Source organism: Salvelinus alpinus, chromosome 19, assembly GCF_045679555.1.
Source record: "Salvelinus alpinus chromosome 19, SLU_Salpinus.1, whole genome shotgun sequence".
NCBI lineage: Eukaryota > Metazoa > Chordata > Actinopteri > Salmoniformes > Salmonidae > Salvelinus > Salvelinus alpinus.
Window position 1 is genome coordinate 52646048 of NC_092104.1, and position 68158 is coordinate 52714205.

At 42.6% G+C, this 68158-nt stretch overlaps 1 protein-coding gene across 1 annotated transcript; it reads left to right on the plus strand.

Moving 5' to 3' along the window:
• Positions 1–3350: 3350 nt before the first annotated feature.
• LOC139545815 (bromodomain-containing protein 3-like) lies at positions 3351–26631 on the plus strand. Its single transcript, XM_071354031.1, has 12 exons — positions 3351–3598; positions 4512–4841; positions 5489–5626; positions 5963–6110; positions 6202–6392; positions 6614–6985; positions 7250–7378; positions 7460–7657; positions 8064–8132; positions 10947–11173; positions 12713–13002; positions 26330–26631. Exons 2-12 carry the CDS (start codon positions 4650–4652, stop codon positions 26446–26448), a joined length of 2073 nt encoding a protein of 690 aa, XP_071210132.1. The 5' UTR covers positions 3351–3598; positions 4512–4649; the 3' UTR covers positions 26449–26631.
• Positions 26632–68158: the final 41527 nt, after the last annotated feature.

Below are 68158 nucleotides of genomic sequence, written 5' to 3' on the forward strand. Positions count from 1 at the left end.
TTACATTGCACTCCACGAGCAGCCTGCCTGTTACGCGAATGCAGTAAGAAGCCAAGGTAAGTTGCTAGCTAGCATTAAACTTATCTTATAAAAAACAATCAATCAATCATAATCACTAGTTAACTACACATGGTTGATGATATTACTAGTTTATCTAGCGTGTCCTGCGTTGCATATAATCAATGCGGTGCGCATTCGCGAAAAAGAACTGTCGTTGCTCCAATGTGTACCTAACCATAAACATCAATGCCTTTCTTAAAATCAATACACAAGTATATATTTTTTAACCTGCATATTTAGTTAATATTGCCTGCTAACATGAATTTATTTTAACTAGGATAATTGTGTCACTTCTCTTGCAACAGAGTCAGGGTATATGCAGCAGTTTGGGCCGCCTGGCTCATTGCGAATTGTGTGAAGACTATTTCTTCCTAACAAAGACAGCCAACTTCACCAAACGGGGGATGATTTAACAAAAGCGCATTTGCGAAAAAAGCACAATCTTTGCACGACTGTACCTAACCATAAACATCAATGCCTTTCTTAAAATCAATACACAGAAGTATATATTTTTAAACCTGCATATTTAGCTAAAAGAAATCCAGTTTAGCAGGCAATATTAACCAGGTGAAATTGTGTCACTTCTCTTGCGTTCATTGCACGCAGAGTCAGGGTATATGAAACAGTTCGGGCCGACTGGCTCGTTGCGAACTAATTTGACAGAATTTTACGTAATTATGACATAACATTGAAGGTTGTGCAATGTAACAGGAATAATTCGACTTATGGATGTCACCCATTAGATAAAATACGTAACGGTTCCGTATTTCACTGAAAGAATAAACGTTTTGTTTTCGAAATGATAGTTTCCGGCTTCGACCATATTAATGACCAAAGGCTCGTATTTCTGTGTGTTATTATGTTATAATTAAGTCTATGATTTGATATTTGATAGAGCAGTCTGACTTAGCGGTGGTAGGCAGCAGCAGGCTCGTAAGCATTCATTCAAACAGCACTTTCGTGCGTTTGCCAGCAGCTGGCATGACTTCAAGCCTATAAAATCCCGAGATTAGGCTGGTGTAACCGATGTGAAATGGCTAGCTTGTTAGCGGGGTGCGCGCTAATAGCGTTTCAAACGTCACTCGCTCTGAGACTTGGAGTAGTTGTTCCCCTTGAGTGGAGCGATGGGTAACGATGCTTCGAGGCTGGCTGTTTTCGATGTGTTCCTGGTTCGAGCCCAGGTAGGGGCGAGGAGAGGGACGGAAGCTATACTGTTACACTGGCAATACTATAGTGCCTATAAGAACATCCAATAGTCAAAGGTATATGAAATACAAATGGTATAGAGAAATAGTCCTATAATTCCTATAATAACCTCAACCTAAAACTTCTTACCTGGGAATATTGAAGATTCATGTTAAAAGGAACCACCAGCTTTCATATGTTCTGAGCAAGGAACTTAAATATTAGCTTTTTTACATGGCACATATTGCACTTTTACTTTCTTCTCCAACACTTTGTTTTTGCATTACTTAAACCAAATTGAACATGTTTCATTATTTATTTGAGGCTAAATTGATTTGATTTATGTATTATATTAAGTTAAAATAATAGTGTTCATTCAGTATTGTTGTAATTGTCATTATTACAAAAAAATAAAAATAAAAATTGTAAAAAAATTGGCCGATTAATCGGTATCGGCTTTTTTGGTCCTCCAATAATCGGTATCAGTATCGGCATTGAAAAATCATAATCGGTCAACCTCTAAACTGTATATTATTCGTGTTGTCGTACAGCAACGGCTCAGTGAAACTTAAGCTATTACAGTTTTAATGTCCCATTGGTAGGATAGTCTCGAACGGAGCTCATTCAGTTTATTCTCCTGTGATTGCACATTGGCCAATAGGATGGATGGTAGAGACAGGTTACACACTCACCGACGAATTCTCACAAGGCACACCGATCTCTGCCCCCTGTACCTCCGTCTTTTCTTCTTGCGAATAACAGGGATTTGGCCCTGGTCTAGGAGAAACAGTATATCCTTTGCTTTGGACTCATTAAAGAAAAAATCTTTGTCCAGTTCGAGGTGAGTATTCACTGTTCTGATATCCAGAAACTCTTTTCGGTCATAAGAGACGGCAGCAGCAACATTATCTTCAAATCAAGTGGGTTGACGTGCAGGTACCGCTAATAATTAGAAAATAAGGGGTGTTGGGCAAATACAACTAACTAATAGTTCAGGGATGCTGAAACTGCTAACAAAGGGCTGGCCTTTTTAATAATACCCCTAGTCTATGTTTTTTTTTTTGCATTGGATGCATCTCAATCCACCGCATCCGGTGATGTCGCATATCTGCACTGAAAATGTGACAGAGCTAGAGCCCTGTTTGTCAGACCATGAGACATCCTGAAAATCGGTCTTCTCACAAAATCACCTAACCTTTATGACCCATCTGTGGAAAGATGAGGCTCCCATGAACACAATGGTGTTCTCCATTTTGCTCTACGACCCCCACAAGCGTCTTGGGACTCATTTTATAGTCCTTGTTGGTATTAGATAGAACGCCCACTTGTGGGGAAAACAACCCGTGGTTCCCTAAGTTACCCCATTGGCTCAGTTCAAAAACATGACCCCATTCAAACGCAGTTTTCTTGTTGTCTGCTTGTTTTAATCAATTACAAAACTACATTTAAGAAAAGCACATGTCTAAAGATTACTGCTCCAAAGCGTTCTCACTACTTAGAAAAACGTAATATTGTAGGGCTTCCCTCATGCCCCTTTTCATGACAGTGCAAGCAGCAACTTGGGTGAGTGCTAGCTACCTAGCTACCGACAGGAACATTAAGCTAGCCAAGACCAACAACACAAACAAATAGACTACACAGATACAAGTAGTGAGTGGAGTATACTAACAAGTTAAATTGATTATTTGTGATAAAATGTTTTTCACACAAATGTTTTCCACTTGCAGCCTACTTGGCCACCGTGTCCCCACATTTCCCATGCCAAATAGCCTGAAGATTTTTGACCTGGTTACACAGCAGCTTTGGCATGTTTTGTTATCCTGTATAACAAAATAGACTTTTACAATGGTGGTCCATTGGAAAGAATGTTTGTTTTCCCAATTCTGTGGACGCGGTCGAGGGAATTACTTATTATTACGTGATTATCGACTCGGAATAGCCTAAATACAAATATAGACTCTGAGTGTTGCGTGACGATACCGTAACAACCGCGTGACGCAACATGACAACGTAAACGCGATTGGTCGACAGTCTTTGTTCAATATCCAATGGGATTTCTATCTCCTCTTTTCTGTGATATCTCTGGCCTTTACCCCTCAAACGCTCCCTGTGCCAAACATGGCTTGTGCTTAAGGAACTGCATCCCGGGATATGTAGTCAGTCATTTAGCGACATACCTCCAATTCCAAATGCTTTACCCATCAAAACACAACAAGGACCATGATGCTGCTCGAAATTGCGCATGGGATATCAGACAGCCGATAACTCGTCTATTATGCTACTTCGCTGAAATATAAAGGTACCAGAAAACTGCGAGCGAACAACCATTGGAGCCACTTGAGAAAGTAATAAAGTAAAATATGTACTTTTTCCTGATTTGTGTAATTTAAAGGATGGGATGCGTATCGAAGTGTTTCTCAAATACACTCAATCCATAGGTTGCTTTCTGACTCAGCCTGCCCGCTCGGTGCCTTGATTGAAACAATGCATACAAAGCTTAGTTAGCGAGGATTTGTTAGGCTAGTAGTTAACCTTAGCTAACGCTACATTTGTCGTATGCAAAGTTGAAATGGTAACCTAGTTATCGTTTCATATTATTTTCAGCGCTTCTACAACGCACTGGTCAGCATTTTAGTTGTACTTCACATGAACTCGTGTGTAAGTTAGCTATTTGCATTGCGTGCACATTTAGCATTTTGCCTATTGAGAGGCTAGTTACTGTAGCAAACAGCTATAGCATCCCCCTGCCCGCCATCTTTTTAAAGGAATAGATGTGATGCACAATCATATGCACCCGGTCGCTAAATTGTAAATGGCTACTATTTTGTGAAATAAAGGGTGTACGCCCAGTCGAGTAACTAGCTAATCTGTCTACATTTAGCCATATGGATTTGTGATTGCTAAACGTGCCGGATTTTGGCGTAGTTTATTATCCTACAATGTGTACTTTTGTGAATGTTGATCTCTGCATCATTGCTGTTGCCCAGCGAAATGCTCACTTCTTTGCCCCTGTTAGCAATTCTAAGTGGTCTGTGTAAGTTATATTACTTTGGCTACATGTATGTGTACTCACATTTTAGATTCATTTGACTTTTAGTTTATTAGAATTTAGCCACCACTCCATAGCTCAATCATTCTCATAAAATATTAGCCCAATTGACTCGATTTGACTACTGTCTGTGAGGATGGCATCTGAAGGTCTCATATTTTCTGAACAACACTTCTTTAATTTTCTAATTCCAATATTTGACTATTTTGTTTGGCAGGGCACATACACTCAGGTGGTGATGGGATGTGTGTACTGCTGGAGGAATAATGAGCTGAAAGAGGAGCAAAGTATCCATTGAAAACACTAGACTCAGACGTTTTGTAGAACAGGGAAGAAGTGCTCTCCTGTTGCCAGTATGTCGGCTGTTCCTGCGTCCGCCCCGGCACTTGTCAATCCCTCGCCACCAGAGTTCACCAACCCCAACAAGCCTGGCCGGAAAACAAACCAACTACAGTACATGCAGAACGTTGTGGTGAAGACTCTATGGAAGCATCAGTTTGCGTGGCCCTTTTACACACCTGTGGATGCCATCAAATTATGTCTCGCCGTAAGTCAATTCCACACTCAGTAGTTTTCTCTCTGTTATTGGTAGTCAGTATGGGGTACTAAAAGCAGAGCCTTAATGCTAGAATCCTTAATTGAAACAATAACAAAGTGTGGACCCCACCTCTGTTTTGGTAAAAAGCTGAGGGATGGACCTGGAGAAATGTAACCACTCTCAAATTCATAGACTGAGCTATGGATTCAAGGACTGACCATCCATAATATCAAATGCATAGTTTTAACCATGTTTTGAGGCTACAATGTTTGTTTACGTTTAATAAACATTGGAGTGAAACAGGCTTATATATTGGGTTCTGATGGGGTATGACAGTTGAACTATTCTCATGAGACATTTCTAAGTTATATTCTCCAAGAATCAGTGGGTATATGTCATTAATGTCTAAGTCTAAAATGTATGTAGTAACAAAGGATTCTAGCTTTGACAATATTTGGCTCTGGGTAAAAGTAGGTTGTTGCATTTTAATATATACACTGTGTGGATGTGTGTACATTTTGGTGTGATTCCTAACTAACCCTAACCCCTCATTGTTGAACAATCATATAATCTTAAAATGTTTTCTTTATTTCCTGGCTGTTATGTTATTGCTCATTCATAGTGAATTCTACTTCCCTCTTGATGCTGTCATATAGGACTATCATAAAGTTATCAAGAGCCCAATGGACATGGGAACAATAAAGAAGAGGCTAGAGAATAACTACTACTGGAGTGCCAGCGAGTGTATGCAGGACTTCAATACAATGTTTACCAACTGTTATATCTACAACAAGGTAAATTCTCCTTTGCCATTCATAAAAATATAGATGTGAAAAACAACAAGGTCCGCACTCAACAAGTAGTTCAAAGAGCTTATTTCCTTTAGCAGTTTTTTCACTGGATCACATACAGATGTTTACACACACAGATGGTTTTTCAGTGACATTGATGAAGACTTTTGAACTGTATTTTGACTCATTACGAGGAGGATGTATTTACACTTCCTCTAGTCGGTCTAGAGGTGCCCCGTAGGCATTTTTGATAGCTGTGATGATTTTGATCAAGCAAACCATCTGACCTTGTTCACCTTAATCTTGACCCATAACTCATCCTTTCTTGTGTTCCCACAGCCTACAGATGACATTGTGCTGATGGCCCAAGCTCTAGAGAAGATATTCTTACAGAAAGTGGCCCAAATGCCTCAGGAGGAGGTGGAGCTGCTACCACCGGCGCCCAAAGTCAAAGCAGCCCGCAAACCAGGGGGGCCCGTTACTGCAGGCAAGTCCAGCCTTTCACAGTTGATAGGGACTCATGCGCTAAGGAAATGTCTGTCATTTACACATTTTTGCTTCCATCATCTTTCTTGCAGAGAGCCAAGCACAGGGTGAGTCGACGGATTCACCCCCATCTTCTTACCCCAGCTCCCCTCCACTTCTGTCTCAGACTCCTGTCATAGCAGCCACGCCAGTGCCAACCATTACATCTGTTACCCCTGTCCGAGCTGTGCCTACCGCTGCCTCCATGATGGCTGTGGTTCCAACGGCACAGCCAGTCATCAAAGTAAGTCCCAGAGAGACAGGCCGCTCTAGGGGGTCTTTTCATTTAGCTCTACAGTCCAACGGAATATTCTTGTGGGGAGCGCATTTTACAGTTCTACTCGTCAAAATGTTCTCTTAGGATATAATCTATTAGAAATCTGAGAGAAATTCTAATATGCCATATCTTGATGAAGAGAAACAGGCTACTGATATATTTGCGTTTGGCCATTGTCATTTCCACAGAAAAAGGGGGTCAAGCGGAAAGCGGACACAACAACTCCCACCACCTCAGCAATCTCGGCCAGTAGAAGTGACTCCCCTACCCAGCTCCTAGAATCCAAACAGGAGAATGTCTTGTCCAGGCGGGAGAGCACAGTGCGGTCTGTCAAGCCCCTCAAGAAGGACACAGAGGATGGAGAGGTGCCCCTGCTCAGTGGCAAGAAAGGCAAGCTCGGCGAGCAGCTGAAGCACTGCGAAGTCATCCTGAAGGAGATGCTGTCCAAGAAGTACACGGCCCACGCTTGGCCTTTCTACAAGCCTGTAGACGCAGAAGCGCTAGAACTGCATGACTACCATGAGATCATCAAACACCCCATGGACCTGAGCACTGTCAAAGTAGGTTCCCTATTCACTCCCTCGACTCACTCCTAACTCTTCTAAATTACCCTCCAAAGCCTGGCTGTTTGCTTGGTGGAGGAAAATAATACGACCAATGTTTTTATTTGGTGGTTAAGAATAGTTCAAATGGAACTATCCCTCAACAACAGTCACTGCTAAGGGGAGGACAATTACACCTGTTTTGCTAGTATATTTGTTTTGAGTTTTATAGAGATCTTTATCTCAGTAATAAGGCTCTGACTGTTTGCTCTGTAACCACAGAAAAAAATGGACAGTCGAGATTACCAAGATGCCCAAAGCTTTGCGACAGACGTCCGGTTAATGTTTTCAAATTGCTACAAGTACAACCCCCCTGACCACGAGGTTGTTGCGATGGCCAGGAAGCTCCAGGTAGGATAAGATGAATCAGATATCTACACCACCTCATTGGAGGGCTGTCGGTTGAACTACCCCTTGTCTTGTGTTTCTCAGGATGTGTTTGAGATGCGATTTGCCAAGATGCCAGACGAGCCCATCGAAGCCACCCAGCTCTCCACCATGCCGGTGGTAAGCAAGAGTACAGAGAGCAGTGAGAGCAGCGGCAACACCTCCAGTTCGGAGAGCTCCGACTCAGAGGAGGAGCGGGCCACGCGGCTCGCCGAACTGCAGGAACAGGTGGGTTCGGAACAGGTGGGTTCTCACAACCAAGGACCAAGATCCAAAACCCATGGATGGATGAACAGGGAGATGCCCCCCTCATGCCCCACTTCAGATTTAGACCGCTAACCCTTAAAAATCAAAGCCACTCCACGATGTTCAGAGATGATTTTCAGCCAGCCATCCAGAGTAAAAGTGACATAGTTAACCCTCTGCCGCTACAAATGCTGCAATAAACTGTTAGAATAACTTGGTATTATGGCTTGCATGCTGAAACTGTAGAGCTCACATTTTTAGAGCAATGTTTTACATTTCATTCATACCAATGTTGACATTATTTAGCTCTAATGAAATAGTTTGTTGTGCTACTAGAATGTTAACATGATCTTTGGAGTTTTCTATCTTTGTCCCCTGATTTCCCCTTTGGCTTTCTTACCAGCAAATCACTGTGGAGCACCCCAATGGTAACAGGGCGGGGGGAAAAAACGGGTGTGCCAAACGTTTTCAGGTGATTTATCTCTTACTTCCCCGTCCCCACAAAACTTTTTATTTTTGTATTGCACCTTGTTGAAAGAGCGGTAGAGGGTTACATGTGGGGATGAGAACTATTAAACAGGTTGTAAGTGTGCTAAAGGTCTTTCCCTCAGTAGTCAGCTTGCTCTTTGACATGTACATTTACATTTACATTTAAGTCATTTAGCAGACGCTCTTATCCAGAGCGACTTACAAATTGGTGCATTCACCTTATGATATCCAGTGGAACAACCACTTTACAATAGTGCATCTAACTCTTTTAAGGGGGGGGGGGGTTAGAAGGATTACTTTATCCTATCCTAGGTATTCCTTAAAGAGGTGGGGTTTCAGGTGTCTCCGGAAGGTGGTGATTGACTCCGCTGACCTGGCGTCGTGAGGGAGTTTGTTCCACCATTGGGGTGCCAGAGCAGCGAACAGTTTTGACTGGGCTGAGCGGGAACTGTACTTCCTCAGAGGTAGGGAGGCGAGCAGGCCAGAGGTGGATGAACGCAGTGCCCTTGTTTGGGTGTAGGGCCTGATCAGAGCCTGAAGGTACGGAGGTGCCGTTCCCCTCACAGCTCCGTAGGCAAGCACCATGGTCTTGTAGCGGATGCGAGCTTCAACTGGAAGCCAGTGGAGAGAGCGGAGGAGCGGGGTGACGTGAGAGAACTTGGGAAAGTTGAACACCAGACGGGCTGCGGCGTTCTGGATGAGTTGTAGGGGTTTAATGGCACAGGCAGGGAGCCCAGCCAACAGCGAGTTGCAGTAATCCAGACGGGAGATGACAAGTGCCTGGATTAGGACCTGCGCCGCTTCCTGCGTGAGGCAGGGTCGTACTCTGCGAATGTTGTAGAGCATGAACCTACAGGAACGGGTCACCGCCTTGATGTTAGTTGAGAACGACAGGGTGTTGTCCAGGATCACGCCAAGGTTCTTAGCACTCTGGGAGGAGGACACAATGGAGTTGTCAACCGTGATGGCGAGATCATGGAACGGGCAGTCCTTCCCCGGGAGGAAGAGCAGCTCCGTCTTGCCGAGGTTCAGCTTGAGGTGGTGATCCGTCATCCACACTGATATGTCTGCCAGACATGCAGAGATGCGATTCACCACCTGGTTATCAGAGGGGGGAAAGGAGAAGATTAATTGTGTGTCGTCTGCATAGCAATGATAGGAGAGACCATGTGAGGATATGACAGAGCCAAGTGACTTGGTGTATAGCGAGAATAGGAGAGGGCCTAGAACAGAGCCCTGGGGGACACCAGTGGTGAGAGCACGTGGTGCGGAGACAGATTCTCGCCACGCCACCTGGTAGGAGCGACCTGTCAGGTAGGACGCAATCCAAGCGTGGGCCGCGCCGGAGATGCCCAGCTCGGAGAGGGTGGAGAGGAGGATCTGATGGTTCACAGTATCAAAGGCAGCCGATAGGTCTAGAAGGATGAGAGCAGAGGAGAGAGAGTTAGCTTTAGCAGTGCGGAGCGCCTCCGTGACACAGAGAAGAGCAGTCTCAGTTGAATGACTAGTCTTGAAACCTGACTGATTTGGATCAAGAAGGTCATTCTGAGAGAGATAGCAGGAGAGCTGGCCAAGGACGGCACGTTCAAGAGTTTTGGAGAGAAAAGAAAGAAGGGATACTGGTCTGTAGTTGTTGACATCGGAGGGATCGAGTGTAGGTTTTTTCAGAAGGGGTGCAACTCTCGCTCTCTTGAAGACGGAAGGGACGTAGCCAGCGGTCAAGGATGAGTTGATGAGCGAGGTGAGGTAAGGGAGAAGGTCTCCGGAAATGGTCTGGAGAAGAGAAGATGTAGACCTAGATATTCCTTTTTAAGGCTTTTTGTAAGATGCAGGTAGTTACTTTTTCTCCCATTGTCACATTCTTTTACTGGTTTAAAAATGGGAAATGTTAGTTTTCATGGTGGTGACAGTGTTTGCTGGTGTTGGTAGTGTTAGTGTTTTTTTTTATGATTCTGGCAATGATTTCAAATGCTTTTGTTGTGTTGTAGGGTCCGTATTTCTTCCTTTTTTCAAGTTGAATATTCTCCTAAAGAACAATGTTTTTGTGCTGAAGACAAGGAAGTGTCACTGAGAGCGTTCACAATTCTATGTTATCGTTTTCTTTTTCTGTTTTATATTACTTGTTTCTTCAAAAAGCAATCAGTCAATGCGTCACTTTGGGAGTCAGCATTTGCTTATTGTTTTAAAGTTTTCGGTAGACAGCTACATTACAGGCTGGTGGCCCGGTGTGCTTCTCTGGCAGCTTTTTTCCAGAGGCCAATGGGATATTATTTAATGAGAATCCTCTTTTCCTTGCCAGTATAGTACTGTTTTTCTGAGATCAATGACTGTACACTATTTACACACACACTCTTGATTGTTTCCTCTATGACTATTCTGAGCTTTCATTTGAGAATATATGTAGAAATATGAGTAGTGGATAGTTAATTAATGCACGTACAATACATGAATAAGGTAACTTGAGGATGATTTAAGATGCAGCAACCCTTTCAAAGTGAAATCAATCAAGCAAACACATGAATTGGCTAGAAAATGAGACCCCTTCAAAGTCAATGGAAAATAAAACGTTCCTCCTAGGGCTAATATATAACTAATATAACTGTCATAATTGTGACATAATGGTCCAAGACATTTTCTGCAACAGGTTACACATACCTACATCCCACAATAGCTATCCCTTGATGCCTGTATTTTTCCATCACTTCCAGTACCTTGTCCCAGTCTCTGCATCCACTTCACCCTATATAAACCAACATCTGGGCTCATCGGTGACTCTTTATTCTGCTTCTCTCCTCAGCTGAAGGCCGTTCACGAACAGCTGGCTGTTCTGTCGCAGGCCCCAGTAAGTAAACCAAAGAAAATGGAGAAAAAGCAAAAAGATAAGAAGAAAGACAAAGAGAAGGACAAAGCCAACAAGGGGAAGGCTGAAGACGAGAAGAAGCCCAAGTCAGCACAGCAAACCAAGCCAGCTAATCAGAAGAAGGCTCCAGCTCGGAAACCAAACCGCACGGGGGCGGCTACCAGGTACTACTGCCCAGTCTTATCATACAGTGCCTTGAGAAAGTATTCGCACCTCTTGACTTTTTCCAAATGGTGTTGTGTTACAGCCTGAATTTAAACTTTTGTGTCACTGGCCTACACACAATACTGGAATTATGTTTTTAGAAATTAAAAATTAAAAGCTGAAATATCTTGAGTCAATTAAGTTCAGGAGTCAAAATTCACTCTGTGCAATTGTGTTTAACGTGATTTTTTAATGACTACCTCATCTCTGTACCCCACACATACAATTATCCGTAAGGTTCCTCAGTCGAGGAGTGAATTTCATACACAGATTTAACCACAAAGGCCAATGCCTCGCAAAGGGCACCTATTGGTAGATATGTAAAAAGCATAAATTGAATATCCCTTTGAGCATGGTAAAAGTTACACTTTTGATGGTGAATCAATACACCCAGTCATTACAAAGACACAGGCGTCTTTCCTAACTCAGTTACCGGAGAGGAAGGAAGCCGCTCAGGGATTTCACCATGAGGCGAATGGTGACTTGAAGTCAGTTATGGAGTTTAATGACTGTGATAGGAGAAAACTGAGGATGGATCAACAACATTTACTCCACAAAAATAACCTAAAATGACAAAGTGAAAAGAAGGAAGCCTGTACAGACTAAAAAATATTCCAAAACATGCATCCGATTTGCAAAAAGGCCCTAAAGTAAAACTGCAAAAATATTGGCAAAGAAATGTACTTTATTTCTTGAATACAAAGTGTAATGTTGGGGGCCAATCCAACACAACACATCACTGAGTACCACTGTTCATATTTTCAAGCATGTGGCTGCACCATGTTATGGGTATGATCGTCATCGGCAAGGACTAGGGAGTTTTGAGGGGATAAAAAGAAACGGAATAGAGCTAAGCACAGGCAAAATCCTAGAGGATAACCTGGTGTTCAGTCTGCTTTCCAACAGACACTGGGAGACATTCACCTTTCAGCTGGACAATAACCTAAAACACAAGGCCAAATACACTGGAGTTGCTTACCAAGACGACAATGAATGTTCATGAGTGGCCTAGTTAGTTTTGACTTAAATTATTCTATCGACTCGGGTGTGAATACTTATGTAAATGAGACTTTTGTATTTCATTTTCAATACATTTGCTACAAATTCTAAAAACATGGTTTCACGTCATCTTTATGCTGCATTTTGTGTAAAAAAATATCTAATACATTTTGAATTCAGGCGGTAACACAACAGAATGTGGAATAAGTCAAGGGGTATGAATACTATCTGAAGGCACTGTATCCGTTTCGTAATTTGTCACAATTAATTTGCTCAATACTGCAGAGAACTTGAACTTTTGGATAAATCATCATTACCCATGCCACTTGTTGTAACAGTGTTACGCTCTGCTGTGTTACACTTTCCCCTTGTAGTCTGATCCAGACGTGTCCGTCTGTCACACATCATCTGTACTTAAAACTTCTCTCAGTGCTAATTTGAGCATCCTGAGAGAGGCAAAACCCGTAGGCCTATCAAAGATCTGACCAAAACATTTTCAGGCAACCGAAGAAAGGGACCAAGGTGGCGGCGGGGAACAACGAGTCTGAAGAGGAGCCATCCCTTCCCATGTCATACGACGAGAAGCGCCAGCTCAGCCTGGACATCAACCGTCTTCCGGGTGAGAAGTTGGGCAGGGTGGTCCACATCATCCAGGCCCGGGAGCCTTCGCTGCGTGACTCCAATCCGGACGAGATAGAGATAGACTTTGAGACACTCAAACCCTCTACCCTTCGTGAGCTCGAACGATACGTCAAGTCCTGTTTGCAAAAAAAGCAGCGGAAACTTTTACGTAAGTTGTGAGCTATTACTCTTGTTGTTTTTACAGATGCCCTTCTCCAGTCGCTAATGGTTACCTGGTTCTTCAGGGGTAAACCTCTCTTTTCTCTGCCTGTTTACTAAATGCTCTCAAGCTCCCTTGCGTTTGTTCCCCCCCTTTTTAACACTGATGTTACTCACCCTCCCACCCTTCGCAATTGCTTTTTGGTATTTTATTAGGATCCCCATTAGCTGTTGTGAAACCATCAGCTATTCTTCCTGGGGTCCACATGACATATTACAGAACATAAATAGACAAGTAAAGCACAAGGACAGAACTACATGAATTTAGAAACGGCACACACAGCCTAAATTTCAATACATATACACAAAATATCTAGGTGAAATAGGGAAGAGGCGTTGTGCCGTAAGGTAGTGGTGAACGGGTCAACTGTTTGTTCACCCGCCCGCAATTGCAAATAACCCATCCGCAACCGCTCGACTATATGCTATAAAGTGAAACTTTGAGGCCTGTACCCAACCCTTAAGCCGGAAATATAGAAAATGCGCTGGAGGCTACAGTCAGACTGCAGAACAATTTTTTGAGTGTGTGTGCAGGATTTTGTTTTGCCTGATTTAGATATGTTTCTGCTTATAATATCCAATAATAATAATAATATTGTCTATAATTAGATATACAGTGGGGAGAACAAGTATTTGATACACTGCCGATTTTGCAGGTTTTCCTACTTACAAAGCGTGTAGAGGTCTGTAATTTTTATCATAGGTACACTTCAACTATGAGAGACGGAATCTAAAACAAAAATCCAGAAAATCACATTGTATGATTTTTAAGTAATTAATTTGCATTTTATTGCATGACATAAGTATTTGATACATCAGAAAAGCAGAACTTAATATTTGGTACAGAAACCTTTGTTTGCAATTACAGAGATCATACGTTTCCTGTAGTTCTTGACTAGGTTTGCACACACTGCAGCAGGGATTTTGGCCCACTCCTCCCTACAGATCTTCTCCAGATCCTTCAGGTTTCGGGGCTGTCGCTGGGCAATACGGAGTTTCAGCTCCCTCCAAAGATTTTCTATTGGGTTCAGGTCTGGAGACTGGCTAGGCCACTCCAGGACCTTGAGATGCTTCTTACGGAGCCACTCCTTAGTTGCCATGGCTGTGTGCTTCGTGTCGTTGTCATGCTGGAAGACCCAGCCACGACCCATCTTCAATGCTCTTACTGAGGGAAGGAGGTTGTTGGCCAAGATCTCGCGATACATGGCCCCATCCATCCTCCACTCAATACGGTGCAGTCGTCCTGTCCCCTTTGCAGAAAAGCATCCCCAAAGAATGATGTTTCCACCTCCATGCTTCACGGTTGGGATGGTGTTCTTGGGGTTGTACTCATACTTCTTCTTCCTCCAAACACGGCGAGTGGAGTTAGACCAAAAAGCTATATTTTTGTCTCATCAGACCACATGACCTTCTCCCATTCCTCCTCTGGATCATCCAGATGGTCATTGGCAAACTTCAGACAGGCCTGGACATGCACTGGCTTAAGCAAGGGGACCTTGCGTGCGCTGCAGGATTTTAATCCATGACGGCATAGTGTGTTACTAATGGTTTTCTTTGAGACTGTGGTCCCAGCTCTCTTCAGGTCATTTACCAGGTCCTGCCGTGTAGTTCTGGGCTGATCCCTCACCTTCCTCATGATCATTGATGCCCCACGAGGTGAAATCTTGCATGGAGCCCCAGACCGAGGGTGATTGACCGTCATCTTGAACTTCTTCCATTTTCTAATAATTGCGCCAACAGTTGTTTCCTTCTCACCAAGCTGCTTGCCTATTGTCCTGTAGCCCATCCCAGCCTTGTGCAGGTCTACAATTTTATGCCTGATGTCCTTACACAGCTCTCTGGTCTTGGCCATTGTGGAGAGGTTGGAATCTGTTTGATTGAGTGTGTGGACAGGTGTCTTTTATACAGGTAACGAGTTCAAACAGGTGCAGTTAATACAGGTAATGAGTGGAGAACAGGAGGGCTTCTTAAAGAAAAACTAACAGGTCTGTGAGAGCCGGAATTCTTACTGGTTGGTAGGTGATCAAATACTTATGTCATGCAATAAAATGCAAATTAATTATTTAAAAATCATACAATGTGATTTTCTGGATTTTTGTTTTAGATTCCGTCTCTCACAGTTGAAGTGTACCTATGATAAAAATTACAGACCTCTACATGCTTTGTAAGTAGGAAAACCTGCAAAATCGGCAGTGTATCAAATACTTGTTCTCCCCACTGTATGTAGTAGAGGACGACCGATTTAAGATTTTTCAATGCCGATACCAATTATTGGAGGACCAAAAAAAGCCGATGCCGGTACAGATTAATCGGCCGATTTTATTTTTTAAAGATATATAATAATAATATTTTTTTATATATATATATATACTGCTCAAAAAAATAAAGGGAACACTAAAATAACACATCCTAGATCTGAATGAATGAACTATTCTTATTAAATACTTTTTTCTTTACATAGTTGAATGTGCTGACAACAGCATCACACAAAAATTATCAATGGAAACATTTATCAACCCATGGAGGTCTGGATTTGGAGTCCCACTCAAAATTAAAGTGGAAAACCACACTACAGGCTGATCCAACTTTGATGTAATGTCCTTAAAACAAGTCAAAATGAGGCTCAGTAGTGTGTGTGGCCTCCACGTGCCTGTATGACCTCCCTACAACGCCTGGGCATGCTCCTGATGAGGTGGCGGATGGTCTCCTGAGGGATCTCCTCCCAGACCTGGACTAAAGCATCCGCCAACTCCTGGACAGTCTGTGGTGCAACGTGGCGTTGGTGGATGGAGCGAGACATGATGTCCCAGATGTGCTCAATTGGATTCAGGTCTGGGGAACAGGCGGGCCAGTCCATAGCATCAATGCCTTCCTCTTGCAGGAACTGCTGACACACTCCAGCCACATGAGGTCTAGCATTGTCTTGCATTAGGAGGAACCCAGGGCCAACCGCACCAGCATATGGTCTCACAAGGGGTCTGAGGATCTCATCTCGGTACCTAATGGCAGTCAGGCTACCTCTGGTGAGCCCATGGAGGGCTGTGCGGCCCCCCAAAGAAATGCCACCCCACACCATGACTGACCCACCGCCAAACCGGTCATGCTGGAGGATGTTGCAGGCAGCAGAACGTTCTCCACGGCGTCTCCAGACTGTCACGTCTGTCACATGTTCTCAGTGTGAACCTGCTTTCATCTGTGAAGAGCACAGGGCGCCAGTGGCGAATTTGCCAATCTTGGTGTTCTCTGGCAAATGCCAAATGTCCTGCACGGTGTTGGGCTGTAAGCACAACCCCCACCTGTGGACGTCGGGCTCTCATACCACCCTCATGGAGTCTGTTTCTGACCGTTTGAGCAGACACATGCACATTTGTGGCCTGCTGGAGGTCATTTTGCAGGGCTCTGGCAGTGCTCCTCCTGCTCCTTCTTGCACAAAGGCGGAGGTAGCGGTCCTGCTGCTGGGTTGTTGCCCTCCTACGGCCTCCTCCACGTCTCCTGATGTACTGGCCTGTCTCCTGGTAGCGCCTCCATGCTCTGGACACTACGCTGACAGACACAGCAAACCTTCTTGCCACAGCTCGCATTGATGTGCCATCCTGGATGAGCTGCACTACCTGAGCCACTTGTGTGGGTTGTAGACTCCGTCTCATGCTACCACTAGAGTGAAAGCACCGCCAGCATTCAAAAGTGACCAAAACATCAGCCAGGAAGCATAGGAACAGAGAAGTGGTCTGTGGTCACCACCTGCAGAACCACTCCTTTATTGGGGGTGTCTTGCTAATTGCCTATAATTTCCACCTTTTGTCTATTCCATTTGCACAACAGCATGTGAAATTTATTGTCAATCAGTGTTGCTTCCTAAGTGGACAGTTTGATTTCACAGAAGTGTGATTGACTTGGAGTTACATTGTGTTGTTTAAGTGTTCCCTTTATTTTTTTGAGCAGTGTATATATTTATATATATATATATATATATATATATATATATAGAAAAAAAAGAAATGTATTTGTAATAATGACAATTACAACAATACTGAATGAACACTTATTTTAACTCAATATAATACATCAATAAAATCGATTTAGCCTCAAATAAATAATGAAACATGTTCAATTTGGTTTAAATAATGCAAAAACAAAGTGTTGGGGAGGAAAGTAAAAGTGCAACATGTGCCATGTAAGAAAGCTAACCTTTAAGTTCCTTGCTCATGAAAGCTGGTGGTTCCTTTTAACTAGTGATTATGATTGAATGATTGATTTTTATAAGATAAGTTTAATGCTAGCTAGCAACTTACCTTGGCTTCTTACTGCATTCGCGTAACAGGCAGGCTCCTCGTGGAGCCTGTAATGTGGTTAGAGCATTGGACTAGTTAACCGTAAGGTTGCAAGATAGATTTTTACCTTGTCAGCAAGGTGATTCAATCTTTCTGCCCCTGTGGAAGGCGGTTAACCCACCGTTCCTAGGCTGTCATTGAAAATAAGAATGTGTTCTTAACTGACTTGCCTAGTTAAATAAAGGTGTAAAAAAAAAAAAAGCCAAATCGGTGTCCAAAAATACCGGTTTCCAATTGTTATGAAAACTTGAAATCGGCCCTAATTAATCGGTCGACCTCTAATATGTAGCTTCTCTTTTGTCATTATGTGTTTCCCTAAAATATACCCTTGCTCAACAGAATAATGTAATAGCTTGATAGAATGAATGCTTCAATCTAGTTGACATCGGTAAAGTTTTCTCTGTCGTCTTTCGCAGAGCAAAGACCTTTCGGGACTGGGGAGAAAATACAATGCAATACAGTAAAAAAAAAAACGTACGACTTTCTGTGAAAAATGTCCAAATGACATCAGTTTGACCAGTTGTAAGGCAAAAGAATAATGTGAAAACGACCCAACGTGTTTCATTCGGCTTCAATGCATATTTTATGTGGTTGAAATTACCCAATCGTCGTACTTGATTAAAGTAAAGATAACTTAATAGAAAACGACTCAAGTAAAAGTTGAAAGTCACCAAGTGAAATTCTACTTGTCTAAAAGTATTTGATTTAAAATATACTTAAGTATCAAAAGTAAAAGTATAAATAATAAAACATTCGATATTAACTTCTTATGGCTGGGGGCAGTATTGAGTAGCTTGGATGAATAAGGTGCCCAGAGTAAACTGCCTGCTACTTAGTCCCAATTGCTAATATATGCATATTATTAGTATATTTGGATAGAAAACAATCTGAAGTTTCTAAAACTGTTTGAATGATGTCTGTGAGTATAACAACTCATATGGCAGGCAAAAACCCGAGAAAAAATCCAACCAGGAAGTGGGAAATCTGAGGTTGGTCGTTTTTCAACTCATTCCCTATTGAAGATACAGTTGGATATTGGTAATGTTGCACTTCCTAAGGCTTCCACTAGATGTCAACAGTCTTTACAACCTTGTTTGATGCTTCTACTATGAAGTGGGGCCGAATGAGAGGGGATTGAGTAAGGTCTGCCATGAGCTGAACATGCGCATTTCTGAAGACAAAGGAATTCTCCGGTTGGAACATTATTGAAGACTTATGTTAAAAACATCCTAAAGATTGATTCTATACTTAGTTTGACATGTTTCTACGGACTGTAATATGACTTTTCGACTGAACTTTTGTCTGGACCTGCCCGCGCGTCGTGAGTTTAGATTGTGTACTGAACGCTAGAACAAAACGGAGTTATTTGGACATAAATTATGGACATTATCGAACAAAACAAACATTTATTGTGGAACTGGGATTCCTGGGAGTGCATTCTGATGAAGATCATCAAAGGTAAGTGAATGTTTTTAATGTTATTTCTGACTTCTGTTGACTGCACAATATGGCGGATATCTTTTTGTATTGTTTGGGCTCTGAGCGCCGTACTCAGATTATTGCATGATTTGCTTTTTCCGTAAAGCTTTTTTGAAATCTGACAGCAGTCGCTCTGGATAAGAGCGTCTGCTAAATGACTTAAATGTAAAAATGTAAATGTAAAATGTAAGCAAACCAGACAGCACCATTTTCTTGTTTAATTTTTTAACAATTTATTTACACATAGCCAGGGGAACATTCCAACTCTCAGACATCATTTACAAACAAAGCATGTGTGCTATGAGTCAGCCAGATCAGGGGCAATAGGGTTGATCAGGGATGTTCTCTTAAGTGCGCGAATTGGACCATTTTCCTGTCATGCTAAGCATTCAAAATGTAAATACTGCTTTTGGGTGTCAGGGAAAATGTATGGAGTAAAAAGTACATTATTTTCTTTAGGAATGTATTGAAGTTAAGGTTGTCAAAATTATAAATGGTAAAGTACTGATACTTTAAAGTATTTTTACTGAAGTACTTGACATCACTCGTTGATATACTGTCACCTTTTATGATGCTTTCATGATGAAGACCTCTAAAGATCATATCTAACTGAGCATTGCATTCTCTCAAGATGCAGAAAGATATCATATTTCTCTTCTCCTGTTCCCAAGTCCAAATTTTGCGTACATTTGGTGTATAATTTTACTGCAAGGAATGCTTAGTTCTGCAGGAGTTATTAGTAATGCCCTATTCGCATTGGGACTAGTTACGTATTTATTATCACAGAATGTCTGTTAATCCAGAGGACAATTCGGACAGGATAAGTTTTTTCCAAACTGCCACCTGTAATTAATTTTTTATATATACACACTACCGTTCAATAGTTTGGGGTCACTTAGAAATGTCCTTGTCTTTGAAAGAAAAGCAAATATTTTGTCCATTAAAATAACATCAAATTGATCAGAAATACAGTGTAGGCATTGTTAATGTTGTAAATCACTATTGTAGCTGGAAATGGCTTATTTTATTTATGGACTATCTACATAGGCGTATAGAGGCCCATTATCAGCAACTGTCACTCCTGTGTTCCAATGGCACGTTGTGTTAGCTATTCCAAGTTTATCATTTTAAAAGGCTAATTGATCATTAGAAAACCCTTTTGCAATTACATTAGCACAGCTGAAAACTCTTGTTCTGATTTAAGGAAGCAATAAAACTGGCCTTTAATGCAACCGCTGTGTCAGATTTCAAAAAAGCTTTACAGCGAAAACACATCATGGAATAATCTGAGTACAGCGCTCAGAGACCAAAACAAGCCATACAGATATCCGCCATGTTGTAGAAATAGCATTATAAATATTCACTTACCTTTGATGATCTTCATCGGAATGCACTCCCAGGAATCCCAGTTTCACAATAAATTGTAGTTTTGTTTGATAAAGTCCATAATTTATGTCCAAATACCTCCTTTTTGTTCGCGCGTTTAGTACAGTAATCCAAATGTGCAGGCACTAGGTCCAGACAAAGTCCAAAAAGTTATATTACAGTTCGTAGAAACATGTCAAACGATGTATATAATCAATCTTTAGGATGTTTTTATCATAAATCTTCAATAATGTTTCAACCGGACAATTCCTTTGTCTTTAGAAATGAAAAGGAACGCAGCTAGCTCTCACGGGCGTGCGCATGATATAGCTCATGGCATTCTGCCAGACCTCTGGTTCAAACAGCTCTTATTCTCTCCCCGTTCACAGTAGAAGCCTGAAACAACGTTCTAAAGACTGTTGACATCTAGTGCAAGCCTTAGGAAGTGCAATATGACCCCACAGACACTGTATATTGTGGATAGGCAAAGACTTGAAAACCTACAAAACTCAGATTTCCCACTTCCTGGTTGGATTTTTTTCTCAGGTTTTTGCCTGCCATATGAGTTCTGTTATACTCACAGACATCATTCAAACAGTTTTAGAAACTTCAGAGTGTTTCTATCCAAATCTACTAATTATATGCATATTCTAGCTTTTGGGCCTGAGTAGCAGGCAGTTTACTCTGGGCACCTTTTCATCCAAGCTACTCAATACTGCCCCTTAATCCCAAAAAGTTAAACTTGTTGAGTATCTGGAGCATCAGCATTTGTGAGTTTGATTACAGGCTCAAAATGGCTAGAAACAAAGACCTTTCTTCTGAAACTCAGTCTATTCTTGTTCTGAGAAATGAAGGCGAGAAATTGCCAAGAAGCTGAAGATCTGGTTTAGAGCCAGCGCAAACTGGCTCTAAACAGAATGGAAAGAGTGGGAGGCCCCGGTGCACAACTGAGCAAGAGGACAAGTACATTAGAGTGTCAAGTTTGAGAAACAGACGCCTCACAAGTCCTCAACTGGCAGCTTTATTATATATTACCCGCAAAACACCAGTCTCAACATCAACAGTGAAGAGGCGATGCTTGAAGCACAGCGCTGTTTATGACTTCAAGCCTATCAACTCCCGAGCTTAGGCTGGCAATACTGTAGTGCCTATATGAACATTCAATAGTCAAAGGTATATGAAATACAAATGGTATAAAGAGAAATAGTCCTATAATAACTACAACTTAAAACTTCTTAACTGGGAATATTGAAGACTCATGTTAAAAGGATCACCAGCTTCCATATGTTCTCATGTTCTGAGCAAGGAACTTAAATATTGCACTTTTACTTTCTTCTCCAACACTGTGTTTTTGCATTATTTAAACCAAATTGAACAAGTTTCATTTTTTATATATGTATTATATTAAGTTAAAATAAGTGTTCATTCAGTATTGTTGTAATTCACATTATTACAATTAAATATATGAAAATCGGCCGATCAATTGGTATTGGCTTTTTTTGGTCCTCCAACAATCGGTTTCGGCGTTAAAATCATAATCGGTCGACCTCTGGTGTGTATATGTGTGTGTGTGTATATACAGTTGAAGTCAGAAGCTTACATACACCTTAGCCAAATACATTTAAACTTAGTTTTTCACCATACCTGACATTTAATCCTAGTATAAAGGTAGGATCACCACTTTGTTTTAAGAATGTGAAATGTCAGAATAATAGTAGAGAGAATTATTTATTTGAGCTTTTATTTCTTTCATCACATTCCCAGTGGGTCAGAAGTTTACATACACTCAATTAGTATTTGGTAGCATTGCCTTTAAATTGTTTAACTTGGGTCAAATGTTTTGGGTAGCCTTCCACAAGCTTCCCACAATAAGTTGGGTGAATTTTGACCCATTCCTCCTGACAGAGCTGGTGTAACTGAGTCAGGTTTGTAGGCCTCCTTGCTCACACATGCTTTTTCAGTTCTGCTCACAAATGTTCTATAGGATTGAGGTCAGGGCTTTTTGATGGCCACTCCAATATCCTGACTTTGTTGTCCTAAAGCCATTTTGCCACAACTTTGGAAGTATGCTTGGGGTCATTGTCCACTTGGAAGACCCATTTGCGACCAAGCTTTGACTTCCTGACTGATGTCTTGAGATGTTGCTTCAATATATCCACATAATGTTCCTACCTCTTGATGCCATCTTTTTTGTGAAGTGCACCAGTCCCTCCTGCAGCAAAGCACAACATGATGCTGCCACCCCCGTGCTTCACGGTTGGGATGGTGTTCTTCGGCTTGCAAGCCTCCCCCTTTTTCCTCCAAACATTACAATGGTCATTATGGCCAAACAGTTCTATTTTTGTTTCATCAGACCAGAGGACAATTCTCCAAAAAGTACAATGTTTGTCCTCATGTGCAATTGCAAACCGTAGTCTGGCTTTTTTTATGGCGATTTTTGGTGAGTGGCCTTTCAGGTTATGTCGACTTAGGACTCGTTTTACTGTGGATATAGATACTTTTGTACCTGTTTCCTCCAGCATCTTCACAAGGTCCTTTGCTGTTGTTCTGGGATTGATTTGCACTTTTCGCACCAAAGTATGTTCATCTCTAGGAGACAGAACGCGTCTCCTTCCTGAGCGGTATGACTGCTGCGTGGTCCCATGGTGTTTAGAGGTCGACCTAATATGATTTTTCAACGCCGATACCAATTACTGGAGGACCAAAAATAGCCGATACCGATTAATAGGATGATTTATTAAATTAATTAATTAATTTGTAATAATGACAATTACAGCAATACTGAATGAACAATTTTATTTTAACTTAATATAATACATCAATAAAAATCTATTTAGCCTCAAATAAATAATGAAACATGTTCAATTTGGTTTAAATAATGCAAAAACAAAGTGTTGGAGAAGAAAGTAAAAGTGCAATATAAAAAAGCTAACGTTTAAGTTCCTTGCTCAGAACATGAGAACATATGAAAGCTGGTGGTTCCTGTTAAAAAAACGTAATATAATATTCCCAGGTAAGAAGTTTTAGTTTGTAGTTATTATAGGAATTACAGAACTATAGGACTATTTCTCTCTATAACATTTGTATTTTATATACTTTTGAATTTTGGATGTTCTTATAGGCACTTTAGGATTGCCAGTGTAACAGTATAGCTTCCGTCCCTCTGGGCTCGAACCAGGAACACATCGACAACAGCCACCCTCGAAGCATCGTTACCCATCGCTCCACAAAAGCCGCGGCCCTTGCAGAGCAAGGGGAACAACTACTTCAAGGTCTCAGAGCGAGTTACGTCACCGATTGAAACGCTATTAGCGCGCTCCCCGCTAAGTAGCTAGCTATTTCACATCGGTTACACCAGCCTAATCTTGGGAGTTGATAGGTTTAAAGTCATAAACAGCTCAATGCTTGAAGCACAACGAAGAGCTTCTGGCAAACGCACGAAAGTGCTGTTTGAATGAATGCTTACGAGCCTGCTGCTGCCTACCACCACTCAGTCAGACTGCTCTATCAAATATCAAATCATAGACTTTATTATAACATAATAACACACAGAAATACGAGCCTTAGGTCATTAATATGGTCAAATCCGGAAACTATAATTTTGAAAAACAAAACGTTCTTTCTTTTAGTGAAATACGGAACCGTTATGTATTTTATCTAACGGGTGGCATCCCTAAGTCTAAATATTGCTGTTACATTGTACAACCTTCAATGTTATGTCATAATTATGTACAATTCAGGCAAATTAATTACGGTCTTTGTTAGAAACAAATGGTCTTCACACAGTTCGCAACGAGCCAGGCGGCCCAAACTGCTGCAAATACCCTGACTGCTTGCACGGAACGCAAGAGAAGTGACAATTTCCCTAGTTAAAAGAAAGTTATGTTGGCAGGCAATATTAACTAAATATGCAGGTTTAAAAATATATACTTGAGTATTGATTTTAAGACAGGTATTGATGTTTATGGTTAGGTACACATTGGTGCAACGACAGTGCTTTTTTCGCGAATGCGCTTGTTAAATAACCGTTTGGCGAAGTAGGCTATGATTCAATGATAAACTAACAGGCACCGCATCGATTATATGCAACGCAGGACAAGCTAGATAAACTAGTAATATCATCAACCATGTGTAGTTAACTAGTGATTATGTTAAGATTGATTGTTTTTTTATAAGATACGTTTAATGCTAGCTAGCACCTTACCTTGGCTCCTTGCTGCACTCGCATAACAGGTAGTCAGCCTGCCACGCAGTCTCCACGTGGAGTGCAATGTAATCGGCCATGATCGGTGTCCAAAAATGCAGATTACCGATTGTTATGAAAACTCGAAATCGGCCCTAATTAATCAGCCATTCCGATTAATCGGTGGACCTCTAGTGTGTATACGTGCGTACTATTGTTTGTACAGATGAACGTGGTACCTTCTGGGATTTGAAAATTGCTCCCAAGGATGAACCAGACTTGTGGAGGTCTACAAAAAATATTCTGAGGTCTTTGCTGATTTCTTTTGATTTTCCCATGATGTCAAGCAAAGAGGCACTGAGTTTGAAGGTAGGCCTTGAAATTCATCCACAGCTACACCTCCAATTGACTCAAATGATGTCAATTAGCCTATCAGAAGCTTCTAAAGCCATGCCATCATTTTCTGGAATTTTCTAAGCAGTTTAAAGGCACAGTCAACTTAGTGTATGTAAACTTCTGACACACTGGAATTGTGATACAGTGAATTATAAGTGAAATAATCTGTCTGTAAACAATTGTTGGAAAACTTACTTGTGTCATGCACAAAGTAGATGTCCTAGCCGACTTGCCAAAACTATAGTTTGTTAACAAGAAATTTGTGTAGTGGTTGAAAAACAAGTTTTAATGACTCCAACCTACGTGTATGCAAACTTCTGACCTCAACTGTATATATGTGTGTGTGTGTGTATATATATATATATATGTACTCAACCGTTCAAAAGTTTGGGGTCACTTAGAAATGTCCTTGTTTTTGAAAGAAAAGCACATTTCTTGTCCATTAAAATAAAATTGATCAGAAATACAGTGTAGAGATTGTTAATGTTGTAAATGACTATTGTAGCTGGAAACGGCAGATTTTAAAAAATGGAATATCTACATAGGCCTACAGAGGCCCATTATCAGCAACAATCACTCCTGTGTTCCAATGTCACATTGTGTTAGCTAATCCAAGTTCATCATTTTAAAAGGCTAATGGATCATTAGAAAACCCTTTTACAATTCAGCACAGCTGAAAACTGTTGTACTGATTAAAGAAGCAATAAAACTGGCCTTCTTTAGACTTGTTGAGTATCTGGAGCATCAGCATTTGTGGGTTCGATTACAGGCTCAGAATGGCCAGAAACAAAGACCTTCTGAAACTCGTCAGTCTTTTCTTGTTCTGAGAAATGAAGGCTATTCCATCTGAGAAATTGCCAAGAAACTGAAGATCTCGTACACCGCTGTGTACTACTCCCTTCACAGAGCAGCGCAAACTGGCCCTAACCAGAATAGGAAGAGGAGTGGGAGGCCCCGGTGCATAACTGAGCAGGAGGACAAGTATATTAGAGTGTCTAGTTTGAGAAACAGACGCCTCACAAGTCCTCAACTGGCAGCTTCATTAAATAGTACTTGCAAAACACCAGTCTCAACGTCAACAGTGAAGAGGCTAAATGTAGAGAGCAAAACTGACTTGAGCAGGAACTATTGTTTTGGTCCAATTGAATTTCAAGTGGACTCGTTAGCACCACCAAAACAGAAAAACGACAAGTTAGAGGGGACGGAAAGATGTAGTTTGTTGTCACATCGGCAAAGTAAACATGTGGGAACTTATTCAATGGTGTTGTCTGCCGGATTGGGAAAAATAGTGCCAAGAACTGGTTCAGGAAAACAAAAAAAGAGTTAGAAAAGCGCCTACAGGACGTGAGCAGACAACTGAACCACATTAAGAAACTGCCAGCTTTGGGATGTGTATAATATATTGTCCATTGATGCTCTCTGTGAAAAGGATGTTTGTCTATTTTTCTATAGTTGATATGTCTGGATTTGACTGTATGCCTCAGTATTAACTTTCCCCTTACCTCCTTCCTTCTCCTTTGCAGAGAAGGCAGGCTCGGCGCCAGCAGGGGGCGCCTCTCGAATGAGCGGCAGCAGCAGCTCCTCTGACTCTGGCAGCAGCAGCTCCAGTGGCTCCAGCTCAGAAAGCAGTGACTCCGATTGATCAGAGAAAGAACCACATACAGTCCAGTCCCTCTCTTACCGTAGTTAATTTACCCCCCTTTTTAGCTAGTAGTCTACTCTCTTTTTTTCTTCCCCTGGATGACTTTTATAAGTTAATGAAAAGACTTTCGATGATGAGGATATTGATAATGTTTTGTATTTAGAAATGCCTTTAAAGAAAAAACGTAGGAAACGTGTAAGAAGATATAGCTGACTGAACATAGTCAGGATTTGTTTTTGCTGGCCCTTAAAGGGAAATGCCTGGTATCACCAGAACAACATGCGTTTAGTTAATATTATAATTTTTTAAAGACTATGTTACGTAAGTAGTAAACCGTTAAGAAACACTGAGATTGATTTTGGTTTGGACAAAATTGTCTCAAGGAACAAATATGGCCTTTCTCTTTCTGGGATGGCTGTTGCCTCTAGTTTGACCTTTGCCACCACACATTATTCCATTTTTTCTTCTCGGTTTTATGGATACAGCTATATTTAAGAAATTAAGATAATTGTTATTTTATCGTCATACATATAATTTCTGTTGACAATGTAAAACAAATGGTTTTAACGATCATCTATAGAAGGTAATTGATAACTGTTTATTTTTGTTCTCAATCTTCCATTCTCCATTCAGTGTTTGTAAATCTGTTGTCTCAAGGGTCTGTTCAATGTAGTTGACGGTTAACACTAGACTGCGGTTGAATGATACATTGACTTAATCATGGCCCTACTTGTATTTACTGAGTGTTTTATCTATACATTTATGGCAAAGTAAAGTTGCTGTTTGATACATTTTCTGATTGTCTTAAAGATTATTTTTGAGTCATGCTTTGATATTCTGTCCCCAGTATGTGGTGGCATATACAAATTCACTTTTTGCAGCCAGTGTTAATGTTAAATGCTCCCCTACTAAGATATCACACACTCTTGTGGTTTGTTTCCCAGCCTGTTTGTATATTTGGCATGTGCCATATCTGACAACTTTCATTATTGAATGTTATAACTTTTTCCTTTGTCTGTGTATGGGCTAGTCTTTCATTTGAACATTATGGTTATATTCCATATGTAGGTGAATTAACACTCAGTATAGCCTGTTTCTTTTAAGAGTGGAGAGCAATGGGCTCTCTGTCTCCTCTGTGTAAACGACTAATCGCCACATGTACAAAAACTTACACAAGACAGAAAATTAGAATCTAAAAGTAAATAATCTTATTGTTATTTTGTTAATATTTGAGCATTACAAAGACCTCTAAACAAAACTAGGTAGATGTGTCATAATACACAATCCAGTCTTCCTTCCAAATTCACAATCATGAATTCAAACTGCTTGTTTACCTTTTACAATACACCTGTTGTGACTGGATTTTTACAATTATGTATCTGTAATTTCTGAGGTGGTAAGTGTATTTTCTATCAATTTTAGATAATTTACAACTGCAGTTCACGAAGCTGAGATCATTTGGTTAGTTGTTAGTAGTGGTGATGTTTTAAACTTGATCTGCTAAATCCCCATTAACCTCATTATACAGATTCAGACAACCTCTTACATAAAAAAAAGCTGGTTTTGCCTGAGGGATGTCATACGAATTGTTTTCACCATATTCACTTATTTGTCCATTTTAGTTCTTGGTCAACATATAATAGATAATTTTTATATTTTAATAAAATAATTTTATGTATTTGCATGCACTCCTGCTGTAACTTTCTGAAATATTTTTTAGCACTGTATTGTAACTTCTGTAGACATCAATCTTTGATAACTAAAGATTTGTGTTGTAGTTTTAGGGTGAAATTACATAGGGATGCTGGGCAAACATAAAGTTGATATTTGATGTAATTATTTACATGGGATACCATATTTTCTGAGTTCCTTTGTTTTCATAAATAAACCACATAAACATACACGATTGTGAGCTCCTTTGTATCCCATCCATATCACAGCTGTTTAGGCCAATAACTGGCAGGGGCATAGCTATGTCAAAGGTTTGTGTTAAGTCAGAACTTATAGTAGTAGACAGACATTTAATTGAAAGAGCACACTTCTATTCCACATGACAGTGCACATAATCAACCTCTACTTGCTGTTGGAACAGTTTGTTTATTTTTTGTAATTGTTTCAGTTTGTCAGTTTAGTTACGATAATACTGCATTGAAATGCAAAAAAATCAAGAAATTATACATAGGCCTGAGCTTATACTGCCATGCCCCAATACATACACAGGTAGCCTCTTTTAGAATCAGAGATTGAAATACTTACACATTCATCTCCAACATAACGTAGGCTCAGCATTCCCGAACAGTCTCATTACAAGTCAGAATGTTGAACAAACTTAATTTCAATTTCACCTGTTGTCTGCAAATTTTTGTCCCTATGTCGGCGGTAATCTAATACAAAATCACACTTTATTTGGATACGACAGAAAGTGTCATACTATCTGTTGATAAGCAACTACTTGCTAATGTCACAGTTAGGGTTAGGTTTAAAATAAGGGTAAGGGTTAAGGTAAGTGATGAGCGATTAACCAACATTTGTTATTTTTCGGATTTAAAGCAACTAATTGTTTTGTTGTAGTTTTTTTCCTCTGTGCTCTATGTGCACAGGTTCTCTAGAGATAAATCAGATCCAGCCTGAACTGTGCAATGATAGTAGGGAGTTATAGTGCAGAAAACATGGTAATTACCTACAATGACCATAATCCATTGCACCTACTTGTCCGGTCTGTGTGTTTCTTTTATGCCTGCTATGGAAGAGAGAAGAATGCACACCTAAACTCAGCAAAACAATAAATGTCCTCTCACTGTGAACTGCATTTATTTTCAGCAAACTTAACATGTGTAAATATTTGTATGAACATAAGATTCAACTGAGACATAAACTGAACAAGTTCCACAGACATGTGACTAACAGAAATGGAATAATGTGTCCCTGAACAAAGTGGGGGTCAGTATCTGGTGTGGCCACCAGCTGCATTAAGTACTGCAGTGCATCTCCTCGTCATGGACTGCACCAGATTTGCCAGTTCTTGCTGTGAGTTGTTACCCCACTCTTCCACCAAGGCACCTGCAAGTTCCCGGACATTTCTGGGGGGAATGGCTCTAGCCCTCACCCTCCGATCCAACAGGTCCCAGACGTGCTCAATGGGATTGAGATCCGGGCTCTTCGTTGGCCATGGCAGAACACTTGTAGCGGTATTAATTAGAGAAAGGTAAAGAAGATTTTGTTCGGGCGCCAGGCAGGTATTAACCCTGCCGAAAGGAAAATAGTAGAACAGCGAGAGTACCACTACCAGACCCACACACATCAACAGAAGAGACTGCCTAGAGTGTAGCCTGTTGACCAGATAGCCAGCGGATAGAAAAAAGAATACACACCCTATAGATCCCACATCACATCACAGTCCTTCCACAACTCTTGGTAACCCCACCAAGCATACCTCATATAACAATAATGGCAGAGCAAATAAACAGCAACTTCATACAATAACGAATGAAACCAGTCATCACACAGAGGATTTGCAAGAGTTTGTATTCTCTTCCAGGGAAGGAGTGCAGAGGGTATGAATGTGTGGTGTTCATATACACACTAGTCCAGCTCCAATGAAACTTCAATGCATTTATGAAAATAGAGTCGGTTGCAGTGTAAAGCACTGGACCATAGCGGGAAGAGAAAGAGAGAAAGGGAACAAGAGAGGTCTTAGCTGTGGTCTTGAGGTTGCAGGTGTACAGTCTGACTGTCCGAATGGAGTGTTGGGTTGTAGTTGAACGCTTCGCAACAATGTTGCTACTAATCCCTTTGATCCATAACCGTCGCGGTCCCACATGAGAACAACCACGTCGTCGAGCGATCACACCGAGGATTGTTCCAAACACTGTACAACCACATACGCTGAAGATAAACAAACAAACTCTGCAGCATAACACACACAACCAAAACTGTCCCCCCAATCAATAGCTCCTCCCCAATAGAGCTTAACGAGCGCTTTTATCTCCTCCTTCCTACTGCTCATGCGCTCTTAAAGTGGCAGCGCACTTAAGTGCAGGATTTCGCCACACTCCTCCCCCCATGAAAAAACAAAGCCTGTAGAAACAGAGAGGATGCAGGCTTTGACAAGTTAATGTTCCTGCTATCCAAAACCAGGGAAGTCCTCATCATCAGAGTCCTCCACGAAGAGTTCCTGCAGGTGTTGCTTTTGCCTGCGATCCAGCTCTTCTGCCGTAGGGTAGCAAGGCTTTAGGTCAACAACATGCACCGTCCTGACATCTTCCCCAGTGTCCTCCAAACAGACCAAGTAGTTCACTGGTCCCAACTGCTGCACTACACGGTATGGGCCTTTCCATCTCGAAGCTAGCTTGGCAGTGAACTTCTTAGATGCCTTCGACAGATGATGGGAACGTACCCAGACACGAGACTGGGGTGGGAAACACACGTCTCGTCTATGTTTATCATAGTTTCTCAGCTGTCGTTGTTTGGCTTTGGTTTTTCTGGCCTCCACTCTGGCTAGCAAGGTGTGGTGGTGTTGTACGGCATCAAACGCTGGGCAGTCAGGTGAAACATTAGAACTTTGCAAGACTCTGTCCATCGGACCTTTTAGTGGTCTTCCCAGGTGGAGTTCAGCGGGAGTGACCCCAGAAGTCTCCTGCACGGCAGAGTTCAGTGCAAAGCGAAATTCAGGAAGATAATGATCCCACCTTGTGTGCTGATCCCCCACGAATGAAGCAATCATCCCTTTCAGGGTACGGTTTACCCTCTCGGTCAGGTTGGTCTGAGGATGGTAGGCTGTGGTCAGCTTGGCAATTACACCCCAGTAGGTACAAAGCTCTTTGTATATTCCTGATATGAACTGCGGACCTCGGTCAGAGAGGATTTGGTCTGGAATTCCGAATCTGGTAAAGACCTCCCGTCGCAGAATTAGAGCAATGGCTGATGCAGTGGCTTTGCGGAGTGGAAACAACTCCACCCAATGTGTGTAGTAGTCCACTACCACCAATAAAAATTCATTCCGGGTTCCCCGGCTGGGAGGAAAAGGTCCCATGAGGTCAATTCCCAACATTTCATTTGGATGGTTTACCACGGTCTGCTGCATTTTTCCAGCAGGTCTGCCAATGTCTGGTTTGTATTTCTGGCAGACTTCACACTGCTGTACAAACTTCCGGGTATCAACCCACATGCCTGGCCAGTAAACCACCTCTTGTAGTCTTCGATACGTCTTAAAAACTCCAAGATGGCCACTCATGGGGTTAGCATGATAAGCTTGGATTATCTGGTCACTCAATGTAGAGGGAATGAAGACGCGATAATGGGAGCTGTGTATTCCCTCTCCTCTTGGAGTTTTTCGATACACTTTATCCTGAATTATGCTATACTTATCATTGAAACGACTCTTTGAGTCTTCTTCAGACAGACTCTTGTGGATCGCCATGATGGCAGCATCCTTCTGCTGGGCTCTCCATACACTCTCATCATCCAGAGGAAAGGAATCATCCAGACACTTAGCGGTAGTGTAAGTGCTGCACAAGGGAGGACAAACATTGGCAGTCTCTGTAATCCGAGAAAGGGCATCTGGTACAACGTTCAGTTTTCCTTTGCGATACTCAATGATGAAGTCAAACTTCTGCAGTCGGATAGACCAGCGAATAAGACGGCTCTTGGTCTTGCCTGATGCCAGAACCCACTGCAGAGCAGCGTGGTCTGTGACAACGGTGAAGATCTTCGCCTCCAAGTAGTAGCTCCATTTCTCCAAAGCCCAGACCACAGCGAGGCACTCCCTTTCAGTCGTTGAATAATTCCTCTCGGCTGAATTAAAGGTGCGACTTGCATAGGCAAGAACTTCTTCTGTTCCAAGTCCTGTTTGTTGAGCCAAGACGGCTCCAAGTCCTGTTTGACTTGCCTCCGTGTACACAATGAAATGAGCATTCAAGTTAGGATGTACAAGCACTGGAGGAGTAATGAGACTGTTTTTGAGTGTTTCAAATGCACTTTGGCATGCAGATGTCCATTGGAATTTCACACCCTTCTTCTTAAGGTGGTTGAGGGGTTCGGCGACCTTTGAAAAGTCAGGCACAAACCTGTGGTACCATCCAGCCATACCCAAAAAACGCTGAACAGCCTTCAGGGATGTGGGAATTGGGAATTCCTGCACGGCTGCAACTTTGGCTGGATCTGCATGGATACCTTCAGAATTAACCACATGACCAAGGAACTTGAGTTCTAGCAAACAGAAACGACACTTCAAGTTCAAGGTCAAACCTGCAGCCTTTAGTCTGTCGAAGACGGACTGTATGTCTTTCAGATGATCCGCGACAGAGGAAGAGTAGATTATGATGTCATCCACATACACAAGACAATTTCTACCCCTCAGATCTCCCAGGACAGTCTCCATCTACCTTTGGAAGGTTGCTGGAGCATTCTTCAAACCAAAAGGCATGACTTTGAAGGAGTACAAACCAGCAGGGGTGACAAAGGCCGTCTTGTCCTGACTAGCGGGATCCATTGCCACCTGCCAATAACCACTGTTCAGATCCTGATGACTAAAGATAGATGCTCCTGCCAGAGATTCCAGTATGTCATTTATGTTTGGTAGAGGGTAGGCATCGCTTTCTGTTATGGCATTCGGCTTCCTGTAGTCCACACAGAATCGATATCCACCATCTTTCTTAGGAATCAGGACAACCGGAGAAGCCCATCCGGAAAAAGACGGTTCCACAATTCCATTCTCCAACATGCTTTTGAGCAGTTCGTTGAGGATTGCCAGTTTGGCGGGGGACAACCTGTAGGGACGCTGCTTAATAGGGACATCATGCCCGGTATAGATTTTGTGTTTGAAGATGGTTGTACGGCCGAGTGTAAGAGTGCAGACCTCACTGTTCATCTCCAACATCTGGGAGAGCTTCCACCTTTCCTCATCCGACAGACATGCCTGTTCCACTGCTTGTTTGATGTAGAAATCAGCATCAGGTTTGCTTTTGCTATCGGATAGAAGGGGGGGTACGGCGGTAATCAATCAATTTTATTTTATATAGCCCTTCGTACATCAGCTAATATCTCGAAGTGCTGTACAGACACCCAGCCTAAAACCCCAAACAGCTAGTAATGCAGGTGTAGAAGCACGGTGGCTAGGAAAAACTCCCTAGAAAGGCCAAAACCTAGGAAGAAACCTAGAGAGGAACCAGGCTATGAGGGGTGGCCAGTCCTCTTCTGGCTGTGCCGGGTGGAGATTATAACAGAACTATGCCAAGATGTTCAAAAATGTTCATAAGTGACAAGCATGGTCAAATAATAATCATGAATAATTTTCAGTTGGCTTTTCATAGCCGATCATTAAGAGTTGAAAACAGCAGGTCTGGGACAGGTAGGGGTTCCATAACCGCAGGCAGAACAGTTGAAACTGGAATAGCAGCAAGGCCAGGCGGACTGGGGACAGCAAGGAGTCACCACGGCCGGTAGTCCCGACGTATGGTCCTAGGGCTCAGGTCCTCCGAGAGAAAGAAAGAGAGAAGGAGAAAATTAGAGAGAGCCAAGATTTTCAAAATGTTCATAAATGACAAGCATGGTCAAATAATAATCAGGAATAAATCTCAGTTGGCTTTTCATAGCCGATCATTAAGAGTTTGAAAACAGCAGGTCTGGGACAAGTAGGGGTTCCGTAACCGCAGGCAGAACAGTTGAAACTGGAATAGCAGCAAGGCCAGGCGGACTGGGGACAGCAAGGTGTCATCATGCCCGGTAGTCCTGACGTATGGTCCTAGGGCTCAGGTTCTCAGAGAGAAAGAGAGAACGAGAGAATTAGAGAGAGCATACTTAAATTCACACAGGACACTGGATAAGACAGGAGAAGTACTCCAGGTAACCAACTGACCCTAGCCCCCCGACACATAAACTACTGCAGCATAAATACTGGAGGCTGAGACAGGAGCGGTCAGGAGACACTGTGGCCCCATCCGAAGAAACCCCCGGACAGGGCCAAACAGGAAGGATATAACCCCACCCACTTTGCCAAAGCACAGCCCCCGCACCACTAGAGGGAAATCCTCAACCACCAACTTACAATCCTGAGACAAGGCCGAGTATAGCCCACAAAGGTCTCCACCACAGCACAAACCAAGGGGGGGCGCCAACCCAGACAGGAAGATCACGTCAGTAACTCAACCCACTCAAGTGACGCACCCCTCCTAGGGACGGCATGAAAGAGCACCAGCAAGCCAGTGACTCAGCCCCTGTAACAGGGTTAGAGGCAGAGAATCCCAGTGGAGAGAGGGGAACCGGCCTGGCAGAGACAGCAAGGGCGGTTCGTTGCTCCAGAGCCTTTCCGTTCACCTTCACACTCCTGGGCCAGACTACACTCAATCATATGACCTACTGAAGAGATAAGTCTTCAGTAAAGACTTAAAGGTTGAGACCGAGTCTGCGTCTCTCACATGGGTAGGCAGACTGTTCCATAAAAATGGAGATCTATAGGAGAAAGCCCTGCCTCCCGCTGTTTGCTTAGAAATTCTAGGGACAATTAGGAGGCCTGCGTCTTGTGACCGTAGCGTACGTATTGGTATGTACGGCAGGACCAACTCGGAAAGATAGGTAGGAGCAAGCCCATGTAACGCTTTATAGGTTAACAGTAAAACCTTGAAATCAGCCCTTGCCTTAACAGGAAGCCAGTGTAGGGAAGCTAGCACTGGAGTAATATGATCAAATTTCTTGGTTCTAGTCAGGATTCTAGCAGCCGTATTTAGCACTAACTGAAGTTTATTTAGTGCTTTATCCGGGTAGCCGGAAAGTAGAGCATTGCAGTAGTCTAACCTAGAAGTAACAAATGCATGGATTAATTTTTCTGCATCATTTTTGGACAGAAAATTTCTGATTTTTGCAATGTTACGTAGATGGAAAAAAGCTGTCCTTGAAACAGTCTTGATATGTTCGTCAAAAGAGAGATCAGGGTCAAGAGTAACGCCGAGGTCCTTCACAGTTTTATTTGAGACGACTTTACAACCATCAAGATGAATTGTCAGATTTAACAGAAGATCTCTTTGTTTCTTGGGACCTAGAACAAGCATCTCTGTTTTGTCCGAGTTTAAAAGTAGAACGTTTTCAGCCATCCACTTCCTTATGTCTGAAACACAGGCTTCTAGCGAGGTCAATTTTGGGGCTTCACCATGTTTCATTGAAATGTACAGCTGTGTGTCATCCGCATAGCAGTGAAAGTTAACATTATGTTTTCGAATAACATCCCCAAGAGGTAAAATATATAGTGAAAACAATAGTGGTCCTAAAACGGAACCTTGAGGAACACCGAAATGTACAGTTGATTTGTCAGAGGACAGACCATTCACAGAGACAAACTGATATCTTTCCGACAGGTAAGATCTAAACCAGGCCAGAACTTGTCCGTGTAGACCAATTTGGGTTTCCAGTCTCTCCAAAAGAATGTGGTGATCGATGGTGTCAAAGGCAGCACTAAGGTCTAGTAGCACGAGGACAGATGCAGAGCCTCGGTCTGACGCCATTAAAAGGTCATTTACCACCTTCACAAGTGCAGTCTCAGTGCTATGATGGGGTCTAAAACCAGACTGAAGCATTTCGTATACATTGTTTGTCTTCAGAAAGGCAGTGAGTTGCTGCGCAACAGCTTTTTCTAAAATATTTGAGAGGAATGGAAGATTCGATATAGGCCGATAGTTTTTTATATTTTCCGGGTCAAGGTTTGGCTTTTTCAAGAGAGGCTTTATCACTGCCACTTTTAGTGAGTTTGGTACACATCCGGTGGATAGAGAGCTGTTTATTATGTTCAACATAGGAGGGCCAAGCACAGGAAGCAGCTCCTTCAGCAGTTTAGTAGGAATAGGATCCAGTATGCAGCTTGAAGGTTTAGAGGCCATGATTATTTTCATCATTGTGTCAAGAGATATAGTACTAAAACACTTAAGTGTCTCTCCCGATCCCAGGCCCTGGCAGAGCTGTGCAGATCCAGGACAGCTAAGCCCTGGAGGAATACGCAGAATCAAAGAGGAGTCCGTAATTTGCTTTCTAATGGTCATGATCTTTTCCTCAAAGAAGTTCATGAATTTATTACTGCTGAAGTGAAAGCCATCCTCTCTTGGGGAATGCTGCTTTTTAGTTAGTTTCGCAACAGTATCAAAAAGAAATTTTGGATTGTTCTTATTTTCCTCGATTAAGTTGGAAAAGTAGGATGATCGAGCAGCAGTGAGGGCTCTTCGGTACTGCACGGTACTGTCTTTCCAAGCTAGTCGGAAGACTTCCAGTTTGGTGTGGCGCCATTTCCGTTCCAATTTCCTGGAAGCTTGCTTCAAAGCTCGGGTATTTTCTGTATACCAGGGAGCTAGTTTCTTATGACAAATGTTTTTCGTTTTTAGGGGTGCAACTGCATCTAGGGTATTGCGCAAGGTTAAATTGAGTTCCTCAGTTAGGTGGTTAACTGATTTTTGTCCTCTGACGTCCTTGGGTAGGCAGAAGGAGTCTGGAAGGGCATCAAGGAATTTTTGTGTTGTCTGAGAATTTATAGCACGACTTTTGATGCTCCTTGGTTGGGGTCTGAGCAGATTATTTGTTGCGATTGCAAACGTAATAAAATGGTGGTCCGATAGTCCAGGATTATGTGGAAAAACATTAAGATCTACAACATTTATTCCATGGGACAAAACTAGGTCCAGAGTATGACTGTGGCAGTGAGTAGGTCCAGAGACATGTTGGACAAAACCCACTGAGTCGATGATGGCTCCGAAAGACTTTTGGAGTGGGTCTGTGGACTTCTCCATGTGAATATTAAAATCACCAAAAATTAGAATATGATCTGCTATGACTACAAGGTCTGATAGGAATTCAGGAAACTCAGAGAGGAACGCTGTATATGGCCCAGGAGACCTGTAAACAGTAGCTATAAAAAGTGAATGAGTAGGCTGCATAGATTTCATGACTAGAAGCTCAAAAGACGAAAACGCCATTTTTTTTTTTGTAAATTGAAATTTGCTATCGTAAATGTTAGCAACACCTCCGCCTTTGCGGGATGCACGGGGGATATGGTCACTAGTGTAACCAGGAGTTGAGGCCTCATTTAACACAGTAAATTCATCAGGCTTAAGCCATGTTTCAGTCAGGCCAATCACATCAAGATTATGATCAGTGATTAGTTCATTGACTATGACTGCCTTTGAAGTGAGGGATCTAACATTAAGTAACCCTATTTTGAGATGTGAGGTATCACGATCTCTTTCAATAATGGCAGGAATGGAGGAGGTCTTTATCCTAATAAGATTGCTAAGGCGAACACCGCCATGTTTAGTTTTGCCCAACCTAGGTCGAGGCACAGACACAGTCTCAATGGGTATGGCTGAGCTGACTACACTGACTGTGCTATTGGCAGACTCCACTAAGCTGGCAGGTTGGCTAACAGCCTGCTGCCTGGCCTGCACCCTATTTCATTGTGGGGCTAGAGGAGTTTCAGGGTAATCAGGGTGACAGTTGGGTTCTCCGACTTCAGGCTCCAGCCTGAAATCAGTGCATTACCAGGTTGAAATGGATGAGGCTGGGAATAGTCAGAGTGCAGCCGATAGGAGGGTTCGGACATCGAGATGGTCAGTCCACTGAAGAACAGGAAGTCTAGACCAAGGACTACAGCAAATGCAAGGCTTGAATCTGCAAGAATAGCCACAGGAAGTTTAATAGTCTCATCATGCAGTTGATTATTATACTAATCCAGCCCAAAGGGGTGGTAGGTTCTCCATTGGCCAAGTACAATGGTCCCTCCTCCCATGTTTGTAGCTCCTCATGAGGTAATGCCATGTTCTGCCACAGGGCCTCTTGCATCAGGGTGTAAGTTGCTCCTGTGTCAATTATGGCCTTCCCTCTCCAGTTCCTAACAGTCAGGGGCACCAATAGTTGTTGCGGAATAGTAATAAGACAGCTAGGAGTGATGTCTAAAGGCATCATGGGCATTAAGGCTGACCCAATGGTATGCAAGCCACCACGTCTGTCTAGACTGTCGGTCTTCTGTCCTTTCTGACCTTTTCCGGAATCCTGACGCTGGACATAGAGCGGGCAAGAACCTGGAGGATGTTGGACTTTACACCTCCAACACATCACTGGACTTTTGTCTTGGCTCTTGGGTACAAATATCTGAGATGGTTTAGCCCTAGGAGAGCTATGGGTATACTGGGATGAAGGAACAGGGGTTTTAGTTTGAAGGTGGTGCTTCCAGTCCTTCTCAAACTGAGTCCCCAGACGCACCAGATCATCCACATTCTGCACACGTTCTCGAAGTTGACTAGCAAGGCGGGGAATCATGTTCTTGAGAATGAGTTTGACCATCTCCGGCTCAGTAATGTCAGCCTTCCATCTCCTACATAGAACTCGATAGGAGAAGGCAAAGTCCCATATTGGCTCTGCTTCACCCTGGACTCTGTTACGAACACGTTCCGCCAGTTCATCCCCATAATCCTCTAAGAGGAAGGCTGAGAGGAATATTTTTTGAAACTCCTCCCAGGTTTTCACATGTTCACAGGCTATCTCCCACCAGTCTCTTGCTGTACCATGGAGAACACTGCGGAGGGTGGCAAGAACCTCCCAGTCAGTAAGGGGCCGGATAGAAAGAAAATCATTACACTTAGATAAGAAAAACAGTGGATCAACATCATCTTCTGGGCTGCCAAAAGTGGGGAAAAGTAGTTTGATAGGGAGGGAGCGCTCTAGAGGAGGCATGACAGTTTCAGCGGGAGTTCTGTTTAACAGTATCTTCATAGGGGGTTTTGTAGTGCTACCTGTTCCTATTCCGTTACTGACCAAGCCCGTGGCAGAGGTAAAACCTAAGGGAGGTACAGAAGATTTGTCCAGAAGGGAAAAGCCTTTCATTTCCTCCTGGTGCAGCTCTTCCATTTGAAGGTCTGTGGCCTTCTGTGCTTTTCCCATCTCATTAACGGTGTCCTTTTTAGTTTGTTCAATCAACAATCGTAGTTCCCCTGTGAGAGAGTTCTTCATGTCCTCCATAACTTCCTTCAGATAAGAACACACTCCCTTCACAACAGAGGCTGACTCCTCTGCTCTCTGTTTTTGTTCCTCCTCAAGATAGATTAGGACTTGCTGATGGTTAGATTCCATTTGTGTTTTGAACTGGTGCAGTTGTCCCTGAATATCCTGTTTCAGAGAATCGTGTAAATATTTTTGTCTCTGAACAATTTGTTGTTGGTTTTCCTCCATTTGACAGGGAAGGTAATCCAACCTCAGCTGCACATCTGTCTGATGAGCCTCCACACATTCACTGAGTTTGTGAATGGCATTCTCCTGCATTGTCAAACTATGATTGGTGTGTGTCCATTGATGTTCCAGTCATCCAGTGATCACAGAGACACCTCTCCCAGTCTCTCTGGGCAGGGTAACAGGAAGAGGTTGAGGTGAGGGTAATGGTGGAGAGGTTATAGGCGAGCCAGAAACCTGGGGATTAGGGTCAGTGCTATCCAACTCCATTAGTTCATCGAATCCTTCCACAATGAAAGAATCTTGAACACGATTACCATTAGGTGTGTCCACATTGACACAGTATGGGGTTCCAACAAAAGACATGATTCAACCTTGTGTGGATGGTGTCATGGGTGTTTCTCTTCAAGTCCCTGTTCGGGCGCCACTTCTGTAGCGGTATTAATTAGAGAAAGGTAAAGAAGATTTTGTTCGGGCGCCAGGCAGGTATTAACCCTGCCGAAAGGAAAATAGTAGAACAGCGAGAGTACCACTACCAGACCCACACACATCAACAGAAGAGACTGCCTAGAGTGTAGCCTGTTGACCAGATAGCCAGCGGATAGAAAAAAGAATACACACCCTATAGATCACACATCACATCACAGTCCTTCCACAATTCTTGGTAACCCCACAAAGCATACCTCATATAACAATAATGGCAGAGCAAATAAACAGCAACTTCATACAATAACGAATGAAACCAGTCATCACACAGAGGATTTGCAAGAGTTTGTATTCTCTTCCAGGGAAGGAGTGCAGAGGGTATGAATGTGTGGTGTTCATATACACACTAGTCCAGCTCCAATGAAACTTCAATGCATTTATGAAAATAGAGTCGGTTGCAGTGTAAAGCACTGGACCATAGCGAGAAGAGAAAGAGAGAAAGGGAACAAGAGGTCTTAGCTGTGGTCTTGAGGTTGCAGGTGTACAGTCTGACTGTCCGAATGGAGTGTTGGGTTGTAGTTGAACGCTTCGCAACAATGTTGCTACTAATCCCTTTGATCCATAACCGTCGCGGTCCCACATGAGAACAACCACGTCGTCGAGCGATCACACCGAGGATTGTTCCAAACACTGTACAACCACATACGCTGAAGATAAACAAACAAACTCTGCAGCATAACACACACAACCAAAACTGTCGCCCCAATCAATAGCTCCTCCCCAATAGAGCTTAACGAGCTCTTTTATCTCCTCCTTCCTACTGCTCATGCGCTCTTAAAGTGGCAGCGCACTTAAGTGCAGGATTTCGCCACACACTGACATTCCTGTCTTGCAGGAAATCACGCACAGAACGAGCTGTATGGCTGGTGGTATTGTAATGCTGGAGGGTCACGTTAGGATGAGCCTGCAGGAAGGGTACCACATGAGGGAGGAGGATGTCTTCCCTGTAACACACAGCGTTGAGATTGCCTGCATTGATAACAAGCTCAGTCCGATGATGCTGTGACACACCGCCCCAGACCACGATTGACCCTCCACCTCCAAGTCGATCCTGCTCAAGAGTACAGGCCTCGGTGTAACGCTCATTCCTTCGACGATAAATGCGAATCCGACCATCACCCCTGGTGAGACAAAACCGCGACTCGTCAGCGAAGAGCACTTTTTTTTTTGGTCCAGCGACGGTGCCCATAGGCGACGTGCCCATAGGCGACGTTGTTGCTGGTGATGTCTGATGAAGACCTGCCTTACAACAGGCCTACAAGCCCTCAGTCCAGCCTCTCTCAGCCTATTGCGGACAGTCTGAGCACTGATGGAGGGATTGTGCGTTCCTGGTGTAACTCAGGCAGTTGTTGTTGACATCCTGTACCTGTCCCGCAGGTGTGATGTTCGGATGTACTGATCCTGTGCAGGTGTTGTTACACGTGGTCTGCCACTGCGAGGACGATCAGCTGTCCGTCCTGTCTCCCTGTAGCCGTGTCTTAGGCTTCTCACAGTACGGACCTTGCAATTTATTGCCCTGGCCACATCTGCAGTCCCCATGCCTCCTTGCAGCATGCCTAAGGCATGTTCACGCAGATGAGCAGGGGACTCTGGGCATCTTTCTTTTGGTATTTTTCAGAGTCAGTAGAAAGGCCTCTTTAGTGTCTTAAGTTTTCATAACTGTGACCTTAATTGCCTACTGTCTGTAAACTGTTAGTGTCTTAACGACCGGCGCATGCTCCACAGGTGCATGTTCATTAATTGTTTATGGTTCATTGAACAAGCATGGGAAACAGTGTTTAAACCCTTTACAAGGAAGATCTGTGAAGTTATTTGGATTTTTACGAATTATCTTTGAAAAACAGGGTTCTGAAAAAGGGACGTTTCTTTTTTTCCTGAGTTTACTTGTCAGGTCTGTGTGTTCATTTTATGCCTGCTATGGAAGAGACAGAAGAATGCGCAATCATGAGGGGATATAGAGAGCAGCTGTTGCTTCGCAAGCTACCTGAAAATTCAAGACCTAAGTAATTGATAGTTGGTATTCCGCAGTCATAAAAGTATGCCTTATTTACTTTGAAGTACTACAAAATAGTGATTTTGTCAGACAGCATAGGCAGCAGCTCTGTAGACTTGAAATTAAATAATAAAGTCATCAAATAAAACAAATTTAATGTACACAACAACTGAAATATTTTAATTCAAGTAAAGTTGTGAATAAATTATGGTTAATAAGTGATAAATCAAATCAAATCAAATTTTATTTGTCACATACACATGTTTAGCAGATGTTAATGCGAGTGTAGCGAAATGCTTGTGCTTGTGCAACTGTTGGCGCAATTATTAGAAAATGGAAGAAGTTCAAGATGACGGTCAATCACCCTCGGTCTGGGGCTCCATGCAAGATATCACCTCGTGGGGCATCAATGATCATGAGGAAGGTGAGGGATCAGCCCAGAACTACACGGCAGGACCTGGTCAATGACCTGAAGAGAGCTGGGACCACAGTCTCAAAGAAAACCATTAGTAACACACTACGCCGTCATGGATTAAAATCCTGCAGCGCACGCAAGGTCCCCCTGCTCAAGCCAGCGCATGTCCAGGCCCGTCTGAAGTTTGCCAATGACCATCTGGATGATCCAGAGGAGGAATGGGAGAAGGTCATGTGGTCTGATGAGACAAAAATATAACTTTTTGGTCTAAACTCCACTCACTGTGTTTGGAGGAAGAAGAAGGATGAGTACAACCCCAAGAACCCATCCCAAACGTGAAGCATGGAGGTGGAAACATCATTCTTTGGGGCTGCTTTTCTGCAAAGGGGACAGGACGACTGCACCGTATTGAGGGGAGGATGGATGGGGCCATGTATCGCGAGATCTTGGCCAACAACCTCCTTCCCTCAGTAAGAGCATTGAAGATGGGTCGTGGCTGGGTCTTCCAGCATGACAACGACCCGAAACACACAGCCAGGGCAACTAAGGAGTGGCTCCGTAAGAAGCATCTCAAGGTCCTGGAGTGGTCTAGCCAGTCTCCAGACCTGAATCCAATAGAAAATCTTTGGAGGGAGCTGAAATTCCGTATTGCCCAGCGACAGCCCCGAAACCTGAACGATCTGGAGAAGGTCTGTATGGAGGAGTGGGCCAAAATCCCTGCTGCAGTGTGTACAAACCTGGTCAAGAACTACAGGAAACGTATGATCTCTGTAATTGCAAACAAAGGTTTCTGTACCAAATATTAAGTTCTGCTTTTCTGATGTATCAAATACTTATGTCATGCAATAAAATGCTAATTAATTACTTAAAAATCATACAATGTGATTTTCTGGATTTTTGTTTTAGATTCCGTCTCTCACAGTTGAAGTGTACCTATGATAAAAATTACATACCTCTACATGCTTTGTAAGTAGGAAAACCTGCAAAATCGGGCAGTGTATCAAATACTTGTTCTCCCCACTGTACATAAAGATATATGAATGAGTGATGGTACAGAACGGCATAGGCAAGATGCAGTAGATGGTATAGAGTACAGTATATACACATGAGATGAGTAATGTAGGGTATATAAACATAAAGTGGCATAGTATCACCATGTAGTGATAACCAGTCCGTCACTACCATCATGGGATTTTTATTAATCGTTTTATTCTGTGTTGTTACAGCATTCAACCCACATAATGTATATTTTTTATTATAGAAATGGAAAACCATGATTATTTTTTACTAATCTAACCGAAACTGAACAGAGCTCAAAAAGCACTAATCGCTCAGAACTAGATTTTAATTTAATTCAACTACCACCAAGCTACTGCAAAATGTAGATAAATGGTGTAGTGCTATTTTTTTAGGTGAGGGAGCGCAAAAAAATATTTAAATAACGTCATCAGTTCATCAATCAAAGTTTGTTCTGACAGATATAGACTATTGAATAGCCTATCATTATAGAATATTCATAAAATGCATCCTCCAATTGCAACATCTGCCTATGCCCACACTTAGGCATACCTCATTTCAAAACAGGCCATCATTACTGTCAATTGTGAATTATAATTATTTATAATTTTACCGGTTAAAAGTCCAAACTGCATCTGCATGCTAATCAATCGATTGACCTAAATCAGTTGGGAATATGCATTTACCTTATTAACTACATGACCAAACGTATGTGGACACCTGCTTGTCAAACATCTCATTCCAAAGTCATGGGCATTAATATGGAGTTGGTCCCCCATTTGCTGCTTTAACAGCCACCACTCTTCTGGGAAGGCTTTCCACTAGATGTTGGAACATTGCTGCGGGGACTTGCTTCCATTCAGCCACAAGAGCATTAGTGAGGTCGGGCACTGATGTTGGGCGATTAGGCCTGGCTCGCAGTCGGCGTTCCAATTCATCTGAGGTGTTCGATGGGGTTGAGGTCAGGTCTCTGTGCAGGCCAGTCAAGTTCTTCCACACCGATCTTGACAAACCATTTCTGCATTGACCTCGGTTTTTGCACGGGGGCATTGTCATGCTGAAACTGGAAAGGGTCTTCCCCAAACTTTTGCCACAAAGTTGGAATCACAGAATCATATAGAATGTCATTGTATGCTGTAGCGTTAAGATTCCCCATCACTGGAACTAAGGGGCCTAGCCCGAAGACCATTATTCCTCCTCCACCAAACTTTACAGCTGGCACTATGCATTGGGGCAGGTAGCATCCTCCTGGCATCCACCAAACCCGGATTTGTCCGTCTGACTGCCAGATGGTGAAGTGTGATTACTTCAGGGAACATGGTTCCATTGCTCGGGAGTCCAACAGTGGTGAGCTTTACAAAACTCCAGCCGACGCATGGCATTGCGCTTGGTGATCTTAGGCTTGTGTGCAGCTGTTCGGCCATGGAAACCAATTTCATGAAGCTCCCGACGAACAGTTCTTGTGCTGACGTTGCATCCAGAGGCAGTTTTGAACTCGGCAGTGAGTGTTGCAACTGAGGACAGACGATTTTTACGCGCTACGCACCTCAGCCCTTGGTTGTCCCGTTCATTGAGCTTGTGTGGCCTACCACTTTGCTGCTAAGCTTTTGTAGATCCTAGACGTTTCCACTTTACAAAAACAGTACTTAGAGTTGACCGGGGCAGCTCTAGCAGGGCAGAAATTTGACGAACTGACTTGTTGGAAAGGTGGCATCCTATGACACTGTCATATCGAATGTCACTGAGCTCTTCAGTAAGGCCATTTTACTGCCAATGTTTTTCATTGGAGATTGCATGGCTGTGTGCTCGATGTTATACACCTGACAGCAACGGGTGTGGCTGAAATAGCCGAATCCACTAATTTGAAGGGTTGTCCACATACTTTTGTATATAGTGTATATATTAGATCCAAATACACCAATAAACAAACAAAGCATATATCCTGCCTAGTGGCACGCTCTGTTGAGTTTTGGCGCATGAGAAAACATTAGTGACTATTCAGCTTCAGCTTTTTTTCATCATAAAATCTCAGAATGAGGAGGTGTTTTTTGTGAACGTTATATGCCTACTATGCTATGCTATTATATTCGGTTATGTTATGTAAAATTAACATAATCATGTGATCTTGCGAGACATTGATTCATCTTTGATCTAACTTTACTAAACGAGCACCATTGAGAGATGTGATAATATTCTATTTGTAATAATAATAATGAGTGATGAGTAGGACTTATTATGCTTTTTTTTTGGGGGGGGGGGGGGGGGTCCAGCAACATTAAGGCAGTTATATACAATTAAAAATTTGACATGACATTACATTTCATAACACATTTCACAACACATTAAGTGTCTGACCTCAGGCCACTACTTTACTGTCACATATCTACAATACAAAATCCATGTGTACTTGTGTGTAGAGTGCGTGTCTTATCATGTGTATGTTTATCTGTGCCTCTGTGTGTGTGTCTTCACAGTCCCCGCTGTTCCAAAAGGTGTATTTTTATCTGTTTTTTAAATCTGATTCTACTGCTTGCATCAGCTACCTGATGAGGAATAGAGTTCCATGTAGCCATGGCTCTATGTAGTACTAGGCATATACAGTAGCCAAAAGATCTTGATGAGTGTTATTTTAAGCAACTTGAGTGACCTTCATGGTACTGAAACAATAGCGCCACTTTAGCATTGTTAATGATAGTTGTGCCTGTTCATGCACTCTTCATTGCTTGTGTTGGAAAGTTTTTTTTTCTGCAGCTATTTCAGCTGTGCGATGTGATTTGAACTACTATGACTTTGGACAAACACCGTTCGTTTGAAAGTGTCAACCCTTGAGACTTGTAGACTGACTGATGTGTGACAGCACATGTTTTGCAGCCCAGCTTACCTTCTTTACAATCTATCCATGGGTATGCCTCCTGTTTGTTCCGCCACATACTGTTTGTCCATACATCAGTGCATAGTAACAGGCCTATTGGTGCCTTGGTGGTGGTACCAGCTGCAGGGAGAGGAGCTGTCCTGTCATCTGAGGGAACCGAGGCAGCTGAGGTGGTGGTGGGATTGGTAGCTGAAGACATGTTGGGATCGGTAGCCGAGGTGTTGGCATGAGGTGGTGTGATCGGATTGGGCCAGGACCCGGGGACTGGGAGGGAGCTGTCAAGGTCGTGGTGGGGGCTGCCATGCTAATAGCCAGGTCAGATGAGGAAGGAGCTGGATCAGGATCAGAATCTTCACCTATGTCGACTTGCTGACTGTTGTTTGTGTTTTTGTTTGGCCTATTTGTGGTGGTAGTTGCTGCAGCTTTTGCATATATTTTTAAATAATGCACCAGTGCTTATTTGTTTTGTCGCCATTATGCCAAAAAAATGTGCCTCTGCTAAACGTGCATGCTGGAAAGTGAGGTAATGATGATGCAAATCTAAGGATTTTTTTTCAACCTTCTGATTGGCCAAAGTGGCCAAGCCTCTGATGGCCCTCCTTATTGCACACACATAGCCTACAGTTCTTCATCATTCTCGCCACCGCCAGGGAGAAGACTGGGAAGAAACCACCATTTACCTGCCTCTAGGCTGCTATACATATTTATTTGGTTTGTCATTCTACAGTTTTTCATGGAATTTTTATGATAACTAAATATAGTTCATTTAGCATTTATCAGAATGCATTTTCCAGAAATAGTTTCACCAGCTTTGTGTAATCTCAAATTGAAAAAGGTGAGGGAGTGCTGCTACACACATGCTACTCCCCAACACAGGTTAGTTGAAATGTTACTGATAGTCTGTAGACTGTCTGTAGAGCATCTACAGATGTACTATCCAAACAAAATGTTATCGCATTATCACTTGAAGAAGTAAAACAACTTTTACTTCTTCAAATTACTAAGATATTGCATTTTATCCATATCTGTTTCCTTCAACTAGGACACTCAAGACCCTCCAAATCACTACTGCTAATATACTCGAATCACTCTCAAACAATGTTCTGCTTTTCTCCCTATTGCTGTCACGCTTGTTGAAATGAGTGGACCAAGGCGCTGCGTGCGTACAGTTCCACATTATATTTAATAGTGAAACTTACAACCAAAACAACAAAGAATAAAACAAACGTGCAGTATTGCAGTGCTCAAGGCAACTATACAAAAACAAGATCCCACAAAAAAAAACAGTGGGAAAAGGCTGCCTAAATATGATCCCCAATCAGAGACAACGATAGACAGCTGCCTCTGATTGGGAACCATACCAGGCCAACATAGAACCCACCCTAGTCACACCCTGACCTAACCAAAATAGAGAATAAAAAGGATCTCTAAGGTCAGGGCGTGACAATTGCAAGGTTTCAAAACAAAACACACATGATAACTTTCTCCATATTGGAAGGCATTGTTTAAATGTTTGTCTACCCTAACAATGTTACTCTATATTTGTATTACCAATCTCTGTTGGATATTCACTTTCTGCTTCACACTTATTAAATGTCTATTATTGTAGGATAAACATTTAATGCGTCGAGTTTATCATCGGCCAATTCAGAAGGGAAGAGATAAACTTTGGAGGGACATTATCGAACAAAACAAACATTTCTTGTGGGAGTCCTGGGAGTGCATTCCGACGAAGATCAGCAAAGGTAAGTGAAGATTTATAATGCTTTTTATGAGTTTTGTTGACTGCACAATTTGGCGGGTAACTGTATGGCTTGCTTTTGTGGCTGAACGCTGTTCTCAGATTATTGAATATTGTGCTTTTGCCGTAAAGCTTTTTGAAATCTGACACAGCGGTTGCATTAAGAACAAGTGTATCTTTAATTCTATGTAAAACATGTATCTTTCATCAAAGTTTATGATGAGTATTTATGTTATTTGACGTGGCTCTCTGCAACTTCTCCGGATATTTTGGAGGCATTTCTGAACATGGCGCCAATGTAAACTGAGGTTTTTGGATATAAATATTAACTTTATCGAACAAAACATATATGTATTGTGTAACATGAAGTCCTATGAGTGTCATCTGATGAAGATCATCAAAGGTTAGTGATTGATTTGATCTCTATTTCTGCTTTTTGTGACTCCTGTCTTTGGCTGGAAAAATAGCTGTGTTTGTCTGTGACTTGGCTCTGACCTTACATAATCGTTTGTGGTGCTTTCGCTGAAAAGCCTATTTGAAATCGGACACTTGGGAGGGATTAACAAGAAGATTACCTTTAAAATGGTATAAGATACATGTATGTTTGAGGAATTTTAATTATGAGATTTCTGTTGTTTGAATTTGGCGCCCTGCACTTTCACTGGCTGTTGTCATATCATCCCGTTAACAGGATTGCAGCCATAAGATTAATAGAAAATGACTCAAGTAAAAGTTCAAAGTCACCAAGTGAAATTCTACTTGTCTAAAAGTATTTGATTTAAAATATACTTAAGTATCAAAAGTAAAAGTATAAATAAAATAAAAAATCCTTATTAACTTCTTATGGCTGGGGGCAGTATTGAGTAGCTTGGATGAATAAGGTGCCCAGAGTAAACTGCCTGCTACTCAGTTCCAGTTACTAATATATGCATATTATTAGTATATTTGGATAGAAAACACTCTGAAGTTTCTAAAACCGTTTGAATGATGTCTGTGAGTATAACATAACTCATATGGCAGGTAAATACCTGAGAAGAAATCCAACCAGGAAGTGGGAAATCTGAGGTTGGTCGTTTTTCAACTCATTCCCTATTGAAGATACAGTGGGATATGGGTCATGGTGCACTTCCTAAGGCTTCCACTAGATGTCAACAGTCTTTAGAACCTTGTCTGATGCTTCTACTCTGATATGGGGCCGAATGAGAGGGGAATGAGTCAGAGGTCTGGCAGAATGCTTTGAGCTCGTGACGCTCGTTCACGTGAGAGCGAGCTCTGTTCCATGGCTTTTCTACAGACAAAGGAATTCTCCGGTTTCAACATTATTGAAGATTTATGTTAAAAACATCCTAAAGATTGATTCTATACTTCGTTTGACATGTTTCTACGGACTGTAATATGACTTTTCGTCTGAACTTTTGCCTGGACCTGCCCGCGCGTCGTGAGTTTAGATTGTGTACTGAACATGCGAACAACAAGGAGGAATTTGGACATAAATTATGGACTTTATGGAACAAATCAAACATTTATTGTGGAACTGGGATTCCTGGGAGTGCATTCTGACCAAGATCATCAAAGGTAAGTGAATATTTATAATGCTATTTCTGACTTATGTTGACTCCAACATGGCGGATATCTTCTTGGGTTGTGTTGGTCTCTGAGCGCCATACTCAGATTATTGCATGGTTTGCTTTTTCCGTAAAGTTTTTTTTTAAATCTGACACAGCGGTTGCATTAAGGAGAAGTATATCTTTAAATCTGTGAATAACACTTGTATCTTTTAAAAATGTTTATTATGAGAATTTTTGTGACTCCTCTCTTTGGTTGGAAAATCGCTGTATGCTTTCTGTGACTAGTTGCTGACCTAACATAATGATATGTTCTGCTTTCGCCAAAAAGCTTTTTTGAAATCGGACACTGTGGTTGGATTAACGAGAATTTTATCTTTAAAATGGTGTCTAATACTTGTATGTTTGAGAAAATTGAATTATGAGATTTCTGTTGATTGAATCTGGTGCCCTGCAATTTCATTGGCTGTTGGCGAGGGGTTCCGCTAGCGGAACAGGGTTCTAGACAGGTTAACTGAATCTTGGAGGTAATAGAGACACTAGGTCCAGCATTGGGGAAAAAAAGTAGCAGCTAAGTTACATAAACTGGTCAAGGTGTGCTAGCTCTCCAAGGAAGTTAAAAGGCCGTCAGCTGTGGTGGTAGATTGTTAGCTAAGCTGCTTCGAGGCATTGCTTCTAGGCAATGTGCTTCCCACACAACTTCAGGTCGAAGGATAACATGAAGGGAAAATGCTCACATTTCTGTTGACACCATCTATAATAAACACCTGGGCTTTATTGTTTCATTAGTGATATTGATATGATTGTAATGATGACTAGTTAGTAAAAATATCCCAATAATGGTGTCAAACAGGTCTAGGCTGCAAGAAGGGTGATTTGACAACCACAAATCCATATGAAGCTCTTCACATAGATGAGCCATCACAGAAGATTAATATGTATGCCAGAAAATGTACACTGAACCAAAATATTCAAATATTTTACGTTCATAAAAATAAATCAGTCAATTGAAATAAACAAATGAGGCCCTAATCTATGGATTTCACATGACTGGGAATACAGATATGCATCTGTTGGTCACAGATACCTTAAAAATAAGGTAGTGGATTGGATCAGAGAACCAGTCAGTATCTGGTTTGACCAACAATAGCCTCATGCAGCGCAACACATCTCCTTCGCATAGAGTTAATCAGGCTGTTAATCAAGCTATCATTTTCCCCAATCGCACTCCGAAGCTTGTCGGATGTGGCAGGGCTTGCAAACTATTACAGACTACCCAGGGAAGCACAGCCGCAAGCTGCCCAGGTACACGAGCCTACCAGATGAGCTATCGAGGCAAGTGACACTGAAACATGCATGAGAGCATCAGCTGTTCCGGGCGACTGTGTGATCATGCTCTCCATAGCCGATGTGAGTAAGACCTTTAAACAGGTCAACATTCACAAGGCCGCAGGGCCAGACGGATTACCAGGACGTGTAACTCCAAGCATGCGCTGACCAACTGGCAAGTGTCTTCACTGATATTTTCAACCTGTCCCTGACTGACTCTGTAATACCAAAATGTTTCAAAAAGACCACCATAGTCCCTGTGCCCAAGAACACTAAGGTAACCTGCCTAAATGACTACCGACCCATAACACTCACGTCTGTAGCCATGAAGTGCATCGAAAGGCTGGTCATGGCTCAAATCAACACCCTTATTCCAGAAACCCCAATTTGCATACCGCCCCAACAGATCCACAGATGATGCAATCTCTATTGCACTCAACACTGCCAATTTCTACCCCCCCCCCCCCAAAAGGAACATCTATGTAAGAATGCTGTTCATTGACTACAGCTCAGCGTTCAACACCATAGTGCCCTCAAAGCTCATCACTAAGCTAAGGACCCTGGGACTAAACACCTCCCTCTGCAACTGGATCCTGGACATCCTGACGGGCCGCTCCCAGGTGGTAAGGGTATGTAACAACACATCCGCCACGCTGATCCTCAACATGGGGGTCCCTCAGGGGTCGATGCTAAGTACCCCCCGTACTCCCTGTTCACTAATGACTGCAAGCCCAGGCACGACTAACACCATCATCAAGTTTGCCGATAACACACTGATCACCAACAACAATAGAGACAGCCCATAGGGAGACAGCCCATAGGGAGGAGGTCAGAGACCTAGCAGTGTGGTGCCAGAACAACAACCACTCCCTCAATGTGATCAAGACAAAGGAGATGATTGTGGACTATAGGAAAAGGAGGACCGAGCACTCCTCCTTCTCATCGACGGGGCTGTAGTGGAACAGGTTGAAAGCTTCAAGTTCCTTGGTGTCCACATCACCAACAAACTATCATGGTCCAAACACACTAAGACAGTCATGAAGAGGGCACGACAAAGCCTATTCCCCCTCAGGAGACTGAAGAGTTTTGGCATGGGTCCTCAGATCCTCAAAAGGTTCTACAGCTGCACCATCGAGAGCATCCTGACTGGTTGCATCACTGCCTGGTATGGCAACTGCTCGACCTCCGACCGCGAGGCACTACAGAGGTTAATGCGTATGGCCCAGTACATCACTTGGGCCAAGTTTCCTGGCATCCAGGACCTCCATACCAGGCGGTGTCAGAGGAAGGCCCTAAAAATTGTCAAAGACTCCAGCCACCCTAGTCATAGACTGTTCTCTCTGCTACCGCACGGCAATCGGTATCGGAGCGCCAAGTCTAGGTCCAAAAGGCTTCTTAACAGCTTCTACCCCAAGCCATAAGACTCCCGAACAGCTAGTCAAACGGCTACCCAGACACCTGTTTTACGCTGCTGCTACTCTCTGTTATTATCTATGCATAGTCACTTTAATAACTCTGCCTATATGTACATATTACCTCCATTACCTCGATTATCCGGTGCCCCCGCACATTGACCCTGTACCGGTACCCCCTGTATTTAGCCTCGAAATTGTTATTTTACTTCTGCTGTTGTATTATTGGTTACTTTTATTTTATATTTTTTTACTTATCCACTTTTTACTGAATACTTATTTTTCTTAAAACTGCATTGTTGGTTAAGGGCTTGTATGTAATCATTTCACTGTAATGTCTACAGCTGTTGTATTCGGCGCATGTGACAATTACAATTTGATTTTACTTGATTTTATATGATTGTGGCCTGTGGAATGTTGTCCCACTTCTCTTCAATGACTGTGCAATGTTGCTGGATATTGTCAGGAACTGGAACACGCTGTTATACACATGGATCCAGAGCATTCCAAACATGCTCATTGGGTGACATGTCTGGCAAGTATGCAGGCCATGGAAGAACTGGGCCATTTTCAGCTTCCAGGAATTGTGTACAGATCTTTACGACATGGGGCCGTGCATTATCATGCTGTAACATGAGGTGATGATGGCGTATCTCTGTGCATTAATTGCTATAGATAAAATGCAATTGTGTTCATTGTCTGAAGCTTATGCCTGCCCACCGCCCCCATTGGGGCACTCGTTGACCGATGAGCTGCGCTGACTTGCATAGTTAAATAAAGGTTAAAAAATATTGACATGCCATTTTGATACTTGGAATTATTTGTGATACTGACATTGACATGCTATTTTAAACCTTAAATATCAGCTGATTACCATTTACCAGTTGGAAATAAATCAAATCAAAATATGTTCGGCTTAGGTTTTTCTATGTAAAAAAATTATATTTCAGTCTCATTAATCCTCCTAGAGCAAGCCTATTCTGATTAAGAGTATCCTAGCCCTACTGCACATACAGTTTAAGACAAGAGTATTTGAGTAATTCTACATTGTGATCTCTACACATTGAAGTGACATTTCTATATCAAACACACATACATGTAGATACTGTTACAATAAATATATCTTTAATATAAATATATTAACATACAACACATTGAACTATAACTTAGGTGTTCTTGAATCAAACAATAACAAACAATAGCGGATGCACAAATAGCATGGTCAAAAGACTGTATGGGCTCTTGCCAGCCAATTCCATGCCAGCCATTCCCATTGTTTACTGTTCTAATTGCGTTAGTAACCAGTTTATAATAACAATAAGGCACCTCAAATATCAATATCAATTTGGCTATTTGGCTCTTACATCTTGAGACCATGCTGGGAGCTTACATCTTGACCAGAACCACCTCGTAAATAAATCAATCATCAAAAAGAAATAAGTTCAAAGACAGTACAGTGTGAAGATAAAACTGCTTCTCCAATAGAAATTGCCAATCACAGTTGTAAGCGATGTCATGGTGACATTGGCTAGCTAAGCTCATGCGTAGAAGTAGAAGCACAAGCACGTCATCGGATCTAACACCGAACACAAACAGCCTGCGCGCATGCGCCATCGTGCGCTATGGTGCATACATTTATTTTGTCCCCCTATACCAAACGCGATCACGACACGCAGGTTAAAATATCAAAACAAAAGGCTCCAAGATGGCAGCTTGAACGCAAACTTCGTACCGAGCTCTGCATACCAACTTTTGAAAGATAGTGAAAAGTGTGTTCTTTTGAACTACCAAACTAATACTTTGCTTGCTAAAAACACCAGGTTATTGATGATTTAAGATTATAGTTTCCAAAATGTCACAGCACGCTGACAGAAAGAGATATCTTATGGCAAACTCCTCAGCTAGCAATACTCAGGCATCATCCAATGTCGTTACACAGGAGGCAAATGCTTTGATAGACAACTGCCACAACTATACTGGTCTGACAGACTCTATGACACTTGCCGTGTCAGACGAGGATTTTCCTACTTTGCCTATAACCCCAAGCAAACCTCCAGCTTCCAAGAAAGACATGTGTTAATTGGGCCCAGATGCCACTGCCAATAATGATGTTATCGCCACTATTTCCAGGCTCATCAATGCAAGGTCCGATGCCATAGAGGAAATAGTTGGCGACAACGCAATGAAAATCGAGGGCTTAAAAAAAACTGTTGACTTCGCATGCATGGAAATCAAGGATGTTAAGAAGAAGGTAGCCCACATCGAACAGCGTGTCGAAAAGGAGGAGGGAAAGATGGACTTGTGCCAAAGAAGAATCGCGGAACTCGAAAGCTACTCCAGACGGTGGAATCTGAGACTATGGAGTTCCCGAAGCAGATGGGGAGAACGTGCGGCAAGAGACCATCAAAGTCTGCCAAGCTATCCTACCTGTGGAGAAGGCTAAGCTAGCAGATGTTGTCGACACTGTACATCGCCTTGGCACGACAAGGCAGGGTGACTCCAAGCCTAGAGGTGTCATTCTCCAGTTCACATCACGGATCTACAGGGATGCCATTTGGAAAGCAGCCAAGAAATCTACTTTCCTACGTGATAACAATCTACGATTTGCTGAAGACCTCTCTAAAGCAGACAGAGAAAGGAAAGAGAAAACAGTGGCCAGCTGTGGAAAACGCACGAAAAGAAGGGAAAGCACTTTCATTAACGGACCCGAAATCAACCTTCCTCCTTGAGGACTGTCATAGACTGTGCCTGCTGGTCAACATAGGCTACCTAGATAGCTACCTCTGATGTGAGCAGATCCCACTCCTGGCTCGAAGGTGATTTAACCTTCGTTCTAACTGCTTAGGACTACTGGAGTAATGGATATTTGCTATTTTATTTGTTCTCTCACTTCTGATATTTTTACCTGCAGTATAGGCAGTGAGCAATCTCTTTGTTGTTTCTTGTTCTGGCAGTTAGCTTTGTTATGCTAAACTATTCTCACTCAATAATTTGTATCTATATGGTATGCAACGCTGTTTTCCTTATATTCTTTTTCGATTTGCGATTGTTGTTTAGCTCATAGTACTTTGTTCTATATTCCACTTTGTCGTTGTCTATTGTGTCACTCAATGCTAGGGGGTTAAGAAATAATGTAAAGCGCAAAGCATTATTTTTATTTACCAAACGGCTAAAAACAGATTTATGTTTTTTTCAAGAGTCTCATTTAGTTGCTACCGACGTCAACTTCTGGAGATCTCAGTGGGGTAATGATGTATGGCTCTCTCATGGTTCTGAAAGCTCTGCTGGAGTTATTACTCTAAAGAATAATTCGTATTTTGCACTCCGACTGTGAACCTTCTGGTCACTTTCTTTGTCTTGTTATCAACTGTAACAACATCATCATTATTATTACCAACATTTATGGTTACAATTCCAAACTTGAAAATTATCACTTACTTGAATCTTAGAAAAGCGTATTCTCCATTGGCTAACCAAGTTCCCAAATGCTTTACTTATTGTAGGTGTGGATTTGAATATTTCGCGGAATAATTTAATTGATAGATGGCCCCCGGGACAGTCCACTTCTATGAATACAAGTTTGAGGCAAATTATGGAAAGGTTTGATATTATAGATATTTGGAGAGTAAAGTTTCCTAATGACAGGTCTTTCACATGGAGTAATAAGGCAAGCTCCAGACAATCACGCATAGATTTCTGGCTGGTGTCTAAATGTTTTGATAAACAGGGTTTTTCTGCCACTCCCCTTACTGATCATAGAGCTATTTATATTGACATTAAACTTTTTATCTCTGATAATGGCCTTGGCAGAGCATCCTACTGGAAGCTTAATAGCTCTATATTAAAACATGAGTTGGTCAAGATGGAGATAAACAATTTAATTACACACTTTTGGAACAAAGCTATAAATGACCATTCATACAGTAATAACTGGGAGCTTTTAAAATATGAGGTTGGAAAATATTTAAGAAAATATGGGAGTATTCTTGCCAAGACAAGGAGAGCTGAAGAAGAAAGTGTAATTACAAAGATCACCTCTCTTGTTCAAAAGCCTGTTGAAAGTCTCTCAGAGGAGAACAAATCTGTTCTGTTTGAGCTACAAAACAAGTTGGATGATATGTATAAACTGAAAGCAGAGGGAGCCTTTGTCAGATCTAGGAAGAAGTGGCTACAGGAGGGTGAACAAAATTCATCTTATTTTTTCAGGTTAGAAAAATACCACTCTAAAAATAATACAATTCAACAATTAAATATTAATGTTCTCATCACAGATGATCCCAAATTAATCTCTAACTTTAGTTGCAACTTCTACAGGAATTTATATAGTTCTAAGTATTGTGAGGTTTGCTCAACACTTTTTTTGACTCTCTGGGGGATGTGAAATCAATTGGGGAGGCTGAGAGGGAACAGTGTGATGACCCTATTACAGTTGAAGAAATCATTTATTCTATTGAACACCTTAAAAATAATAAGTATCCTGGGACTGATGGTATATCTGCTGAGTTTTACAAAAAAAATTCAGTTGGCCCCTTTTCTGGAGGTCTTTTCTGAAAGCATTGTAAATAATGCTCTCCCTCCCAGTTTGACTCAAGGTCTGATTACATTAAGTAATTCTACTCGATAATTGGCATCCAATCTGTCTGCTCAATAATGACTACAAAATATTAGCCTCTATATTTGCAAAAAGAATGAAGGCAGTATTGGACTCAATTATAGAAGAGACCCAATCTGGCTTCATGAGGAATAGACATATATCTAATAATATCCGACTGGTGTTAGACCTTATTGACTATTCTAATTTAATTTTCGAAGATAGTTTTATTGTCTTCTTAGACTTTAATAAAGCCTTCGATACAGTGGAACATGAGTTTTAATTTCTCTCCCTTGAGAAATGTGGTTTTGGGGAAATATTTTGTAGTACTATTTAAACTCTTTATATGAATGGGAAAGCATGGCACTTCTCCTAGATTTAGGAGATATAATTCTATGCTTGTCACGCCCTGATCGTAGATTGCTTTGTATGTTTCTATTTTTTGTTTGGTCAGGGTGTGATGTGGGTGGGCATTCTATGTTTGTATGTCTAGGTTTTGTATTTCTATGTTTAGCCCTGGTATGGTTCCCAATCAGAGGCAGCTGTCTATTGTTGTCTCTGATTGAGAACCATACTTAGGTAGCCTGTTTTCCCACTTTTAGTCGTGGGTGGTTATTTTCTGTTTAGTGTTTGTTGAACCTGTCAGAACTGTTCCGGTTATTCCTTTGTTATTTTGTATTCAGTGTTCAGTTTCGAATAAATAATATGAACACGTATCACGCTGCACCTTGGTCCTCACCTTCTTCCTCTGAATGCCGTTACAATGCTAGGTAAAGCTCCACCTTATCTCAGTTCACTGGTCACGATAACAACACCCACCCGTAGCACACGTTCCAGCACGTAAATCTTACTGATCATCCCCAAAGCCAACACCTCATTTGGCCGCCTTTCCTTCCAGTTCTCTGCTGCCAGTGACTGGAACGAATTGCAAAAATTGCTGAAGTTGGAGACTTTTATTTCCCTCACCAACTTTAAACATCAACTATCTGAGCAGCTAACCGATCGCTGCAGCTGTACATAGTCCATCTGTAAATAGCCCACCCAATCTAACTACCTCATCCCCATACTGTTTTTATTTTATTTACTTTTCTGCTCTTTTGCACACCAGTATCTCTACTTGCACATCATCATCTGCTCATTTATCACTCCAGTGTTAATCTGCTAAATTGAAATTATTCGCTCCTATGGCCTATTCATTGCCTACCTCCTCATGCCTTTTGCACACACTGTATATAGACTTTCTTTTTTCTACTGTGTCATTGACTTGTTTGTGTTATTGGCTTGTTTATTGTTTACTCCATGTGTAACTCTGTGTTGTTGTCTGTGTCACACTGCTTTGCTTTATCTTGGCCAGGTCGCAGTTGCAAATGAGAACTTGTTCTCAACTAGCCTACCTGGTTAAATAAAGGTGAAATAAAAAAATACAATTTGATTTGAAAAGAGGAATTAGGCAAGGTTGCCCAATTTCGCCATACCTCTTCCTGCTTGCAACCCAATTTATTACAAGTTTTGTTAAATCCAGTAACATAAAAGGGATCTCTATTGCGGACAGAGCTATTATCATAAGTCAACTTGCAGATGACACAACCCTCTTTTTGAAAGATGCTGACCAGATTCCTAGAGCAGTCGATGTGATAAATATATTTTCCAAAGCATCTGTTTTTTTCCTAAACCTGAATAAGTGTGAATTGTTTGCTGTTAAAGACTGTGTGATACCCTCTATATGCAATATTCCAGTCAAGGAAAAAGTAACATACCTTGGGATTACCATATCAACAGGAAAGATGCTTATTAAATTTTATACCTATTATTGAAAAAAACTAAAAGAAGTTGTCACGATCGTGTGGAGAGACGGACCAAGGCGCAGCGTGATTCGAGTTCCACATCTTTATTTTAGTGAAACTTAAACAAACCAAGAAACAAACAACGACCATGCAGTACTGAAGTGCTACATGCACTCTCTCAAAAAAAACAATATCCCACCCACACAGGTGGAAAAACGGCTACCTAAATATGATCCCCAATTAGAGGCAACGATACCCAGCTGCCTCTAATTGGGAACCATACCAAGCACACCAACATAGAAATATGAAAACTAGAACACTCCCCTAGTCAGGCCCTGACCTACAATACCATAGAGAACCAAGGGCTCTCTATGGTCAGGGCGTGACAGAAGTTGAACCATTGGTTGCAGAGGGATTTATCCTTGAAAGGTTGAGTATTGCTTTCTAAAGCTGAAGGTATCTCCAGACCTACTTATGCAGCCCCGTCTCTATATCTTGATAACAAAATAGGTAAAGCGATTGACCAGGTGCTTTTCAACTTCATCTGGAAAAATCGTGCACATTGTATTAGGAAATCTGTTGTTATGAACTCATATGAATATGGTGGACTCAATTCTTTAGATTTTCCTACTTTGAATAATACTTTTAAGATAAATTGGGCTAAACATTTTTTTAAGAATCCTACTTCAATTTGGAATTTCATCCCTCATTATATCTTGTCCCGTTTTGGTGGCCTTAATTTTATGTTACTTTGTAACTATAACATTGATAATATTCCTGCAAAATTATCTGCTAAGTATTCTTAGCGTGGTCAATAATATATAAACACAATTTTTCCCCTCATACGTATTTAATTTGGAACAATAAGGACATTTTGTATAGAAACAAGTCTTTATTTTTTAAGAACTGGTTCAATAATCATATCCTACCGGCGAGTCAACTTTTTAATGCAGAAGGATTGTTACTTAATTATGAGGAATTTTTATCTCGTTACAATATCCCTGTAACACCTAGAGAGTTCGTCATAGTCTTTGATGCTATTCCATCTGGAACTCTCATGTTATTTAGAGGTGTAGCCAGACCTCACCTTCTTGACCTACCCTCGCTTAATCCAGTTGACTCTCCACTCTCCAATAGGGAAAATGTGTTTCTCCTTGCTCCCCCAGAAAAATAGGTCTATACATGCTTTATTTCAAAGGGATATTGTATCCATTCCTTATGTCACAAGTTACTGGAATACATTGGTCGCTAATACTATCTGTTGGAAAAAAGTCTGGTTATTACCACACAAATACTTGCTTGTTAACAAGGTCAAAGAGGTCTCTCAGAATGATCCATAAGTATTACCCTGCGAATCATTACCTGAAGAAACTCAAAAAAGACATTAACATTGATTGTACTTTTTGTGTTGAGCATCCAGTTTCGCATTTATTTTGGCATTGTCTACATGTAAAACAATTATGGAAAGATATTCCGCTTTATAATTGTTAACATTCTTGATGACTTTTGTTTTTTATGGGAGAATGTGCTGCTCGGTTTCCTTAACCATAATAAAGAAAATGAAAAACAATTTTACCTTAAAAATCTAATTGTGCTAATGGGAAAATGTCATATTCATAAATGTAAATTCACAACAAAAAAACACTCCTCTGTTTTCTATAAGGAATTTGAGCAGTACATTAAGACATTCTTCTAATACATTCTTCTAATAACAAAGCTGTTAAAACAATCAATATGTGTGCATCTTTTAAGGTCTTTGTATAATCTGTCATTTGTTGTACCCCCTAGCATATGTTATCATTGTCTGTTTATATACTTCTTGTATGTATACTGATTTTTCTACAATAAAAAAATATATAAAAAAATAAAATAAATAAATAAATACTCCGACAATTAATCCACACATAAAACGGTCAACCGAATCGTTTCTAGTCATCTCTCCTCCTTCCAGGATTTTTTGTCTTATATGGTGATTGGCATCTACACTTTCATAGTATTACCGGCAAAACAGTTCGTCTTTCAATCACCCACGTGGGTATAACCAAATGAGGAGATGGCACGTGGGTACCTGCTTCTATAAACCAATGAGGAGATGGGAGAGGTAGGACTTGCAGCGCGATCTGCGTCAGAAATAGGAATGACTTCTATTTTAGCCCTTGGCAACGCAGACGCTCGTTGGCGTGCGACGTGTCTGGTCTGGTCAGCATGTAAAATATAAGTCATTCCTATTTCTGACGCAGATCGCGCTGCAAGTCCTGCCAGCCATGCTGCGCTGTTCTGAGCCAAATGCAATTTTCCCAAGTCCCTCTTAGTGGCACCTGACCACACTACTGAACATTATTCTAGGTGCGACAAACCAGGGCCTGTAGGACCCGCCTTGTTGATAGTGTTGTTAAGAAGTCAGAGCAGTGCTTTATTATGGACAGACTTCTCCCCATCCTAGTTACTGTTCTATCAACATGTTTTGACCATGACAGTTTACAATCCAGGGTTACTCCAAGCAGTTTAGGCAATTTCCACATTATTCATTACGAGATGTACTGTAGTTGAGTTTTAGGGTTTAGTGAATGATTTGTCCCAAATACAATATTTTTAGTTATGGAAATATTTAGGACAAACTTATTCCTTGCTACCCTTTCCGAAACTATCTAGAGCTCTTTGTTAAGTGTTGCAGTCATCTCAGTCGCTGTAGTAGCTGATTGTATAGTGTTGAGTCATCCGCATACAAAGACACACTGATCGATAATGTCAAAGATGCACTGAAGAGATGCATACAAAGCTCACCCCTGCACTCCATTTGGCAAATCTGACCATAATTATATCCTCCTGATTCCTGCTTACAAGCAAAAAATAAAGCAGGAATTACCAGTGACTCGCTCAATATGGAAGTGGTCAGATGACGCAGATGCTACACTACAGGACTGTTTTGCTAGCACAGACTGGAATATGTTCCGGGATTCATCCAATGGCATTGAGGAGTACACCACCTCATTCATCGGCTTAATCAATAAGTGCATCGACGACGTCATCCCCACATTGACTGTACGTACATATCCCAACCAGAAGCCATGGATTACAGGCAACATCCGCATCGAGCTAAAGGCTAGAGCTGCTGGTTTCAAGGAGTGGGAGACTATTCCGGACGCTTATAAGAAATCCTGCTATGCCCTCAGACGAACCATCAAACAAGCCAAGCGTCAATACAGGAATAAGATTGAATCCTACTACACCAGCTCCTACTACACCAGGGGATCTGAGGCGAAAGCAAACCATGCTATTATCTGAGGACAGCACCCCATCAAACAAACACATGAAAATCATAATTCAACCCACCAGGCGCTGTCAGGTTTTGGCCAGGACTGTTCAGGTTTTGTTCACTAGATGTCCCCCTTGCACCTTTTTTGTACCTTTTGTTTTTCTTGCCCTAATTATTGTTTGCACCTGTAAGTCATTCCCTTGTTAGTATTTAAACCCTGTGTGTTCCTCAGTTCCTTGCTCAGTGTTTGTATGTTAGCACCCAGCCCCAGCCTTTGTGATCATTTTTCTCTTGTTGGATTTTCCAGAGGTTCTCTGGTTTTGTTCTCGTGTATTTTTTGGATTGGTCTTTTGAGGTTTGTTTTTTCCCTTGCTGTTTTTACCACTTTGTGGATTTTCTTTGTATTTTGGAAGATATCTATTTTTTATTAAACCACCATCTCTAGTACTGCTGTGTCTGCCTCATCTTCTGGGTTCTGCCCATTATTAGTGACTGTTTCTCGCACCGGGTCCTGACAGAAACACTGAGCCATTAATATGAACCCAGAGGCAGCCAGTACCCAGGACTTTTTTCCCATGCTGTCCCACCACGAGGGGACTGTCCAACGTCACGAAGCTGCTCTGGTTCAGCAAGAGGCCTTACTGGCTGGACATTCTCAACTTCTGTCGGAGATGATGACTTCCATAAAGCAGATTTCTGATCAACTTTCTCCTGCAACCGCTTCTGCTCCAGTTCATCAGATTCAAGTGCCCGTGGCAGTTAAACCCCTGGCTGAACCTCGTCTGCCGCCTCCCCAACGGTTCTCAGGTGATCCGAGTGTTTGTAAGGGGTTTTTCACCCAATGTTCTCTCTCCTTCGAGCTGCAACCCTCGTCGTTTCCCACCGACCGGTCCAAGATAGCATATATCATCACCCTGCTGTCGGAAAAAGCCCTAGCCTGGGCTACTGCTGTGTGGGAGGCCCAAAGTCCCTGCTGTGCCAGCTACTCTACCTTTGCTGAAGAATTCAAGCGAGTGTTTCAAGGTCCTACCAGCGGTCCTGACTCAGCCAAACTGCTCCTGACTCTCCGCCAAGGTCGGCGCAGCGTGATGGACTATGCCATCCAGTTCCACACGGTGGCAGCAGCGAGTGGCTGGAACGACGAGGCGCTCACAGTGTGCTTTTTGAAGGGTCTTTCCGACACCATCCAAGATGAACTGGCCACTCGGGAACCACCAGACAACCTCGAGTCCCTGATCAAGTTGGCTTCACGCATAGACCAGCGTCTGAGAGAGAGAGAGCTCAACCGTAGATCTCTCACCCTAGCTCCTATCGGTCCCAGCTCCGAGTCTCCACCTTTATCCTCGCTGACTCCACCGGAACCCATGCAGGTTGGACGCATCTCCCAGGCTGAGAGAGACCGCCGGATGAGGGAGCGATGCTGTCTATATTGCGGCAAACCGGGCCATTTCCTCTCCACGTGTCCCGGGCTCCAGGGAAAACGCACTCTCCCGTGCAGGCCTGGGAGGACTGTAACGGGAAACATAACCTCCTCCCATCCATCCAACTCCCGCCTGCTCATTCCAGTTACCCTTTCCTGGGACAACCACGAGCTTCCCCTTCAAGCCTTGGTAGACTCTGGAGCCGCAGGTAACTTCATGGATGGTGTCTGGGCGAAGGAGAATGGCGTTCCCTCTGAACCTCTAAGTGACCCCATAAGGGTTACTACGTTGGATGGAAGCCCTTTGGGATCTGGACTTGTCACTCGTGTCACTACCCCCTTGCGACTTTCAGTTTCCCAACACCAGGAAGTGATGAACTTTCATCTGACCTCGTGTTCCGAGTTCCCTCTCGTCCTTGGATACCCCTGGCTTCACAGCCATAACCCTCACATCGACTGGTCTGTGGGCACTATCAAGCAGTGGGGTCCTACGTGCCAAGCCACTTGTATCTTCCCAAGTTCCCCGAGTTCCCCTCCCGAGTCTCTAGAATCCATCGACCTGTCCCGAGTTCCCGAGTGTTACCATGACCTCAAACCGGTATTTAGCAAACAGAGGGCCACCAAACTACCACCCCATAGACCTTACGATTGCCCCATCGACCTGTTTCCGGGCACCTGCCCCCCCAGGGGTCGGATCTCTTCCCTATCTCCTCCCGAACGAGCTGCTATGGATACCTACATCAAGGACGCTCTGGCAGCAGGCCTCATGCGTCCATCCACCTCGCCAGCGGGAGCAGGGTTTTTCTTTGTGGCCAAAAAAGACGGGGGATTACGTCCTTGCATCGACTACCGGGGACTTAATGCCATAACCGTCCGTAACCGCTACCCGCTACCCCTTATGGCCACAGCCTTTGAGCTGCTCCAGGAAGCAGTTGTCTTCACTAAGCTTGACCTGCGGAACGCATACCATCTTGTGCGGATCAAACCCGGTGACGAGTGGAAGACCGCTTTCAACACGCCTACTGGTCACTACGAATACTTGGTGATGCCCTTCGGCCTGACCAACGCTCCGGCTGTGTTCCAAGCGCTCATAAACGATGTGCTTAGGGATATGCTTAACATCTTCGTGTTTGTTTACTTGGATGACATCCTCATCTTTTCGAGCTCCCTTCAAGAACACACTAAGCATGTCAGACAAGTACTCAAACGCCTCCTTGACAACCATTTGTACGTTAAGCCGGAAAAATGTGAATTCCATTCCTCCCGAGTACAATTCCTGGGATTTGTAGTGGAACCCGGTCGAGTCCAGATGGACCCCAAGAAGGTAGGGGCGGTAGCGGATTGGCCCACCCCCAAGTCCGTTAAGGAAGTTCAGCGTTTCCTGGGCTTCAACAACTTTTACCGCAAGTTCATCAAGAACTTCAGCTCGGTGGCAGCCCCTCTCTCAGCTGTAACCAAGGGTGGCAACACAAGGTTTCTGTGGGGAAGAGAAGCTGAGACGGCCTTCCAAGGACTCAAGCAGCGCATCCTCTCTGCTCCCATTCTGACACTACCAACGGCGGATGAACCTTTTGTGGTGGAGGTAGACGCATCAGAGGTTGGGGTTGGAGCTGTCCTGTCTCAGAGGGGTGAAGACAAGAAGCTTCATCCTTGCGCCTTCTTCTCTCACCGGCTTACCCCGGCCGAGAGGAATTACGATGTGGGGGATCGTGAACTCCTAGCGGTTAAGATGGCATTGAAGGAATGGAGACACTGGCTCGAGGGGGCTTCTCAACCGTTTCAAGTGCTTACGGACCACAAAAATCTGGAGTATATCCAGCAGGCGAAGCGGTTGAACTCCAGACAAGCTCAATGGTCTCTTTTCTTCAGCCGATTTCAGTTTATCCTCACCTATAGACCCGGGTCGAAGAATCTCAAACCGGACGCCTTGTCACGAATCTACTCTCCTGCCATTCGAGAAGATACTGACATGACTGTCCTTCCGGCCGCTAAGATCGTGGCTCCGATCTCGTGGCAAGTGGAGGATACCGTGAAACAAGCCCAAGCCATCGAACCGGGCCCTGGAGGAGGTCCTGCCAATCGGTTGTTTGTTCCCAAGGCAGCAAGGTCCCAAGTCCTTCTGTGGGGGCACTCCTCTCGCCTCACCTGTCACCCGGGCGTAGGTCGCACCTTGGAGTTCATTCAGCGTAAGTTCTGGTGGCCCACCATAAAAGAAGACGTTGCCACTTTCGTCAAGGCCTGTTCCGTGTGCTGCCAGGGCAAATCTTCTCACCTCCGCCCTCAAGGACTCCTTCGCCCTCTATCTATTCCCCACCGACCCTGGTCCCATATCTCATTGCACTTTATTACTGGCCTTCCTCCGTCCCATGGTAATACTACTATCCTAGTCATCATCGACAGGTTTTCTAAGGCGGCCAGGTTCGTTCCCTTGACTAAGTTACCTTCTGCCAAGGAAACGGCTGAGTTGGTGATTAACCATGTGTTCCGAGTCTTCGGCATTCCGCAAGATATGGTTTCCGACAGAGGTCCCCAGTTCGCCTCAAGGTTTTGGAAGGCCTTCTGCCAACTCATAGGGGCCACTGCCAGTCTATCTTCAGGGTACCATCCGGAGTCCAATGGCCAAACCGAGAGGATGAATCAAGAGCTGGAAACCACCCTCAGATGTATGGTCTCCAACAACCCGTCCACATGGTCGTCCTTCATGGTTTGGGCCGAGTACGCGCACAACACCTTGTGCTCCTCCTCCACTGGTATGTCCCCGCACGAGTGTCAGTTTGGCTATGCTCCTCCATTGTTCCCGGACCAGGAGGCAGAAGTCAGTGTGCCTTCAGCCTCGAGGTTCATCAGACGCTGTCGGCTTACGTGGAAGAAGGCCCGTCTTAATCTTCTGCGTTCCTCACAGAGGTACCAACAACAAGCCAACAGACGTCGCCGTCCCGGGCCTACCCTGCGCCTCGGCCAGAGAGTATGGCTCTCAACCAAGAATTTACCGCTACGGGTGGAGTCTCGCAAACTGTCCCAGAAATTCATCGGTCCCTTTAAGGTTGCCAGAAGAGTGAACCCCGTTACTTTTCGCCTGCACTTACCCAGATCCCTTAAAATTAATCCCACGTTTCACATTTCTTTATTAAAACCTGTTTTTTCTCCCCTTTTCCCGGCAGGCAGACCTCCCCCTCCGCCCCGTATCATCGGAGGCCAGTCGGCTTATACCGTCCATCGGATACTGGATTCCCGCCGGGTGCAGCGGTCCTGGCAGTATCTGGTGGACTGGGAAGGCTACGGTCCCGAGGAGCGCTCCTGGGTTCCTGCCAAGGACATACTGGACCCTGACCTCATTCGTCAGTTCAGGGTCCTCCACCCTGAGAAGGCTGGTAGGAACGTCAGGAGCCGTTCCTAGGGGGGGGATTCTGTCAGGTTTTGGCCAGGACTGTTCAGGTTTTGTTCACTAGATGTCCCCCTTGCACCTTTTTTGTACCTTTTGTTTTTCTTGCCCTAATTATTGTTTGCACCTGTAAGTCATTCCCTTGTTAGTATTTAAACCCTGTGTGTTCCTCAGTTCCTTGCTCAGTGTTTGTATGTTAGCACCCAGCCCCAGCCTTTGTGATCATTTTTCTCTTGTTGGATTTTCCAGAGGTTCTCTGGTTTTGTTCTCGTGTATTTTTTGGATTGGTCTTTTGAGGTTTGTTTTTTCCCTTGCTGTTTTTACCACTTTGTGGATTTTCTTTGTATTTTGGAAGATATCTATTTTTTATTAAACCACCATCTCTAGTACTGCTGTGTCTGCCTCATCTTCTGGGTTCTGCCCATTATTAGTGACTGTTTCTCGCACCGGGTCCTGACAGGCGCGACACAAAACTCAGAAATAACGATATAATTCATGCCTTACCTTTGAAGATCTTCTTCTGTTGGCACTCCAATATGTCCCATAAACATCATAAATGGTCCTTTTGTTCGATAAATTCCGTTGTTATATCTCCAAAATATCCATTTATTTGGCGTGTTTGATTCAGAAAAACACTGGTTCCAACTTGCGCAATATAACTACAAAATATCTAATAAGTTACCTGTAATCTTGATCCAAACATTTCAAACATCTTTCCTAATACAACTTTAGGTATTTTTTAACGTAAATAATCGGTAAAATTTAAGACGGGATAAACTGTGTTCAATACCGGACGAAAATAAAGTGGAGCGAGCTTTCAGGTCACGCGCCCCAACGACAACAGTACACTAGACTCGACCCTCGTTCTGAACAGCCATACTTCTTCATTACTCAAAAGAAAAACATCAACCAATTTCTAAAGACTGCTGACATCCAGTGGAAGCGATAGGAACTGCAAGCAAGTGCCTTAGAAATCTAGATCCACATAGAAATCCCATTTTCCACAGTACACCATCATGTTCAGTATGTTGCAGTAAATATACCACAAAACATCAATACAGTACTTTATTGTTGAATTATACAGAAAAAACGATTGCTAATAGTGAATATGTAATTATATATTACAGCATACCAACTGATACTTGGTTTTTCATAGCACTTGCACTTTAGGCCTTAACAAAGGCTTCTAACCTGACAGTAACTACAAGACAAAACAGATCAAAAGGACATTGCTAGCCACTCAACCATTACAG

What these genes read in the sequence shown, in the direction of transcription:
- LOC139545815 (XM_071354031.1), top strand. Translation starts at nt 4,650, where the DNA reads ATGTCGGCTGTTCCTGCGTCCGCCCCGGCACTTGTCAATCCCTCGCCA. An exon ending in AGGGGGGCCCGTTACTGCAG is followed by an intron (nt 6,111 to 6,201) that starts GCAAGTCCAGCC and finishes TCTTTCTTGCAG; the next exon opens with AGAGCCAAGCACAGGGTGAG. An exon ending in GGTGTGCCAAACGTTTTCAG is followed by an intron (nt 8,133 to 10,946) that starts GTGATTTATCTC and finishes TTCTCTCCTCAG; the next exon opens with CTGAAGGCCGTTCACGAACA.